The sequence below is a fragment of the Lactuca sativa genome, chromosome 3 (assembly GCF_002870075.4).
Source record: "Lactuca sativa cultivar Salinas chromosome 3, Lsat_Salinas_v11, whole genome shotgun sequence".
Classification (NCBI taxonomy): Eukaryota; Viridiplantae; Streptophyta; class Magnoliopsida; order Asterales; family Asteraceae; genus Lactuca; species Lactuca sativa.
The window spans coordinates 248,871,952-248,944,040 of NC_056625.2; the positions used below are offsets into that span (position 1 = coordinate 248,871,952).

Below are 72,089 nucleotides of genomic sequence, written 5' to 3' on the forward strand. Positions count from 1 at the left end.
CGTGTTCCTCCTCGATGCATACATACTAAGTCCAAGTCCATCTGACTCGCCGAGTTGAAGAACAACTCATCGAGTCTTAAGGCAATCTTCATCAGACTCGCCGAGTTGCTCATCCAACTCACCAAGTCCAAGGCTATCTTCATAGGACTCGCCGAGTCCATCGTTCTACTCGCCGAGTTCATTCAATCCTTTTTCCATACAGACCTGATTTGAGCCATGCAGCGGATCCAAACCACAAATCTAGGCTTCTAGGGCATGCTTATCACGTAAAGTTGCAAACTTTACGTGCATGCATAGCTTTAGAGGCTTCAAATGCCCAAACAAGCTCTTAATGGGGGTTCTAAACTCAGGAGGGACCTTAATCACCTACATGACTGAAACTTAACACTTCTAGAAGGTAATGAGAGTCCAGATCTGAAGTATAACCGAACCATAAGTTTCTCTTCAAGGATTTGGGGTTTTAGGGCTTAAAAGCAACAATTTAGGGACAAACAAGATCTAATAAATCAATAATCAAGATGGAAACTTTATTACCAGAATGGATGACCACAAATGAATGTGCTCTGGATCTAAGTCACCTTCCTTGACCTCTTCAACCTTTCCCTTCTTCCACTTGCTCCAAAGTGCCCCCAAAAGTCCCTTCACAAGGCAACAATCACTCAAACTTACCAATGGAGGCTAGGGTTTCGATAAGGAATGCTCTGAGGGTGATGGAGGCTGAGATAGGGCTATAAGGACGTTTAAATAGGGTGCAAACCCTAAGAATTAGGGTCTCCTCCTGATTGGCCTACTCACCGAGTCCAGGCGTTGACTCGCTGAGTAGATCACTTAAAGCCCGCATCCATCTCGACACCTACTCGGCGAGTTAGGGCTACAACTCGCCGAGTAGCTCTTCCAAAAAGAACATTTAATTAAAATAAATATGTACTAGGAACGGGGTGTTACAATTCTCCCCCACTTATCTTAGACTTCGTCCTCGAAGTCTGCTGTCTCCAGAAACAACTTTGGGTAGTGCTCCCTCATCTCCTCTTCCGCCTCCCATGTCCACTCTGAACCCCTCCGGTACTGCCACTGCACCTTCACCAACTGAACCACCTTGTTCCTCAAGGTCTTCTCCTTGTGATCTAAGATCGCAACTGGTCTCTCGATATAATCCAGGTTGCTATCAACCTGAATATCCTCCAAGGGTACAACTGCTGACTCATCCACCAAACACTTTCTCAACTGAGAAACATGAAAAGTGTTGTGGATCTGGCTAAGCTCTACTGGAAGATCCAATCGATAGGCGGCCCGACCCACTCGGGCCAAAACCCTAAAAGGACCAATGAACCTAGGGCCTAACTTGCCCCTCTTCCGGAACCTAATGACACCCTTCCAGGGTGATACCTTCAGGAGGACCATGTCACCCACCTGAAACTCCAAGTCTGAACGCCTCCTGTCGGCGTAACTCTTATGTCGACTCTGCGCAGTCTGCAGTCTACTACGAACCTGCTGGATCAACTCTGTCGTCTTGAGCACCACTTCGGTGCTTCCAATGACACGCTGACCGACCTCGCCCCAACAAATCGGGGTCCTACATTTTCTCCCGTAGAGCATCTCGAAAGGAGGGCGGTCAATACTCGCATGGTAACTGTTGTTATACGAAAATTCTGCTAATGGAAGATACGTATCCTAACTGCCACCGAAATCTAGCACGCACACCCGCAACATATCCTCAAGAGTCTGGATGGTCCGCTCACTCCGACCATCCATCTGCGGGTAGAAGGCAGTGCTAAGATGCAGACGAGTGCCCAACTCATTATGAAACTTCTTCCAAAACCTGGAAGTAAAACGCACATCTCTGTCTGAAATCACTAACACTGGCACCCCGTGCCGCGCCACTATCTCCCTAATATAGATGTCGGCTAACTTCTCGGCCGAGATGCTCTCCTAAATCAGAATAAAATGGGCGCTCTTGGTCAATCGATCCACGATGAACCATATAGAATCCACTCCTCGTGCGTTCCTGGGTAGCTTCGTGATAAAGTCCATCGTAATATCTTCCCATTTCCACAACCGGATATCCAACGGCTGCATCTTGCCGTGCGGTCTCTGATGCTCGACCTTGACCTTCCTGCAAGTCAAGCACCGCTCGACGTACCAAGCCACATCTCGCTTCATGCAGAGACACCAATAGTCCAGACGAAGATCCCTATACATCTTCGTCGCCCCGGGATGAATGGAGAATAGAGATTTCAGCGCCTCCTCCATTAAGACCTGGTGCACGCCTCCGAGGTACGATACCCACACTCTGCGGTGTAATGAAAATAATCCCCTGCTATCACAGTCGAAGGAGGAAACCTGACCCACTATGCGCTCACTCTTCCGATGTTCCTCCTTCATGGCCTCCTGTTGGGCCTCCCGAATCCGCTCTAAAAGCAGGGCCACCACTGTCATCCGTATGAAAATATCCCTGATCGGCGCCACCTTGCGGCTAAGCGCATCAGCCACCACATTGGCCTTCCCTGGGTAGTAAAGGATCTCACAGTCATAATCCTTCACCACATCGAGCCACCGACGCTGCCTCATGTTCAGATTCGGCTGATCCATGAGGTACCTCAGACTCTTGTGGTCCGTGTAAATGGTACACCGAACCCCATAGAGGTAATTTCGCCACATCTTGAGGGCGAAGACCACCGCCCCCAACTCTAAATCGTGTGTCGGGTAGTTCGCCTCGTGAGGCTTCAGCTGCCTCGAAGCGTAGGCAATGACATGACCTCTCTACATCAGTACCGCGCCCACCCCGAAATGGACACATCACAATATACCACAAAATCCTCTACGCCCTCTGGCAGGGCTAAGAGTGGCGCCTCACACAATCTCTGCCTCAGAACCTCGAATGCAGCCAGCTGATCATGCCCCCATCAAAAGACCACGGCTTTCTTAGTCAGCCGCGTCAGGGGTTCGGCTATCTTGGAGAAGTCCTGAATGAATCTCCGATAGTAGCCCGCTAATCCCAGGAAACTCTGAATCTCAGATGGAGACTTCGGAACATCCCATCTCATCACGGCCTCCACCTTGGCCAGGTCTACAGAAATCCCGTTCTGATTGACGAGGTGCCCAAGAAACTGCACCTCGCGCAACCAAAACTCACATTTGGAGACCTTGGCGTACAAGCTCTCCCTCCTCTAGGTCTCCAAAACCTCTCTCAGAAGCTCCTCGTGCTCCTCCTGCATCTTGGAATAAACCAAGATGTCATCAATGAAAACTATCACAGACCGATCCAACATTGGTCTACATACGCGGTTCATGAGGTCCATGAACGCGGCAGGAGCATTGGTGAGCCCAAACGGCATCACCACCAACTCATAATCGCCGTAACGCGTCCGAAACGCGATTTTCTGTACATCCTCCTCTCGGACCCTCATCTGATGATACCCCGAACGCAAATCGATCTTGGAGAACCAAAATGCTCCCTGCAACTGATCGAAGAGGTCATCAATCCTCGGGAGTGGGTTACGGTTCTTCACCGTTACCTTATTCAGCTCCTGGTAATCAATACACATCCAATGCGACCCGTCCTCTTCTTCACAAATAGGATCGGGGCTCCCCAGGGTGAACTGCCCGGTCGAATAAATCCCTTGTCTAGCAACTCCTGCAGCTGCGTAGACAAATCCTGCATCTCGGGAGGAGCCAACTAATAGGGTGCCTTGGCTATCGGAGCCGCACCAGGAACTAGGTCGATTCAGAACTCTACCTGACGCTCCGGAGGTATCCCAGGAAGCTCCTCCGGGAACACATCAGCGTAGTCTCGCACCACTGGAACCTCGCTCACCTTCGCCTTACACGCCTCCCGGGTATCCATAACGTACGCGACATATCCCGTGCAACCCTGCTGAAGGTAGTGCCTAGCCCTTGCTGCTGAACATACTGTGGGTCCTCGTTGTGGCCTCTCACCATGGATCACTAACTCTCCCCCACTTGGGGTCCTGATCCACACTAACTGTTGCGCACAATCTATCACCGCCCCATTAGGGCTCAACCAATCCATGCCTATAATCACCTTGTTCCCCCGCAAAGGGATGGGAACCAAATCCACCAAATAGCGCTCCTCAAATAACCTTAGGACACAATCCCTAAATACTGCTGATGCTCGCACCAATCGATCATCGGCAATCTCTACCTCTAAAGGGCAATCCAACATGCCCAAAGACTCGGTAAACCTCTTGCTAAGCGCAAGGGAAACAAATGATCGGGTGGCACCCCAGTCAAACAACACCTGAACATGAATATCGTTCACATGGAACGATCACGTCACCACATCAGGTGCGGTACGTGCCTCCTCTATCGTCAGCTGAAACGCCCGACTCCTCACCACTGGAGCCTCTGCCTTGCCCTACCGGCCATCTGTGATCCTTAGAGTCGCTGGAGCTGGCGCCTTCACTGGCGCTGATGTTGCCGTCAACTTGGTGCAATTGGCCCTCTTGTGGCCCATCTGGTTGCAGTAGAAACACAGCAACTCAGATGTCTGAACAACCAAGACAGGGGCAGTACAATCCCTGCTAAAGTGCCCCGCCTTGCTGCACTTGTAACAGCCTGATGATCCCAACCTACATGCTCCCTCATGCGACCTGCCGCATTTTCCGCAGTGACCCGACCCCCCTTGGCCTTTCGGCCTACCATCTGATCCCTTGGGCTTCTTCCCCGAAGCCTCAACCACCTGCCCCATCTCTGCCTTTCTCTTTCGAATGTGCTCCAAATCAATCTCCCTTTCCCTCGCCCTGGCAATCATGGACTACAGGGTAGGGCAAGCTGAAAAGCTAACATGCTCCCGGATGTCGGCCCGTAGCATGTCATGATAGTGGGTCCTCCTCATATCCTCATCTCCCGCATACTGGGGCACCAACAATGCTTTCTCCCGGAACTTGGCGGTGATCTCCGCCACAGTCTCCGTCGTCTGTCTCATGTCTAAGAACTCTTTGGCCAGCTGTTGAAGCTCAACAGCCGGTGCAAACTCTGCCCTGAACCTGGTCACGAAGTCCGACCAGGTCATAGCCTCGACAGCCGAGGCTCCTAACGAGTCACCAACGGACTCCCACCAATCCCTAGCTCGGTCTCGTAAACATCCTGCTTCATATCTCCCCTTCTACCCCTCGGGGCAGAAGCTGGTCAACTGTGCGAACTCAATGTCCGCAATCCATCGTCTGGCAGCAATGGGGTCCTTCGCCCCATGGAAATCCGGCACACCACTACCCCTGAAGTCCTTAAAGGACAGTGTGCGAGATCCTGACTGGCCAGACGCCATGTCACTCCTGAACGCCTTGAGGTGGTCCTCCATCAGCTCAACTATCCCTTCCTTGATCGACCCGAAAATGACGGGGGTCGACTCAAGGATGCCTCAGGTGATCTCTGACGCGATGAACTCGCATAGCCTCTCATCTACTGGCTCAGAACCTGATCTCGAACCCGATCCCTCTCCAGAACTGCCACCAGCTGGCCTCTGGCGTAATACCACCATTCTGCAATACACACTGACAACCATTAGTGATATTGATACCCCTAAAGGGTCACATTTACTTCAAGTTCCCTGGTCCTCTCTCAGCCTTCCTTAGTTTGGGTACGGATCCTCTGCTTTCAGTAGTACGGGCCCATACTACCTTCCACATCTATCCGTACCTTCTCCAAGGACTGCCTTTACTCCACCAGGTCCCTTTCACTATTGCTAATCACTGCTATACTCGTCCTAGGCTTGCCCTAGGAAAATCTCTAACTCCACCCTACCCGGTCCTCAGCTGCTGAAGGCCCCCTTGTAATGACAATTAGTCATTACCTGAATACCATCACATGTGGTGAGGCTCGAATAATCCTTCGAGTAACAGACTCGGCCCTTCAACGGTTAGACTCAGACAAGAGCTGTGCAATAGGGCCAAATCCAGTACTCTAAGATTATTCAACCCTGTTCACATGTGACACGACGTATTCACCTAATGTCTAACTCCCATCTCTCAGAGTCCCACGAAGCACAAAGCAAGCAGCATTCAGAAAAAAAGGGAACATTCTTAAGCAAATCTGTCCTCATAGAGAAAAGCTGAACTAGCATACCATGCTAAACTCATACTATTAGGCATAACCCTAACAGGCTATCCTACTGCTGTCTACTCGATTCTAGCATGCAATTTTCATACACTGAAACACATAAAGCAGGCACATAAGGCATCACTCCTAGATCCTTAGTCCTATTCTGGCATGCTGTTCTACTGAAACTGATAAACATAACATAAGCTGGTATGGGAACTTTGGGGAATGTTTACTTGAGCTCGGCCGGTCGCGCACATCACACACTTCTTCTCAAAACGCTTTTCTTAGCTTTTTAGAAAATATTTTCTGCTTTAAAATCTTTTAATCCCTCGATTTGAGTTCAGGCACCCCCGAAGGTGTGTCCGAATCCCTCAAACCAGGGCTCTGATACCAACTTGTAACGTCCCAAAAATATGAGCTAAAAATATCATTTTTAAAACATATACTTAGTAAAGCATTTAGAAATAAAAACATCACCGGTCATAACATTTCATAAAAGATATCAAATGTCTGGAAAACATTTTCATAAACTTAATAATGTCAGAGTACAAATCCCCAGGAAGATCTCATAGTGTGGAATACGAGGCATGTGTGTGATGGGCCGCTACCGCACCAACTCCTTCCCCTTCGAAGAAGAGGTACTGGAAACTGTAAGCACGAAGCATAGTGGGTTCCCCCATAATACCTCATACCATACAAACATACAATGAATAGCTAGGAGATACGGGCCTCGCCCACACTCATGAAGATACGGGCCTCGCCCACACTCCGCTAGCTTGGAGATACGGGCCTCGCCCACACTCCGCTATCTGGGAGATACGGGCCTCGCCCACACTCCCCTATTAGAGAGATACGGGACTCGCCCACACTCAGTTGCTAATCCATAACATACAAGTATCACATAGACAACGAGTATAGACAAATCTATCATACTGGCATATATCATAATCAAACTCGACCATGAGATATGGGCTCTGCCCACACTCCAACACTAGCATATCATCTAATCGGGCCGGCCTTGGTGCCTTAGACTCGTTACTACTGGAAGGAAACTTACCTCGAAGAGTAGCTACCGAAAGTCCGACTACGAGACGTCTGGCTGCTTCACCGGTAATCCTTCGGCTACAAACCCATACACATAGATTAGCCACTCATAAATCTCCTTAGGTCAATTGACTGGTCCATCCCTGGTCCAAGGTCAACTCTTTGGTCAAGGTCAACTCCCAGTTGACTAGATTCGCCGAGTTGGCTCGCCAACTCGCCGCGATCTTTCCATCTGTTCTAGTTCTACACCTGTTTCAACTTGTCAAGCTTAGCGAAGACTCGATGCGTTCCTCCTCGGTTCATATATACTAAGTCCAAGTTCATCTGACTCACCGAGTTGAAGAACAACTCGTCGAGTCTTAAGGCAATCTTCATCGGACTAACCGAGTTGCTCATCCAACTCGCCGAGTCCAAGGCTATCTTCATAGGACTCGCCGAGTCCATCATTCTACTCGCCGAGTTCATTCAATCCTTTTTCCATACAGACCTGATTTGAGCCATGCAGCGGCTCCAAACCACAGATCTAGGCTTCTAGGGCATGCTTATCATGTAAAGTTGCAAACTTTACGTGCATGCATAGCTTTAGAGGCTTCAAATGCCCAAACAAGCTCTTAATGGGGGTTCTAAACTCAGGAGGGACCTTAATCACCTACATGACTGAAACTTAACACTTCTAGAAGGTAATGAGAGTCCAGATCTGAGTCCAGATCTGAAGTATAACCGAACCATAAGTTTCTCTTCAAGGATTTGGGGTTTTAGGGCTTAAAAGCAACAATTTAGGGACAAACAAGATCTAATAAATCAATAATCAAGATGGAAACTTTATTACCAGAATGGATGACCACAAATGAATGTGCTCTGGATCTAAGTCCCCTTCCTTGACCTCTTCAACCTTTCCCTTCTTCCACTTGCTCTAAAGTGCCCCAAAAAGTCCCTTCACAAGGCAACAATCACTCAAACTTACCAATGGAGGCTAGGGTTTCGATAAGGAATGCTCTGAGGGTGATGGAGGCTGAGATAGGGCTATAAGGACGTTTAAATAGGGTGCAAACCCTAAGAGTTAGGGTCTCCTCCTGATTGGCCTACTCGCCGAGTCCAGGTGTGGACTCGCCGAGTAGATCACTTAAAGCCCGCATCCATCTCGACACCTACTCGGCGAGTTAGGGCTACAACTCGCCGAGTAGCTCTTCCAAAAAGAACATTTAATCAAAATAAATACGTACCAGGAACGGGGTGTTACATTTTCCTTCCTTATTGTGATCACAAACCACCAAAAACCACCAAAAAGGGCCTTAGATCTCACAAAACGATTAGGGTTTCAGTATGAAGTGTTCTGGGAGCATAAGGGATGATGGAGGCTGCAATAAGACGTTTAAATAGGGTGCAAACCCTCAGATTTAGGGTTTTACTCGTACAACTAGGGTTTTACCAACCAACATGTTACCAACCGAACCAATAAACTTGGTAGCCAATATATTTGGTAGCCAACATGTTTGGTTGGTAGTACCGTACCAATTGATCAATGTTGGTACGGTAATGGTACAAAAATTTGAATATCATGGTAATACCGTACCAACCAATTCATTATATATATATATATATATATATATATATATATATATATATATATATATATATATATATATATGAAATCGTATATTTCAACTATTAATTGTGTTTGATGTTTACAGTTTTAATAACATTATATTAGTCATTTGATTGTATTAGTCGATAGTTATTACCACGTTAAAGCACAAAATTAAAACGTTACTTTAGTATAATTCTTTTGTAAACAAAAAGAACTACGTAACTAATTTCTATACTAAACATTAAAATTCCGATGTCTTTATTTTTAGTAGAATTCTTTTGTAAACAAAAAGAACTACGTAACTAATTTTATACTAAACATCAAAATCCCGATGTCTTTGCTTATTTTTAAATGTTACAATAGAAAATTAAAAGAAGTCGGTATATACCATTACCAATTTGTACCAACCAAACATGTTGGTAGCCAAATAAATTGGTACCAAATATACTTGGTACGGTACTGGTAGAAATTTTTTTATACCAATTATAGTTGGTACGGTACACGGTTTAAAGAAAATGAATTGGTACCGTACCAATTCCACCCCTACGTACAACACCTACTCGCCGAGTCAGTCTACCGACTCGTCGGGTAGGTCACTTAAAATGTCTGCGGATCCCGACTCTACTCGACGAGTTGGGCCTCCAACTCGTCGAGTCCCATAGAGAAACATAAGAATGCTTTGAGTTAAATGCGTACCAGGAATCGGGTGCTACAAAATGCTTGACATGACATTCTGTTGTATTATAACTTAGGTTAATAAGTTATGTAGATAAATAAAACGCTTTTACTTGTATGGAATTACAAGTGAGGAACATTTTGCACTTTACACTATTATAATTCATTAGTGTAAACACACTTTTGATTATAAAAACACAAGGAGTTTGAACGATAAACAATTCCTTTTTACTTTTATAGGTTTACAATGGCAGAATATGTTGCATTTTACACTTTTATAGCTCATTAGTATAAACACACTTTTGATTATAAAAACACAAGAGTATGAATGATAAACCAAATCTCTGTTACTTGTATAGGTTTACAAGGATACAACATGTTGCACTTTACACTTACAATTCATAGATATAAACACATTTTTGATTATAAAAACATACAGAGTCAAAGTCAAAACCTGTAAAAGCTCACCATTTTTTAGGAACATTTTGCACTTTACACTATTATAATTCATTAGTGTAAACACACTTTTGATTATAAAAACACAAGGAGTCTAAACGATAAACAATTCCTTTTTACTTTTATAGGTTAACTCATTAGTATAAACACACTTTTGATTATAAAAACACAACGAGTATGAATGATAAACCAAATCTTTGTTACTTGTATAGGTTTACAAGAATACAACATGTTGCACTTTACACTTATAATTCATAGATATAAACACATTTTTTATTATAAAAACATATAAAGTCAAAGTCAAAGTCAAAACCTGTAAAAGCTCACCATAATTATTGTTGACGTATTGTTTTCAAACTTTGTATCTTAGGACTTGGAAAACACACCATATGTGTCATGGATTTATTTCTTTGCTTAAATATTTGGACAATGTGTTAGGCCTTTTGTTTCATTTTGACTTATGTTTGTAATACTTGTTCTAGATTGACCACAACATAATTCTTGGTACCCGATTTATGCATATATCATTGTATTATTTGTATTATTGGATACATGTTGTTTATCTGTTATCCAATGCTTACATTGCAACCTGGAGTTTTCGCTGATGGTCGAGGTGTGACACTGTCCTCCTCCGCCAGTATCACCGTGATACGTTTGGACCGCCTTAGATTGCTGGGAGGAGACACGGATGCTCGTTCTATTCTCGAACGTTCGACAAAAAACTTGAAAGCCCTGCAATCTTTTATTTCACTCGCTTATCGCTCAATCTCCTATGAAAGACTGTACAACATAGTTGGTGATTCCGATAGTGACGAAGGTATTGGATTCGAACGTTCCCAAATCAAATGCCAACAATTCCATCTCAGGTTTTCGATTTCTTCCACGATTAGGGTTCTGATTGACTGTTCCAAACTTCCAATTTCCATTTGGGTTTGCTTTTAAGAATCTGAAGCTCCGATACTGTGTATAAGAAATCCCTAGTATGTCGATGTTAATTTTTTGGAACGGGTTTCCCGGTTTTGACATTTCATCGATATACCAATTCAGTGTCTTTGGGCTTTGATGTTGTCATACAACACTCGTACAACTACTAGGATATTTCTCGGAAACTGGAAAGATGATAGATGCAATAATAGACAGGTGTGTGATAACGTTTTCGTTTCTTATGTTTTGTTCTTAGCCTGTGTTGTTACTTGTTACTGAATTTGTTCAGGTAACTAACTCTAGGTTTTTCTGTTGCAATTATCATATAAAAGCAAAGGAGCATTGTTTCAATGTTGAAGAAGGCCAACTGTTAGAATGTTCGAGTAAACCAACTAGCCTGCAGAGGTTGTGGAGTGTCGACCAGGTAGGGAACCCATCAAAAATAGCAAGTGGCAAAAGGAGGGATTCACACACATGGCAACTTTTGACTTTGCTATGTATTTATGCTTAATGTATGTGTCAATTTTCTATTCATGCTCTATGTAACATGGAAGCAATTAGAAAAGTCAAGAGACTTGAACAAATTAATATGGCTTATTTGAGTGGATATCATATCATGCTTGAAATTTTTCTAGGAAGATTGTATTTGATGCTAATTTCTGTTCACATAAGTTGTTCTATGGGAAATCAGCTCATGCACAAGGAGTAGAGAACTTGAAAAGGAAAACAATTGAATGACAACATTTCCATGCCTGTAATCAAGGAACTTGACTTTGTATATTGAATTTAAGGTGTTTGTGGAAATGTCTGAATGGGTTTTTAACCAATTTTCTATAATCTACAGAGTTTGTTTATTTAGTTTTCTTTTAACATAGCTTTACTAGATGTGTTCTATATGCTTTTGGGGATGTTGAATAATCGCTGAGAAAGAAACATTCAAACAAACCCAACACTTCAAATCATTTTAACATTCCACATCCATGTTTTACCGGTGACACTTTAATTTGAGTAAAGTAGGTTTTTCTATGCTTTGTGTTAATATACAATGTTGAGTTCACAATATTATACCTTATTTTTTGTGTCATTTGTATATGATGATCAAAAGGTTGTCATGAAGAAGAAACTATAACTTTGTGGAACTTTCTGAATAGCAAGTTAGATTCTTTTATTGGACTGTTTTGTTATGTGAGTGACCCAAAAAATTTCATATCCAAATTCCTATCAGTATTTCACATTTTTCCCATGCTCTAATACAAATATATTATTTTACCATAATTTAATGTTTTTAGAAGACGGTCACTTTAGTGTTATGTACGTTATTAACCTAAAATAATGACATTGTTAGTGTTGGCAATCGCTTTTGTCTAATATTTTTACTCTTTTTAAAAATGACATTACACAGTTTAAATTTCAACTGTTTTAGTTGGTTCATACTGAAAATGCGTATATAATTTGTGGATTCCACAATGAAGTAAGTTTATGTAAAAAAATTAGTCAATGTACTATTTTTTGTTTTTTTAACGATTGGCATGACTTCTTAACGAAGGGATACCTTTGAAAGGAAACAAACAATCGACATTTTAGTGTTATCTATAATCCTATTTGCAGTGAGTAAATGCAAGAAATTGCCATGAGTAAATACAATTATAATATAAGTAACATCGTTTTTTTCCCTAATTTGTCACCATGAATTCTTCTAAATTTTTCGTCATTAAGCAAATTATGCAGTTGAATTGCAGTCGGCTTATCCGAACTATCTATTTTTTATTTTATTTTTTTGTTTTGTTATTATATCTCATTTTGTAATCTAAGTATATTTCTAATGATACTTTTATCTATGTGTTTTGCATAAAAAATGAATATGTTAGATAAAAATGTAGGGTTAAAGTTCTTAAATTTGACTGAAATGTCCTCCTGTTTGGGGCGCTACAACACCCTAACGGCTAAAAATAGACAGACTGTTAAAGGGAGCCTAACTCACAACGAAACCTGGTCATAACGACCATCTATACAAAATTGAATGTTTAGGGACCAGAACCACACTTTTTTGACAAATACATGGATCAAATTTGCAGTTTGGCAATCAGACTCTCTTTTATGGTTCGTATTGCAAATATAGGTACACTATCTACCCATTTTACCATTTATAATTTATAAATAAACAACTTTAACCCGAAATCGACCCATCATTAGCCAAACCAAGGGTACAACTGACTAGCCAAATGTAGGAAATAGATTCAAAATTTTAGTTTATGTTTTGGTTGTATGGTTGTCTATGGTTTATGGCCTGAGTGCCTTTGTTATACAACTAAATTTTTATTATTATAGCATCATATTTTGAAAAACGTAACAACACATAACATTGTACTTTCAACTTCGACATTATACTTTGAAAATAAAGCATACGGTTAATTATAACACTGTACTTTGAAAAAAATTGTTAAAGTGAGGGTATGTGAAAAATGATTTTTTTTAATGATATTGTTATTATAGAGGAAAACTATTTTTTTTTAAAACTCTCTTCGTACGACATCACACTTGAAAATGTATCTAATTGTCTTTGTATTTGGGTTGATTTTAAAAAAAAAAATACAATGGTGTAATAGGAAGAAATAGAAGTTAGATGCTATAATATACAAAACAATGAAAGTACATTGCTATTTCTTGTGTTAATCATTGAAATGGTCCATTTCTTCTACAAACTTCTTCAATCTATGTGCAGCCGCGGTAATTAGAAGTACATATTTGTCGCATATGGAAATGAAAGTCAAAAAAAAAAACTTTTGTCCCATTGTGAAGCACGAGATCACCTCCTAGTTAATTTTAAAACTAGGTACAAGACCTATTTTATTGTTCATTAGTGTTTTTTATTTTTAGAGTCAAACAGATAAAATCAAATTAAGTTATACATTTTTAAACATATAATATAAAATATAAAATAAAAGTCTTTCTGAAAATAATGATTTAGCTCCGGTCATATCTAAATCTTATATTTATAATTTTTTTCTATCATTTAATTTTTATGTAACAGTTTTCGTCTATCATAATTTTAAAGTTAAATTATTGAGATTTTATAAGTTATGATTTTGGCTCGTTACTATAACTTAAAGTTACATTTTTAGTCTTTTACATAACTTTTTTTTTGTTTATAGTTTTCATTTTTATTAATATTAATTTTTATTTAAAAGTTATAAACTTTTATATTGTTTGGATTGAAACTTTATTTTGATATTATTATGGCCCACTTAAATCAGATTGTATATGAATAGCAAGAAAGGTTACCCCGTGAATTACATTTTTTTATTCATTATGTAATTAATATTTATATATTTTTTTAATCATAAACGAATAATCCGCTGCAACATAGGAAATAACTTCAATGTTAGTTTTAGAAAATTTACAAGAAATCTAAATTACCTAACCAATGGTTTACTTAGACCTTTGTTTTCTTTATATATTACTCTATTAGTCTTTTAATGGGGTATTTGATAGTTGTTATAAAGTAAGATTTGATTATAAGTTAGAGGGTTGACCATAAAATCTGATTGAATCTATGTCTAAAATATGTTGTTTGAGTATTTGTTTGACTGGTTGTGTTGAATGATGAAAATGATCATTTTATCTTTGTTTGATTATGTTTTTGACTAATTATGTTGAATGATGAAAAATATCATTTTACCTTTGTTTAAAATAATATGATACCAACTAATGAAAAAAAAAACCCGCTCGTATAACTAAAATTATAAATTATGAACATCAAAACTCTTATACGTAAATAAGAGGCCATATATGTAATATTAAATGAATTTCATTGTTAAGCTCAATCAACAAGTATGTTATCCAATAAATACGTCGAACCAAAGTCAAGCAACCATTTTTGAATGACCACTATAAACCAATAATGCATTCCAATACTTGGAATTTATTTTCTGCCAATAATACTAGCCATATGTTTTAAATGCACTTTCATTATTGTCATATTTTAAATGCAGTTCCATTGTCAGTCCAACAATATATATATATATATATATATATATATATATATATATATATATATATATATATATATATATATATATATATATATATATATATATATATATATATATATATATATATATATATATATATATAGGATTAGGCTATGTTTGACGTACTAGTTGATAGTTGAAAAGCTAGCTGTTAAATAAAAAGCTAGCTGATAGCTCAAAACCTAGCTGATAAAAAATAATGTTTGGTAAAACTAACTGAAAAGCTAACTAAAATATATAAAATTACATAAAATGACATGTAGGAGTATGTGTTTCTATAATTAATTAAGGGGTGTATTTAGAAAATTTTAAAAAAGCTCATAAAAAACTAGTCTACATAGCTTTTCAAAAAGCTAGTTTAAAAACTACTTTTTGGCTTACCAAACACGACAATATAAAAAAGCTCGAAAAATAAGCTAGCTTATCAGCTAGCTGTGGCGCGCCAAACACAACCTTAGGTTATTTTGTTTAAAGTAATTATTGTGTTATTGTATGCATAAATATGGCCCAATCATTTTACTTATTTTAAGAAAGTGATTAATACATATTATTGAATTAAAAATAATCGAAAAATACCATCTAATTTAACTAGAAGGGTATTTTAGTCAATTAATATAGATTTAATAAAGGAAATTTGCATATTTTAAGGGATCATAGATTCTATTACTTTTAAAAATCCGATTTTATGAATTATGAGGTTTTTAATTCGGACATTCTGACAGAATATGTTTGAGAAAGTTCAAAAATAAAATATTCTTGAACCATAAAATATTAAAAATATTCTTGAACATATTTTGATCATGACTTTAAATATTTTTTGTAGAATAACAAAATTCTCGAACCATCAATTGAAGAATTAAAACAAAAATTACATTAATTCTTATAGAATACATGTCACAATTGCTAAGAATTGCATTTATTGTTAAAGAATAAAACTAAAAAACTTTCAAATCGGGAAAAAACATCAAAATCTGACAAATACAATAATAAATTCTAAAAGAATAATATTGCTAAGAAACACTTTCAATTTTGTTGTTCGTTCTTCAAGCATCAACTTCTGTGAAAACAAATCCAATTGTAGTTTAGAATCCAATAACGCATTAGAAAATGATAAATAAAAAACTATATTCGTTTGGAAAAATATGTGGACTTTTTAATTGCACAAAAACCAATAACCAAAAATTGTAGAACATGTATAATCAATGAGAAAATGCCCATATTCCATTCAAACATAATTGAATTCGTGTTTCCATTCCGATAGAAATCGAATTCGTGATTCCATTCCGATAGAATTGGAATTGTATAAAATACACAAACCACTAAGGAATTTAAATTCATGATTTCATTCCGATAGAATTTGAATTCGGTTCTCTCTAAACTATACTTGTAAGGAGCTTCATCCCAAGGGCTAAAAGGAGAATACAGATTATACATGCATTACAAATTACTACTGAACCAACAAGAAAGCACACAACATATATAGATGACAAAACTCACACCCTCTATAATTTAACTAAAATAATAGAAAATATACCATTAAATCAATACAAATGTAAAGTTTAGAAACCAACTCACCTTTCTGGTGTAGTTGAAAACAGCTTATCAACCTCGGATTCTTGTAGAGCTCCATCCTAGAAGGTGTAAACGTTTACATTTGAGATATATGAATAAATTGGAGTTGAATACAATCGTATAAATTTGAAAATTAACTAAAGTAGTTATGAAGAAAAGATCCACGATGTATAAGAAAATAAGTTAGAATAAAAAGTGAGAGAAATACTTACATTGTTAGAATTGAGCAAACTGAAAATCCCCATCAGGAAGTCCACAGCTTCACTAGTCAACTCAATACTCTATATTATCATAACCATTAAGAGATTATTCCCAGTATTGGATATGATTTACTAAATGTAATATTGAAAGAAAAAAAGACTAAAAAATAACATGGAAATTTATTTGAAGTTAATAGGAGCACAACCTGGTCGGGAGCTTTTCTAGAGGGAACAGGAAGATTCTCCTTTCGTGCTCTTCAACATCAATCATGAAACAACAAAACCCTAGAGAGAAAAAGAGGAATTGAGATGAATCAGAAGGGAACTCAATAAATGGACACAGAAGGGGAACTCATCGACTGCTTTCTTCTTCATTTATGCCTTCAATCTTCCCAAACCTCTCACACTCGTTCCAGAATCTCCTGGTGATCCTATTTCGTTGCTGATAGTGACGAATTCGATGAATCAGACGCCGATTGAGGGTGGAGATGTTTTACCGGCGGCCATAACAGCAAATTGCGGCTGGAGATCGGCGACAACAGCAAACAATGGTGGTGACGGCAACAGCAAATGATGGTGGTGGATCTTCTGTGGGCGTTGGTCAATGGAGTGACTTGTAGGTTTTATAAACTACAGATATTAGGTTAAAAGTCAAATACCATGATTATAAGGATTATTTTTGGTAGTTACTAAACAAATTACTATACCTGAACCTATCTCTCTCTCTCTCTCTCTCTCTCTCTATATATATATATATATATATATATATATATATATATATATATATATATTCTAATAAATAAATAAGTTTATTTTCCTATTGACGAGTATCACAATATTAAAAATCATCATTAATATTATATGACACATATAACGCCACATGTCAACCTATTAATTCTCCATTTAAAATTTAAAATTTCTCATTCTAATTAAATTAAATTAATAATTGGTTCTTCATTTCAAATTTTAAATTTCACACTGTAATTATATTAAATTAATAACATTAGAATAAAAAATAAAATAAAATTAATATATATTATAAGGTGATATAATTTCATGTATTTATTTAAATCAACGATTATAATTTTATATAACTAAAAAATATCTCTTAGTTAATAATTTATTTAAAATAATTTATTTGAAATAGTTGATTAATAATTTTAAATTTTTACTATGAAAGTTTAATTAATTTTATAACTGTGGTTTTCACGGGTTACAACGATTATACTTATATGCATGTTTGTAGCATCCAATTTTGGGATGTTTCTCAATTCGAGATAGTGAGTCGTAATTTGATGAAGTAAAGATCTTGAACTTTAAGGGATAAAGTTTTGGAACTTATTAGATGTTGATAATGTTGGTTATGTAATTTAAGCCAATGATTATGGCTTTGGAGCCAAAAGGAGTAAAGGTTGAATCTTTAAGTATTCTAGACCCATTGTGGTGTGAAGATCTGGACTTCATCTTCATTTAAGTGACATGCATGGTCTCAGTGCTATTTTTGGTTCCTTAGAGAGTTAAGTTTAGAGATCTCAATGGTTTGAGCCTTTAGAATGGATAAAATTGTAAGATTTATCCATGAGGATCATTAGACAAGTCAGATTTGAGCCTTGTGGCTCTGGACTTAGTGGTTAAGAGCTTAACGGAATAAGATGTTAAGGACATTCACCACAATGCGATGGGGAGTTTTCCATGGCGTGGTGGATTCATGCCCCACGTCTTTTTTTTGTTCTTTAGTGACCACGACACGCTCAAAAGGATTGGCCACAACGCAGTGGTTAGTTTGGTTAACCATTACCTTTTTAACCTGTTTGACTTTTGGTCAAACTTGTAGCTGATTCAATGGGACTTCAAGCAGTCATATTCAACTCTTGATTCATGTGAGTCTTCTTACTATACTATGTATGATACTTGGTGTCCTGATATGCTAAATTGTCTTAGTGACTTTTGCATGAAAGACTATGGGTGGACCATAACAAAATGTATGAAAGACTATGGGTGAACCATAGAAAAATGTATGAAACACTATGGTGCCGTAACAGGAAAGACCACAAGGGGACTGTAGCAATAGAAGTGATTGTAAGACTATAGGTGGACCATAGTATTCATATAGGTTGAAAGATACCCCTACGGTGGGGCCCACTGTTATGTAATGTATGTTGTATCATGGGGAACTTACTAAGCTTTGTGCTTATGGGGTTAAGTTTAAATATGACAGGTCTTTTTGGCAGTACAGGGAAGAGCACAGTGTGAATACATCGCATCTTCTATTATGATTTTGAGATGTTTCACACATATGGATTTATTTCTATGATTTATGTTATCAAATAATTGAATGTTACTTTTTATGATTTAATGGTATAGTTTCCTCTGTTTTAAAAATGAAAATTTTGGTTTGAAATTCGGGACGTTACAAGTTGGTATCAGAGTCTTGGTTTGAGGGATTCAGGCTAGCACTGGTGTGTCTGAAATCAAACTGAGGACTTAGAAAATCTTTTTACAAACTATTTTTCTAAAAACGTTTTCTAAAAGAAAAAGGATGTGATGCATGCAATTAGTCAAAGCTGAAGTAAGTGATTCCCAAAATATTCATACATGTTTGATATGTTAGTGATGTTATAGTATGAATTGCATGTTAGAAGTAGGATAAGGATCTTCTTACGGTTGCATGTTAGAATGCCTGCTTAGGAGAGATGCCTTTTTGTGCCTGTTATGTGAACTTTTGGAGAGATATGCTAGTGTTTAGGCTAAGGATTTTTTTAGGATGTGCATGTAACATCTGAGTCACCAGGTATTTCCCTTCGATTTAATTAAGTGTAATATATTATAATTTGGAGAAAGTCCGTATGCTGAGCGTACATAGTGTACGCACGGCATACACGATTGAGGCGCGAAGCAGGGGGAAGACATGCGTACGCTGGGCATACCCAAGCGTACGTTGGGCATACCCAAGCGTACGTTGGGCGTACCCAAGCGTACGCTAGGCGTAACCTGACCAATTGCAAACCTGAAATTTTAGGGTTTGCACCATATATAAAGACATTAACTCCGTCCCAAACATCATTCCAGCAGCTTCCACTATCCCTCAAGAGTATAAATTGAACCCTAAACCTCTTGCATGCTTTGTGAGCTAATTTGGTACACTTTTGGGTGATTTTTGGTGGTTTTGAAGAAGAGGAAGTTAGAAGAAGGAGCAAGAACGCGAGAGGGGCTTGTAGATCCAGGAGTTTAGCATCCTTTTTGACTTATTTGAGGTTCAAGCTTCAAACTTAACCATTGCATGCTTAGTTATAGTTTTTGGGTATTTTATGTGACATTTTGACTCCATAGTTGAGATTTGTTGTGATCTGGTAGTTCCAGCCCATAAGAGCTGTCCTTTTGAGCTCTTGGAAGCAGTTAGAGCCATAAAAATTGGGCTTTGATGGTTAAGCACAACCATGTAAGTGTTAGATGGTCACAAAGTGTGTTTAAGGACTTAAATCATGTCTTAACCCCCATCCACTCATGCAAAGACATAAAGTTTGTAACTTTATGGTCTAGGACGTCTTAAAGGACATGGATCTATGTTTTGGACATTAGGACTTAATTGATTAAGTCACAAAGGAGTTCTAAGGAAACTGGCCAGTATGCTGGGCGTACCCATGGTACGCTGCGCATATTGGGCCAATCTCCCCGAAGTGGTCAAGACCAACGTACGTTAGGCGTACGTGCCAGCTACGCTGCTCGTACGCATGCAGAGTGGTCAAATGGGTATTTGGTCCTTAGGATGTTGGGCCTAAAAATAGTTGGGTCTCATGACCCACTGTGGAGTAAGGCTTCTGGTAGAGATCTAGGATATATGGTATTGGGCCTTAATGGGCCTTGAAACTTAAATGGATAGACTTGGGCCTTAATTTTATTAGGAGTTGGGCCTTGGGAGAAAGAGGCCCAATAGGCCAAGGATTAGGAAACCTTGTCTTGGGACATGAATTAGAAGTTTGGGTCATAAGGGAGTCCTATTAGGACCCAATGACTGACTAGGGAATTTATTATGCTTTAGGGAGAGCAGTTACGAGCCAGCCGAGGAGCACGATTTTGGCAGACATAGTGAGGTGAGTCTCCCTTCGTAGAAACTGTGGGTCGAAGGCACCAATGTCGGCCCACTAGTATTGATATGACTTAGTAATTGTCTTTGTGATAATTATTAAGGTGGTATGTATTATTTGATGCTTATGTGTGATATACATGATTTATGTGGTAGTGCTAAGGGGTGAAATAGACCCTGGAATCGGTTGGAATAAAACCGATGGGTAGGTCGGGCGCCCAGGTATGCCTAACAGGGGTAGGTCGGACACCCCGGTATGTCTGACATTAGTAGGTTGAGCACCCAGGTATGCTCAGCAGGGTAGGTCAGGCACCCGGATATGCCTGACAGTATGTTTATGATTTGTATGTGGTATGGTGGGGAATCTCACTAAGCTTCGTGCTTACGATTTTCAGTTTTGGTTTCAGGTACTTCCAGCTCGAAAGGGGAAAGGGTCGGCTTGATCGCATCGCATCACATCATGATTTTCCGCATTAATGATTTTGGGATTATGACTCTGATGATGATTTTATATATACCATTGGATTGTACAATTAAACTATTTTATGATTTCATGGTTTTGGGAAAAACAATACGGTTTATTTTATGATTAATAAACTTAAAAATGAAATTTTCGGGTGGTATTTTTAAGGGTGTTACAGTGCATTTTAGAATGGTATGATCATTTGATGCCTTATTACCTTATGGATTTGTTGCTCGAATGTCGCTTTCTTTGTACTATGTGAAACCTATATTTATATTTATTAACTACTGAGCGAATATGTTAGGTTGCATGCCACACAAATTAAATAATTTAGAATGCTTGATTTGGCTTTATTGCGCAACTCTTGTTTGAGTCCACCCGTTGTATTGCAATCTTTCATTTGAAAGACAATTTAATTTTTGTTGCATGTAATTGTATTCGTACGTTAGTGAGTTGATATTGATAGAAGTTTCTTCCGCGACTGATAGTAGGGTGGTGTGGAATCTCCTAGTTACCTAGGAAAATGTTAAAACGTGCTAGTGTGGGCACTTGCATAAGAGAAATCCTAGAATAGGAATATAGGAAGATTATTTGTGTGTACTCATTCGAGTACGGGTATATGTGATTAGAACGGTTAATAGTGGTCGTGTGTAGTGACTTGGGAATCTTGAGACAATTCTTGGGACTCGTACGGATAGGTGTGGAAGGTAGTTTACGTCCCTACTACCGGAAGCACATGATCCATACATGGATCAGGAAGAGTTAAAAATGTTACTAAGGAGCTAGTTGATGGTAGATATTGCGGCTCGAGACCATGATTCGTTGTAGTATAATTATGTCTTTATCGATTATATGGTTATGTTAAGGCAGGATGCAAATGATCTCGGGTATGGTTCGACCCTATTGGCCATGATGGTTTGGGTCTAAGTGTGCAGACTTGCGCGGGTTGGTTGATTGTGAAGTCTCGAGGGTTTTTCAATCAGAAGATGACAAAGAGAGCGGGGATCGATGTTGGAGTTTTTTTTGCTAGATTGAGTATAGAAGATGGTGGCAGGTGGAGAAACGCTCAACGGAAGCATAGATGGAGGAATTGATTTGAGGCAGAGAGAGATGGCGACGGTGGTGTGTGTTTGTGTCGATTTCCTCATATTTACATAATGGCCCTCAGGTAGCCCTAATATTTACATAAAAAACATTAGTTGACCGGCTACTTGTTGAAAACCGGCTAAAAGGTTAAAAAAATGTATAACCATCAGGTGACCGACTACTTGTTCAAAACCTACGCCTAAAATGTTTAAAAAATGCAAATGTGCAACATTAATGAACATAAAATGTATTTAGGATATAAGCACACATTTTATGTAAGAGCATCCACAATGGGGAGTTTAATGGAAAAGTTGAATGAGGTATCATGGCTACTTGTCATTCAATGGATACAACTCCACCATTGTGAAATGTCACCTTAGCATTCAATGGATTTGGAGTTCAATGGCCATTGAACTCTTCAATGGGAAAAAGAAAAGTCTTTAAATCTTTAAATAAATATTTTTTTAATATGTTCCATTAAACTTGTAGAGTTTAATGTATTGTGGGATAAAAATGAATAGAATTGTATGGAATAATGAATGATGATGTGGCAATCTATTGAACTCTATAGAGTTCAATGTATTGTCCCTAAATATAAGGGCTTTTTTTGGCAATAATCCAAAATTTAATTTTAAAACCTCACCGATTTATAATGTTTTTTAGTGAGCGTTGGAGCTCTCTCGAGGGTCAACAGAAACAAAAATCAAGTGTAAATAGTAGTACGTTCCAACTTCCACACCTATAAAGCATAACTATCTTCTATACTTGCATCTTATTCAAAGCTTCCACCATTAGAGCTGTCGGCCAAATGACAGGGAAACATGTACTCGATCGTGTTCCTATTTCCAAATCTCCATTTGGGATCGGTGACCTTAAAAAAACCATCCCACCACACTGTTTCAAACGTTCTCTTATTCACTCCTTTGCCTCCTTCTTTCGGGATCTCATCATCATCTATGTCTTCTACCATCTTGCAGCAAATTACATACCGTTGCTCCCTCAACCCCTCTCCTACGTTGCCTGGCCACTATACTGGTTCGCTCAAGGTAGTATTCTCACTGGGTTTTGGGTTCTTGGACATGAATGTGGCCATCATGCCTTTAGCGAGTACCAATGGATAGATGACGCGGTTGGTTTCTTCATCCATTCTGTCTGCCTAACGCCATACTTCTCGTTCAAGTACAGTCACCGGAGCCACCATGCACACACGAATTCAATCGAGTACGACGAGGTGTACATTCCAAAACGCAAGTCTGATACGTTCTTCACCGAGTTTTTGAACAACGGACCAGGCAACGTGTTCACTCTTATCCTACGCACCACCATGGGCTTGCCTTTGTACTTAATCTTTAACGTTTATGGTCGTGATTACGAAGGGTTTGCAAACCATTTCTTACCACAAAGTGGTATCTTTAACAGCAGTGAGCGTCGTCAGGTTCTGGTATCTGATGTTGGAATCATGGCCGTTCTCTATGTGTTCTACCATTTCTATGTGAAACAAGGCGTAAAAGCTACACTTTTTCTGTACGGAATTCCTTTGTTTGTGATGAGTGTTTTCTTTGTTATCCTAACTTACCTAAATCACACACACCCATCCATCGCACACTATGACTCAACAGAATGGGACTGGCTAAGAGGTGCTTTATCCACCATAGATCGCGATTTTGGTATCTTGAATAGGGTTTTCCACAACGCGAATCAAACTCATGTGATTCACCATTTGTTCCCAACAATACCACATTATCATGCAATCGAGGCTCGAGAGGCTGTGAAGCCTATGTTAGGTGACTACTACAAGTACGACGACACTCCAGTGCTTAAGGCCATGTGGCGAGATACAAAGGAGTGCATATATGTTGAACCAGATGAGAACACGGAGAAAAAAGGAGTTTACTGGTACTTCAAATAGTTTGAATCTTTGTACTATAAAATGCCTAGAAAATAACAAAAGATCAGTTTTTTCTACTCTATATATATATATATATATATATATATATATATATATATATATATATATATATATATATATATATATATATATATATATATATATATATATATATATATATATATATATATAGAATAAAATCAAATGTTGAACTACGTTCTCTTGCTCCCTGTTGTACGATTTACTCGTTTTTGCATGTTGAATCTTTGTACCTTACCGGCGTTTCATCATCGGAAACTGCTCCAAATGAGTTAGATAATTGATAGGGATAATGTCATAAAAAACCTTAAGTTTGACAGAAAATGTCGGTTTTACCCTTCGGTAGATTTTTGGTTCGTTTATACCGCAAACTTGTCATTTTTTTGTCGGTTTTGCCCTTGTTACCTGCAATAGCAGGTTTCCAGGTTATTCTGACTTATTTTTTGCGAAAAAACCCTTAAGTTTACAAATATTTTGCAAAAAAACCCTTAAGATTATAAACATATAAAATATAAATATATATTCAAAATTTTATAAAACTAAATAGTTTTCTACTGAAACATATTTTAAGCTTTATGTACGGTAACTTTTATATTTGTTCAATATAAAGTTTTTATATTTAAATTTTAAAACAGTTACCTAGTTTTATCAAAATGTAAATATTTATTAATTAATACTTCAACTTTTCAAAGCAACATTAAAAAACGTCTGTTAGCTAATAATAATATGACATTAACATTAGTTATATTCAATTAATTTTTTAAAAAAAAAAATAAAAATATTTTATATGTTTAAAAGATTTGTATTTCAGAAATAATAAACTATCATATTTTTTTTATAAAAATAAATATATTTATATAACAAACTAGACAAATATATTTATATTTTATATGTTTAAAATGTTTATATTTATTTTTGATGTTTAAAATGTTTATGGTATTTTTATAAAAAAAGTGATAATATTATTATGTATTTAAACATATAAAAAAATATGATATGTTAGTATTTCTAAATTACAAACCTTTTAAACATATAAAATATTTTTATTTATCTTTAAAAAAAATTAATTGAATACTTGATACCATATTATTCATATTAACTATTTTAGCATGATTAATTATTAACTAACAAATGTTTTTTTAATTTTGTTTTGAAAAGTTGAAGTATTAATTAAGAAATATATTTAAATTTTGTTAAAACTAGGTAACTTTTTTTAAAATTTAAATATAAAAAGTTTATATCAAACAAATATAAAATAATTCATAATTAAGAAATATATTCAAAAAAAATTTATAATCTTAAGGGTTTTTTTTGCAAAATATTTGTAAACTTAAGGGTTTTTTTCGCAAAAAAATAATTCATAATAACCTGGAAACCTGCTATTGCAGGTAACAAGGGCAAAACCAACAAAAAAATGACAAATTTGCGGTATAAACGAACCAAAAATCTGCCGAAGGATAAAACCGACATTTTTTGCCAAACTTAAGGCTTTTTATGACATTATCCCTAATTGATATTAACAATTACTATTTCGTTAGAATTAATTGTTTTATGTACCCTCGTGGGTGAGTGACTGAGTGGGTAAATTACGATTTGATAATTTATGTGACCTCATTCCTTTTTTTTTTTTTTTTTTTTTTCTGGATATCTTTTTTTTGTTTTTTGTTTTTTTATAGACTAGAGGTTCCAAACCTATGTTTTTGTTCCTTGATTTTCGCTAGATTCCTTTTCACAGGAAAAAAAAAAAAAAAAAAAAACTACCATAGACATGTAAAGATAGGATGAAAAGCATTGCTTGGGGTTTCGAAACAAAAAGATGGGAAATGATTTGTGGATGCCTTTAATGATACCAGTCACAACCTGAATATAACACCTACAAAGGTAATGAATTATCAAAACACATCGGGAGGATTGTTGTTTTTGTGTTTTTCTGGTTTGTTGGTATCACGACAATAAATAAATAAATAAATAATAAAAAATATTAAAATTAAAAAAAAATCCCTTTTAATGGCTACCTAAAATTTGGTCCCTAACATCATCATTTACAGACCATATAACCACTACAAGAATGCACCGCTGTTGCGATGACACCAATTCCGACGACAGCTGTTGTCCGTAAATTAAAGTCGGGCTATACGAAAGACATGTCGTCGGAACAGGGTTGACCAAATGCCAAGTTGACCAGTTTTTGAGCCAATGACATATTGTCTGTGTGGGTAGGGCGCAAAAATAAAACTAATTCCCGTTTTTCTGAAAATCTATTCTGATGACTTGTTGTGGGTATACATTTTATATAAATAATTTCTATTTTTTTGATTTTAATGTCGCAGATAAACTAGAAAGATGTCATTTCTTTGACCTCTATACCAACGACAAGTTCTTAGTACAGAGGTAGGTTGATCCGAGTGAATTGTGTGTTGACAGCAAGTCGTCGGAAAAAATTAATTATTTTCGATTTTTTAAATTAAGCAGGAAAAGGTTAAAACGGCATCATGTCATTTATCCTATACCGACAAACATGTCATCAGTATAGGGTTTATCTTCTTCAGTTACCGTACTCGTTGCCATTCACAGTAGCCGAACTCCCCTAATTCTCTCTCGGCGAAGCGGTGACTCCAACACATTCCACCTTATTTTAACCGGTAATATGTTTATTGCTTCGGGTTTATGTTGATTTCTAATGCTTTAGGGAGGTTTTTTGAAGTTTTTTGAGGTTTTTGGGTTGAATTTTGTAGGAAGATTTGAGTTTTTTTTTCTAGACCAACCATCACCTCCATTATCGACAACCGTCGATTCTGTACATTCACCGGAGGTAAGTAATTCTAGTCCTGATTTTTTTATTTTTTTCTCTCTTTTTTTCATTTTGGTTGTATGAAACTGATTCTAGGTATAATTTGTTTGTATGAAACTGATTTTGATCATGTTTTATGATTAAGGTTCATGATTTTAGGTATAATTTATTTTTATTTTGTGTTTAGATGTGTTGTATGAAAGTGGTTTTTATGATTGAAGGAAAGTGGAATTGGATGCCTAAAATGTATAATGTGTAGGATTGTGTTAGTTGCTTACATATATTGCATAATGTTGGGTTTTTATTCAAAATTAGTTTCGAAAAAACATGATATTTAGCAACAGAAGACTCGATCATTTGAATAACATAAAACAAGTTCAATCCTACCAAGGATCATCTGGTAAGTTGTAGAAAGATTTAAAACACCAACCAAAGAAGAGATGAAGAAAAGACAAGCTTTATAGTTCTTTGGATCTTTTTGGGAGGTTTGGAAGTTGATGAAGAATGATGAACTTTAGAGACACTAACAATGACTCAACTGATGGGTTTTGAGCACCACAACATCTCAATGGTGTACATGCAACCCTAATGCTTCAGATCTATGTTTTTCTCAAGTTATATACATGCAAATCAAGTTATCTAAAGCATTAACCCTAACTAGCATACAATTTTCGGAAATCATAACACAAATCTAAGTTAGAAGAATACCTTTCACTTATAGCTTGTAGATCTTGACTTTCAAGAGCTTAGTGCCTCAGTTGTTGCACCTCAAATGGATCACAAACACCAAGTAGCAAGTTGGAAGAATATGAGAGAGGTTTAGGAGGCTCAAAATCGGCTTGGGTATTCTCTAGGAAACATGTTTTTGTTATCATTTTGTTACATAAAAATCATGATTGATTGAAGTTAACCGAAAATAAAAATATTGTGTGTTACAAATTTACTAACCGGTAAAAAGGTGTTAAACACAACTACAAAGTTTGATATTTTTCTTTTATTAATAAAAATAGTCGTAATTATGTTATCAATATTTTGATGGTTTAAAACCCAAGTATATTATGCTATTTTTACAACATATATTACTAGTAGACATATTTATCATTAACTGTTTATATGGAGTTTTATAAATAGTTTACACAAAAAGTGAATACAAAACAAACCGTTGACAGAATAGTTTGCGTGTCATAAACAGCATGTCATGAAACTCATAAAAACGCATGTCATAAAACACCTGTCATGACTTTATATATATATATATATATATATATATATATATATATATATATATAAAGAGAGAGAGAGAGAGAGAGAGAGAGAGAGATCAACCTCAGCTATGTATTTCACATCTGCCGCTCTAACTCTCTGACGTACCGGCTCAACAGGCCTGGTATAATCATAATGATTATACAACGCCGTCCATTCATTTCTTCTCTTCCATCATAACCGCCACAGCCACCACCACTACCACCACATCTGACGCCAACCAACCCTATCATTGTCACCTCCATTACTTATATCACCGCCACCTTTGTCATCACCACTTCTTCTGCCACCAACTGTCATAATAAATTATGATTATTCAATCTGTGAACATATATATATATATATATATATATATATATATATATATATAATCATTTATGATTAAGCATATAAGTATAAACATGTATAATCCTATATGATTATACATTTTTGCTATATAATCATTTATGATTAGTCATACCCCGTTGCTATTGATATGCTGGAACATTAGAATGATAGATGGGAAATATGTGGCTGAGGTTGAATCTCAAAATCTCTAATTTTTATTAATATCAAGTGAATTGTCCTATATATATATATATATATATATATATATATATATATATATATATATATATATATATATATATATATATATATATATATATATATATATATATATACACACACACACACAAACACACACACTTTACCACATCATCAAGCATCCATACAATTTAAGCTTCAATACAGAGCCGGCCCAATAGGGCTGGCAAGCTGGGCGATGGCCTCGGGCCTTGTTACGGTTTGGCACTCCAAAATTATAACTGTCTTTTACTTTATATATATGAATTGTGTTTAAAATGTATGCAACATTTGCTCAGACCAGATGGTTAGTAATGTGCCAAGTAACGAGAGACGCCTAGGTTCGAATCTTTTGGAGGCTTTTGTTTATTTATTTTTTAATACCTTTAAAAACTAACGTTTTACAGTATTTTATTGAGTTTTGAATCCAAATTGCAGAAATAGTCCCTTCATTCTTCTTTGTTATTCAAAAATCATCAAAGTTATAGAAATTATTCCTAGACTCTTTGTTTTTTTACAAACCACCTAAACATTTATTTCATTTAAATTTTTAGTCTTTTTCTAGCCATTACCATGGATAATTTTTCTATTTATATATGAGATTTTCTACCTTGCATCATCTTTTAATATATAATAACTATTATGTATAGTTTTGTTATAAAAAATCATGCTAAGCTACCTGTTTTTCACCAAACTATGATATTTTTTTCCAAACACTCATCATTTTTTTTTTTTTTTTTTTTTTTTTTTTTTTTTTTTTTTTTTTTTTTTCAGACACTAAAGTGGCAGTTTTTCAAAATGGTTTTTTTTTTTTTCCAAACACTTCTCATTTTTGTTTTTTTTTTCAAACACCAAAATGATACTTTTTCAAAATGGTTCAATTATATGCTTTTTTTTTTTCTTTTGTTATTAAATGCTCATGTACTTGGGACGACTCTCCTTCAATACCTACACTTCCCAACACACTTTTGATATGATTTTTGATAAGGAAAAAAAAATAAAGAAAAATGACGTGGAAGACAAAATTTAAGGTAAATCACTCTTTATTTTAATCATGATTCATTAAATGCTATGAGACTAATTCACACCCTCACCTAGACCTCGAATCAGTTCTCACCACACACTCTTGCCTGTAACACCATGCCCATCCACCCTTATCTAATTTTTGACTAATTGACTCTAGACGAGTAGACCTTATCTAAAATAAGATATCTATTAATTGTTTTTATAAAAAAAATGTATTTTTGGTTTGTATAATTATCTTTTTGCAATTTATACCATCGTAGAAATTCAATATAAATATAAGTTTGTACGTATAGGTAGAAGAGTTTAATAAATTAAGTTTTTTAATTTAAGAAAAATTTACAAAACAAATAGAAAATTCGGTGGTGACGAAAAATATTACATATTTGATATTTCATTTCCTTCGATTCGAACGCATATTAACCGTTCATCTTTGAGATGAGATAGAGGATAGAAATTAGGGTTAAAGATGTTACACACTATAATACTATCCGGTAGTTCTTCATTCAATCCTGTTATTGAGAGCGTTTCTTAGATTTTGCATTATCTCTTCGTTTCTTTGAATCTTGTTATTGACGGTGTTTCTTAGATTCTGTTAATTTTTCGTGAAATTGCAACTTTAAATCTTTTGGGCGACAAATTCTTGTGTAATTCCAAATCTCTCCTCTACACAATAATTGAAATCGTTCTCTCCGTCAATTTGATCTATATCTCTCTCTTTTTTTTTTTTCATCCATTCTACCCATATCTCTATTATACGATCCAGATCTACTTCTCAGAAGGGAATAACTGATGAAGCTGTTAAGTGATGGCTGAATGTTCTCCACAACTAGCAAGGTAAAAAGACTTATCCCAATCTGTTGCACAAATTTCTCCCTAAAATAGTAGGATCCATGCCAATTTAGATGATATTACTTCCTGGTTGCAGGAAATAGTAAGCGAAAATGTAATCTGGGTTTAACTATGGTAACAAATGAAAAGAGAAAAATTATCAGGTATGAAGCCTGTTTGGTAGATGCAAGTGGTATTGTTGGGCGTGAAGGTGATAAGAAGGTATTGCTTCAAAAGCTTTTGGGGGGTGAAGATGAATCATGTAATCGAAATTTTAGTGTTGTGTTCATAGTTGGTGTGGGTGGAGTTGGTAAAACCACTCTACTTTTGTATGGTGAAGTGGGAGGGAAGGATCACTTCAAACTCAGGGATTTGGATTGTGTTTCTGATGAGATCAAGATTTTCAATGTAAGCAAAGTTATGGATCAATTGGTGACGGAGGAAAACAAGGAATTTGTAGATTTGAATCTACTTGAAGAAATGCTTAAAGAGAAGCTCGTGAAGAAATGTTTTATAATGGTTTTAGATGATGTATGGAATGAAAGCTATTTGTCTTTGGCTTTAAGAACACTTGGAAGGTTATTGAGGACAAAAACGTATGAGAAGGAATGGAAGGAAAGAGAGATGAGATTGTTCCGGTTCCTAGACTAATTTCCGGGATCTTTCTGCATCTTTGAAGCAGTTGTTTGCATATTGCCCTGTGTTCCCCAAGGACTATAAGTTTGATAAGGAGGAGTTGGTCCTATTGTGGATGGCAGAAGGGTTTTTGCAACAACAATCAAGATCATTCTTTCTACATGCGTCTAATGACAGATTGTTGTTTGTGATGCATGACCTCATAAATGACTTGGCCACATCTGTTGCTGGAGATTTTTTTTCAAGGTTAGGCATTGAGATAAAAAAGGAAATTAGGAAAGAAGCTTTGGAAAAGTACCTCCATATGTCATTTGTTTGTGAGGATTACATGGTTTACAAAAGGTTCGAGGCATTCAAAAGAGCTAAAAGCTTAAGAACATTTTTAGGAGTATCATTTGAGGTGAAAGAAAATTGGGAAACATTTTACTTATCAAATAAGATCCTCACCAACTTACTTCATGAGTTACCGCTGCTAAGGGTCCTAAATTTGAGTCATCTTAGCATAAGCGAGGTACCTGAATTCATTGGTAGTTTGAAGCAGTTGCAGTATCTTAATTTATTTCGAACTAGTATCACACATTTACCAGAAAATATTTGCAATCTTTATAATTCACAAACGTTGATCGTTTTTGGCTGTCACGGACTAATTAAGTAGCCCGAAAGTTTTTCAAACCTTAAAATGTTGCGGCATTTTGACATTGGGGATACTCCATTTTTGGATAAGATTCCATTCCATTAGGGATTGATGAGTTGAAAAACCTACAAACTCTCATCTAGAGAAACAAACATGTATAAACATGGATGCTTCCTTTCCACCTGGGCGCTGGCCTCCAAAGTTGTGTTTCCTTAAAATAGGTTTGAAGATGCCCATCTCAGAGTGGGGACTACAAAATTTTCCTTCATCTCTTACTACTCTTTGCATAAATGGATTTTAGAAACTGGAATTGTTTTCAATGGGACTCCAACACCTCACATCCCTCCAACATCTCAACATTAACAACTGCCCATAATGTTGTTGGCTTCACTTATGATTTTTGGAATTAGTAGATGCCCAAATTTGAAAGAAAGGAGTAATAGAGGAGGCTACTATTGGCCCCTTATCCCCTGCCATAACACAAGTGAGGTGGAATGACAAGGTTATTGTGAAGGTATATTACTAGATCTTCAAATTTCCATTTTTATTTTATTTTACAAGTTAATATAAGAGAAAATTCACCATGAATATACTGATTGTTGTCTTGATGTGCAGACTCAATTGCTATTGGAATCAGGTGGCTATTTCAATGAAAGAGCTGTGAAACCTCAAAGCCTTGGAGTTGAATTATCCATGAATACAAGGAATCATGCAGAGGTTGCAGGCAATGAAAAGAGCCCTGCAAGGAGGAAGAGAACTTGGTCAATTACTAAACTTTGCATATAATATGGTTTTAAGAAATTGAATTAGTTTTAATGACATAAGTATATATGTATATTGTCGAAAGATCTGTTTGTGTCTCAATATAAAGTTGCTAACATGGACAATAAATTGCTTTTATTTTCTGCTGATTATATTTATTGAATATGATTAAGTTGTATAAAAAAATTCAGCTTTTGTGTGTATCTCTCTCTAACCTTTGACTTATTGTAGTTTAGATGAGCATAAAATAGATAATTTATTTTTCTTTGGTTCAGAAAGCAGATTTTTTATATTATCTTAGCATATAATATGAATAACATTAAAAAGTTAGTTTCTCAATATTTTTATTAAGGATTGAGATTCAGTTGTAAACATAGAAGGGCGAAGATGCATTTTAAAATGAATCAAAATGGTTACGCATCTAACACAAGTTACAACCAAGGAGTAAAAGATTAAATGTTGGTGGATGCAAGAATTTATAAAATAAAAGAATTAGAGAAGATACAAAATGTGGCGATCTACAATGGAAGAAGTTTACATGGTGTTGCTTGCTGGTTAAGATGTTGGCACATTAAAAAATTCATCATGTGGCCTCCAAAGTTGACTTCTTTCTAGCTATAAACAAAGTATGACGAACTATTCACCAATTAAATGCACCAAAGATATCATTTTAAGGTGGTAAACTTCGTTTATTTATTAAATAAACGAACATGAACAAAATTTTCATTTGTTTACTTAGGCAGGATGGAATCGTGTAAAAAGGTAAAGACGGTACCGCCCGGAAACGATAACTTAACCATTGGTTTCAGCGGGTTCGTGGCTTCATAATCTTCAAATGGGTTGGTGAACCCGTTGGTGAATCCGTACATATGTATTAGAAAGTAGGGATTATTGTTTTGTTTGTTTAAGGGTTATTGAAAAGATTCTTCTGCAAATATGTATTAGAAAGTAGGGATCATTGTTTTGTTTGTTTAACAGTTATTGAAAAGATTTTTCTGCAAAGAGGAATGCCTTGATTAGAGTTCTTTTTTTTTTTTTTTTTTTTTTAAATTAACTTTTTTGTTTTATAAATTTATTTACTCTATGGTTTTGTAGTATATATATATATATATATATATATATATATATATATATATATATATATATATATATATATTAGTCGTTACCAGTGCAAAGTGACGATGTTGAATAGTTTTTTAGGTAATTAGTTTCATTCAGAAACATGTTATATTATAAGAAACATAAGGAAAATACATATTGTTATCGGCCAGTTTGAGATGACGATTAGAATCCTTTCGGTAAACGCCGAATAATTTCAACACCCATAGTAAAAAAAAATAATAATAACAATAATAAAAAATAATATTTTTATATGGTTAAAAGAAAATTTTAATAGTCACTTTTTTAGCTAAACTATTTGATAGTATGTAGATCTATTTATAGTAAAATATAAGGGTAAAAATTAATGACATGACACGAAAAATATACCCTCCGAAATGAAATTGAGACGAAACTGAAATTCAAATTCGTTTTCCTTGTCATGTTCGGGTCAAGTGTAAAAAATACGGGGTTGTGTAATGTCATGTTGGTATTCGAAATCCGATATGAAATTGATACGATTTAGCATTTATTTGTCGTGTTTTTTTGTCGTATTATTAAATATTAATTAAATAAAGTAATTGTTATGTTATGTTATATTTGTCTTGCCATGTTATGTTTGTCATTTTATAATTAATTTGTTTTTGTGTTAGTTAAAACAAACATGATGACCAAATTAGTCACCCTTAGTAAAATAAAACAACGTAATTGAATTTTAGTGATATTTTCTAAAAAAATCATCAATATCTTAATATCAAATTTGAGAAGAGTATAAGAAATATTATAATTTATTGTACTTCTTGTTCCTAAATGGAACTCACAATTTATGTTTAATGTTTTAAAATAAGTAAAAATTTATATTTTTTTGATATTAAGAGTCTCATCGTCCAAAAAAATTAACGGAATTCAGACGAAGTACATATAATTTAATAAAATACACACTATCATTTTTTCGTATTGATTATAAAATATTTGAAATGTATTAAAAATGTGACATTCGTCTTTTAGGAATAGAAAAGAACCGCTAATTGTTTTTCCCTTCTCTTTCAACACTTATTTTCTTTCCTTCCGATTCATAATTAAATAAAGAATGCATAAAATACATGATATCCTTGTATCAACTATTTTTTTGTTAACTTACCACCATATTTACCATCTCTTTGATCAATTTTTTAATATTCAAACCCTTGACGAATAATAAATTTTCACAGCTGTAATTATGACCACCATGATATCTTAGTAGTCGATCAATCAATCTTCCTTAGTTGTAATTATGACCAAATTGCCCTTGTTGAGCTTAACTGATATGATCTCAGGCAGAACTTCATTGGTTTTCGATAGAGTGAATGTGACTCGCTCACTTTTTATTTAATGTTGTGGTCGGTTTCTAGCATATATCCTGCTCTATGTTGATGACATTGTTCTTACATATTCCCAGCATCCTATGTGACAAACTCTTTGCTTTTTTTTTTTTTTTTTTTTTTGTGAAATATTCTCATATTGGTTTGTTTAGTTTAAGATTGAAAGTATGATACTATTTGTTGAAATTGATAGATTATGGCATTTTGAAATTGGTTTGATTAGTTTAAGATGTTAAGGTTGATTAATCCATTTGAAGTTGTTTTTTTTTGGTATGGTGGAGACTCGATGACAACTTTAATTTCTATTGGTGTTTAGTACCTTCATGATTGTCAAATCATCTAATGGGCCATTAGGTGCTTTGTTAAACATAAACATAGATCCCAAACCATTTCTTCTTGCAATCTGCATGAAAACTTTAATTTCTTTGGAGGATTCAAAGGTAGTTGAATTTGCAGCAGTGGCAATAAAAGACATTGTTCCTAGTTTTGCAAAACTATTTCCAGCTATCAGTTCACAACCTCTTTTATGAGCCCTTTTGTAACAACGTAAATGTTCAAACCAAAATTTTCATTTTCAGTTACAATAAAACACGTGTCACATTTCTCAAAAACTCTAAATATCAATCATCAACATAGTTTTCAAAAAGTATTTATCACAATCCAGGATCCATAAAAATATAACTCCGGCTCAGGTGTGTGTGTACAATCAAACCGGTGCCTTCCCACGATCCTCGGAAGTACCTGAAACACATAACACATAACACGGTAAGCACGAATGCTTAGTGAGTTTCCCAAAATACCACCTACATCACATTAGCCATTCGACGCTATAACACTGTAAGACCCTACGGTCTATGTGTCTCAGTGGGACCCTCCAGTCCTACGACTCATTGGACCCTCCGATCCGGTCTGGTTGGGACCCTCCAGTCCTATGGCTCGTTGGACCCTTCGGTCCGCTCTGGTTGGGACCCTCCAGTCCCACGACTCGTTGGACCCTCTGGTCCGGTCATAACATCACATAATATAACATAATAATATATCACGCAAACAATGCACAACTCAAATAAGCACATAAGACCTTCCGGTCACACATAACTACCATTCTAGGTAAAGTATAGTGAGAAGACTCACCTCGTAAGCTAGCTAGTAAAAATATCATGCTCGGAATCCTCGATCTAGCCTCCGCCTATCACAAGGGTAATATCTCTAATTAATATTCTCCTCACACTCACATACACCATTCATTGATCTCTCTTACACTCTTAGCCCTAGAAATGAGTAAAAGAGCATTTTACCCCTCCCTGACCTCCATTACCTATTTTGACCAGACCTAAAAGTGAACAGATGTCAATCTCTAGTCAATAGTCCAAGTTGACCAGACTCGCCGAGTGCACTCGTGCGACTCATCGAGTCCCATTGTTTCTTAGTAACCTCAGGAAGGTCCAGCTCGTCGAGTTAACCCCTAACTCGTCGAGCTATCGCATGATCCAGTACCTCGGGACAAACCCTAATATACTCGCCGAATCGGCTCATCAACTCCGTGAGTCCATTCAGACTCGACTTGCATTCATATGATTTCAAGCCAGGATACTTTCCCAAACTCCAGATCTATACTCTCAGGGCTCATTTACCATGTAAAGTCACAGACTTTACATCCATGCATGGCACTTTGGGCAAGAAATGCCAAGAACATGCCCCAAATAAGGTTTTTCTCTCAAGAACTTCACCAAGGCTGAATAAAGCAGGAACCTTAAGATGCTAGGGATCTCCTAGGGTCCAGATCTGGAGTTCAAGCCTCCTCATGAACCCCAAATCCTCAAAGTCCTAAAATACATAGAAAAGAGCCCTAATCTTCAAGATGAGAGATCTACTCAAACAAAAGAGAAAGGTTCGAACTTGATATCTCCAACAGAAGCTCTTGGACGAATATCAACAGATTTATCAACCTTCTTCTACTCCTTGCTTGAAAACCTTCTCCTTCCTTGCAAAGACACACCAAATTGCTCAAGTTACCTCTCTCTCTTTCTCTATATGCTCAAAGATTATTGGGGTTACTCTCTGGGAAGTGTGGCTGCAAAAGGAGGCTATAAGTGCCTTTAAATAGGTCCCAAACTAGGGGATTTAGGGTTTCTCATTCCAACACCTACTCGGTGAGTCGACTTTCAGACTCGTTGAGTAGATCATTAAACCCACATGACCATTTGCAACACTACTCGGCGAGTTGTAGCACCAACTCGTCGAGTCACTCAATAAACTTCAAAAATAAATAATCAAAATGATGTACCTGGGATCCAGATGTTACACCTTTACCCTTTAAAACAACCATTGTTGTTTTTGTAAAGGATAATAACATACATCAATAAGCTAATTTTTTACAATGAAATTGTTATTAAATTATTTATATTTTCTACAAAGGAAATATTTTTCTTGTGATGTTGCAATATCTAATAAATCAAATCAAGTTAGGGGAATACATGAAAGTTTCTTTTATAATAATGCAATTAGTTCTTTTAACAACTACCAAAAAACCCACTTTGAATATTGAATTACCAATTGAAAATGAATGTTGATTACTAAAGAGGAAAAGGCAAGACTATCCTTTTAACTTGGCCATATACCTTGTTGCATACTACTTTAAATCGTGAACTACCAACTAAAAATGAAAGTTATTACAACTTTGTCTACTCTCCTATGTGATAAGCTTTGCATATGCAACCTCCGCCTATTGTAAGCAACAAAAGAGCGTTCTATTTCTTGCTAACCCTAAATACAGAAAAACCAATAGTAGATACAACAAAGGCAGATGAAGTGCAATAAAATATTTTTACACTTTATACCATTTATACAAATTATACCAATTATGCACATTATACCCTTTAGTCATAAAGAATAAGTCGTTTATTCATGTTCTAAGCCCTAATAGCAACAATATCAAATCATTAAAATAGTAAAATAATATTCAATAACAAAAATTACTTTACATTTTTTATAATAGTAATTCTTATAGTTCCATATAAATAAATAAATAACTATAAACTCTATTGACCTTTTTTATAAGACTTGTCAATAGAACTTGTTTTTGTCAAGTAACTTGTTGGGGGTATCAAAATCATCTAGATAAAATAGGTCATGCATAAAAATTGTTGGCATAAAAAAATAATACATCAATGGAAACGTTCTTTCGTTTATTGTAGACCAATGTATAACTAATTTTTATAGATTTAAGGACCACAAAAGATGAGAATTTGGCAAATTTATCTGAGGACCAAAACTCTAACCTCATGGTTTTGCATTGTTTCGTCCATTTCTTCTTTATAAGGCTATATGCACAATCATATATAGCAACTTACTTACATTATTTATCCATCACAGAAACATTTTTTTTTACAGATTTAAGGATAATACCAATGTATAACTAATTTTTCATGAAACAAATGAGATTTTACTAAAAGTGATTATAATTTTATATTCTAAAAATAGCTAACATGTAAAGCCCAAAATAGAAATGTACTTACATTTAAATATTTTTTCAAGTAAACTTATTAGTATGAAAACCATCTACCTTTGTAGCCCTTCTTCCAATTGTATGTACATGCATGTGATAACCATTCCTCCTCTCCATCTATTCACCCTTTGTGCCTTATTTTTCTCTTCCTGGGGTCTCTTCCAACTTCTTGCAATTGAAATCTTCAGCCATTACTCTAAATCCTTTTCTTTGCTGAAAACATAATGAATAAAGTTATCCATGTATTAAAAATTAGGCAAGTTTGAATAGTGAATCAAAGCTTTATGAAAACTTTAACATAGAAAATCACATGTTTGAAATTTAAGAAGACGTAACCGACATTCAGTGGTGAGAAAGAAGTCTGGAAAGATCAATTTCTTTCAGAAACCAAAAATCTAAGATGAAATTTGGAACCTTTGGCCAACATGTTGAAAATCGGAACCTTTACCTAAGATTTTTGCAAATATGTCTAGCTACAGATGCCCTTTTTACAAAAATAACTTCAAACCCAAGATGTCTCTTAATAGAACTGGGTATGGATTTTTACCTTGCAAAAAGATGAACCATCGAACCAATATCTACCATGTCCAAATCCATCATGCTTTTAGCAAATTCAAATTCTATGAAAAGTAGGAACACCCCTATCATAAGTCAAGAAAGTTTTAAACAATGGTGTATTGAAACAACCAGGAGAAGAAACGGAAATGAAGAACTTTCTCAAAGAGAAACCTAAATTTAAAAAATTTGGAATTAAAATTCTTATTTTTGAAGTTGCTTTCTGTAGGGGAGATATTGTCACACCCCAAAACTAAGAACGATGGAAACGTTATGGGGCAGAGGACGTCATGTATAGTATCACAACACAGTATAATAGTAAACAAGTAAACAACATCATCCATTGCATTAAATATATATAATTTTAATACAAGTGTGTTCTGTAGTATACAAGACACCAAAAATATGAATCAAAATGTAAGAGGAGTCTTGTATGTGCTCCATCTTCTTAAAAGTTGGCATCGGTACCTGTCTACTGATGACCTGAGAATACAAGTTATTTTGAAAGCGGGTATCAACATTAAATCTGGTGAGTTCATAAGTATTTAGTGTTTATGTTTGTATTAAAATGTTTGAAACAGTTTTTGATGTATGAGTTTGTAAATGATTGTAGTAAAAGTATGTGAATGTTTGTAAGTGTTTGTAAAAGTTTGTAATTCCTAGAAAATCCTATATTTTCTACTAAAAGTATCCTTTTACCAAGGCATGACAGTTTTGTATGATTGTTTCTCGTATAAGTGTGTAAATTTTCCCTAGTGTAACTATCATTATCAAAATATAGTTTGTACATTAATGTTTAAGTGAAATGATCACCAAATAAATGTAATGGGTAAATTAATGTAGTACTGTAGTGTTGTATTATAGGAACTATTGCTGTACTAACTACCTTAAACCGGATTTATATCAAGGTATTATGTGATTAATTGTACCATACTATCGACTGGAAAACACGACAATGTAAGTCGTAAAAAGGTATGGCGTTTGGCACCCGCAGACCTGCAGGTCCGGCTGTAGCTAGCAGCAAGGTGTAGGATAGTCAATCCAGTATAGATCTATATGCAAACTCACGGTCTCCCTCCAGGAGATTCTGGCTACAACTCAGGGCATGACAATGAAGGCATGCTCTGATACAGTGGATCACATTTATGTTAAAGTATACTTGTATATGTAATGTATTGTTTCTCCTCATAGTATCGTTGTATATGTTCTCATCATAGTATAGTTGTATATGTTCTCATAGTATAGTTGTATATGTTCTCATCATAGTATAGTTGTATATGACTCATGAATGAATTGACTCTTGTATGCTTCATTAGCCTAGAAGTAGTAAGTAGTATAACCCTAAACTATACCAATTATAGTTTATTAGTAGACTTGTTCGTATGGTTGAATGTACTGAATTGAGGTAAAAGTCTTTATATCTATACATATATACATAATATATAACTAAGGGTTCAATGACACTCGGGCAAACAACCGGGTACTTTAAGACCACAACCAAATAAGGACAGGAAGTAAAGTGGTTTATCTCTCCTAAGTCCTTCAACACTTATTTATATAACTATATATGTAATAGATATGGTTTTTAACAACATATAAGTTTGAAAACTATACAAGAAAGGTTTAGTATACAAAAGTGAATTTGATAAAGAGTTTGACATGTAAAATAGTTTGATAAACAGTTTGTAGTCATTAGTTTGGTAAAACAGTTTAAAGTATGAAAAATCCTTTGGTATGCTAGTTATTAATCACATGCGATTGATCTAATAACTAACATAGTTCAACTTGTATTCCCCCCCCCCCCCATAAAGCATTTAAAACATTTAAAAGCTTTTCAAAGGTTAATTAAGGGGTATGAACTCACCTGCAGTGAGTGGTTTGGATGAACGGATGGTATAGGATGCTAAGTGTCAAGTGAAGGCTTGAGCACACACACGGATCCTATTTATTATATAATAACACATATATGTATGCAATTAGTCATTTAACAACTAATTAACCAAGTTAAGACACCCTAGGATAAGGAAAAACACTTTGATTCAAGTGCTAGTAGTATCAAGGGTTGCATTTAAGGGTTGTATAGCCACTTAAGGGAGTTTTCGGTCCAAGTGGCTTTCGGTTCATATGGCTTTCGGTCCAAGAGGTTTTCGGTCCAAATGTTGGCCGAAAACTCTTGTTCTTTGATGCATAATGTGATTTCCATGGGCTTTCAACAAGAAAAGAAGTGTTCTAGACTTAATACAAAGTATTAGGAAGGCTTAAAGTCATTTTAAACACCTTTATTTAGGGTTTTCGGTTTAGGGAGATGCACTAACCGAAAACCCCTTTTGTTCTTGGAAAAAAGGAGATTTCAAGGTTCTAAATTAAGTATCCTTACTAGATAACAAGTATAGGAGATAGATACTTACAATATGAAAGCAAAGAAGATGATTTTCGGCCCAAAACACTAGTGTGTGTTCTTGGTGTAACTAAACACTTGAAGATCTACATAAATGGAATGATTTCATGGGTGAAATCATGTAAAAACACTTGAATAGGGAAGGAATCCACTAGATAGGGTAAGAAACACTTACATTTTAAAGATCTAGAAGGAAAATTTGGATGATACTTGAGAGGATCTCGGTCCTTGTTCTTGAAAGAGTGAAAAAGTGAAAAATATGGCTAAGTGCCATATATATACTCATGGGGGTTTTCGGCCCAAATAGTGTTTGGACCGAAAACTCCTAACTCTTGTAGATTTTGTGAAAATGATGCAAAATGAGCTCAGAGTATCCTCTCTCGTGTTATTCCTTGAGGTACTAAGCTTTAAAATACTTAAACTGACTCCCAAAATGATTAACAGATAGCATAAATAGTTCTGATTTATATGGAAGTGAATGATTGTTCATAAAAGAAATTTCGGGTTGTCACAGATATGACTCCCAGACAAAGGGTTTTACAAAGAAGATAAGCCAATAAATGACAAAAGAGAGACCCTATAACAACAAAAATTACAGCATTAGGAAAGATGGTGTAACACCCCATCTTTCAAGTAATTTCAAATTCATCCCTTGGACTTTGAAGTATGTCATTTTGGCCCTTGGTTTGGAAAGAAGTGGCAAAGGGAGGCCCTAGTGGCAAAAAGATGGTTTTGGTAACTTGAGTGGTACGTTGGGTGTACATGTGAGTACACTAAGTGTACTAGGGCGTACCCTAGTACGTTGGGCGTACATATATGTACGCTAGGCGTATGAGTGCCAAAGTGAAACCCTAATATTTAGGGTTTGGGAGGTATATAAGTGTCCTTATGAGCTCATTACCCTTTATCCTTTCAGCCACTATGGTTGTGAGCCATTTTCCCCAAACCCTAACCTCTCTTTTGAGCGTGAGAGCTAAAAGTGTGTGTTTTGAGTAGTTGAAGAAGAATAAGTTGCATCAAGGTGTATGGAGAATGAATCAAACTTGTGGATCTAGGATCCTCTTGTCATTTGGAAGCTCTAGAAGGTAAAAAAGCTCCCGTCTTTATGCTTGTATGGTGTAGATCTTGCTTTTATAGCTTCTTGGTACTCTTGTTGTCCCAAAAGTCCCAAATATTGTGCATACTATGTTTTAGACGTGTTAAGTTGTCCTTTCAGACCCTAGGAAGGGTCCTAAGTGATAAAAATGTTGTCCCAATGGCTATAAGTGTCTCATGCATATGGTAGAAAGGTCTTAATGAATTAAGACCTTGTATTAAGGACTTTCTAAACATTCAAAGCCTCAAAGTTTGAGACTTTATGGTTCTAGAGCACATTTGAGTAGTGGATCTGAATTTTAAGCTCAACCAGCCCACAATTGGTCAATACGGGGCGAGCTACACCCCATGTACCGAAGGGGTACGCCCCACGTACATACCCTGTTTGGAATTCGGACTTTGGGCTTTGGGTATTGGGCCATCTGTTAGGCTTTGATACTTGGGTCCTAATGGAAAAACTGAATAGGTGCGTTTTGGGCTAAGGAGAGGATCAGACCTTTAGATAAGGCCCAGTAAGGAGTTGGGCCCAATTTGGAAAATTAGGCCAAGTATGGGCTTGAAGTGATTTGGGCCTTTTGGATCAAGAGTTGGGTTTGGCTTGCATTGGGTTGTGATGGACCGTCTGGGATTTTATGGTTTGGGCTTTTAACTTGTTGGATCTTGTTGAGTGAAGGCCATTAGGTCCAATTTTCCATAATTGGAGTTAAGGATTTATTTTGGGCCTTTTATCATCTAGTTGGGCCTTGACTTTAGGCCAAACATGAGGAAGGGTAAAAAGGTCTTTTACCCTGTATTGGATTTATAGTGTAAAGCAGTGGCTAGATGATCTGCATTCAGCTGTTGATGGGGTGCCGTTTTGATGTGGCGATTCAAGGATCTGGCAGCCAACAACCAGGGGTCGTCTGTGTGGTTCAGCACTGCGAGGTGAGTTATCCTCACTATATCAACAGGGTCTATGGCACCAATGCCGACCCTTTTTAGTTCTGTATCTTGGTAGATAGGATGTTGCTATGTTGTTATGATCTGTTAGATCGATATCTTGGTAGATAGGATGTTGTTATGTTGTTATGATCTGTTAGATCGGTATCCTGGTAGATAGGATGTTGCTAAGCTGTTATGATCTGTTAGATCGATATCTTGGTAGACATGATAATACTATGTTGTTATGATCTGTTAGATCGATATCCTGGTAGATAGGGTGATGCTATGCTTAGTGATCTGTATGATATGTGCTTTCCCGTTGATTGATTATGTGGTATGAGTTAGTTATATGTCGACATGTTTGTGTAAGGGGTTGGGTTGAGGCGGTCCTACTTCGTGTTAAAGGCCAACATACCCAGGGTGGCCTAAATAGATTGCAGACTCATCAGGGCGTACTAGTCAAACCGAAGGCCCGGAGAACGGTCCAGACAGGCGGAAGGCCCGGGAGGGCAGACCAGACATGTTGAAGGTTCTGAGATTGGGCCATGTAGACTGAAGGCCCAGTGAGGGCAGTCCAGTCATACTGAAGACTCTATATGCAAGCGATCCAGTCATGACGAAGGCTCAGGAGCGGTCTAGATAGGATGTAGGCCTTGCGAGGCGGTCCAGTCAGGCTGATGACTCAGTATGCATGTTGTTTGTCATGATATTGTAACACTCCGTTTGAAATTAAACAAATAATGACCTCTAAAACCCCGAGATGTAGTTTTTATAGTTATTTTATATTATTTTAGCCAATATCAATAATATTTAGCGGCGTGTTGGTTTCGGGGAGCCAAATAGCAGGATTTGAATCTTCAAGGATTAGAGTGTATTTCCGGTATTTGTTTTGTAAAGATTTTCAGAATGCAGGGGGTGTTTGGTAAATATTGGACATAAATTGAAAGGATTTTAGAATGTTGAGGGTTGAATGGTAATATGTGGATTTAATTCAAAAGAAAGAGAGAAGGAGGGGCTGAAAGGGTAATTATGAACAAAGATTTCATGTGATCGGGTATAAACCCATCACCTTCTCCAAACTCTAACCCTAGGTTAGTCATCCGCCATACGTAACACTCCAGTCGCCACCGTTCGCCTCTCTTGTTTTTCCAATCAACCTATGGACGCCAGCCGACAATCGTTAGCAACCGATGCCTTGTCGCTGATGTTAGCTGTCAACCAGCGCTTCATCAATCTCGTTGCCGACGACAGAAAGGACCAAGAACGGAGGTCCCTTCTTCTGCTGCTGTTGTTTTCGTTCGCGGTGGCATTTCTTCTCGGATCATCGGTGCTGTACCACAGCCACGTCCGCCGCCGCCCACATGATTCTTCTCCACTGCTCCAGTCTACATTCACTCTGAAGGAAGCTGTTGCGTGTACCTTAGGTTGGGGTTGCTAGTATGTGTGTGTATTTTGGTGTTGTTGTATGTTGAAGGTGTGCTCGTTGGCTAGAAAACCGAGAACGGCCACCATGGCAGCCAACCACGGTGGTTGCCGCCATTTCTATGCTTCTGCCGCCACCAACCGCCATGTTGGGTGGTTGTGCACATGATTTACTGCGTGTGTGTGCGTGTGTTATAGTGTGTATGTGTTTATTTTGGGATAGTATGTTGTATAATCGGATTTTTGGCCAAAATAATCAAGGATTCGCCGCCACCACCACCGTGAGGTGGTGGCTGTCGCCTTCTGCCGCCACCAGCCGCCGTGTTGGGTGGCGGTTTGAATTATGAGATCAGATTGCTAGTTTATATGCTTAGACACGATTTGGATTAGAATCATAACCACTACCACCACCCGAGGTGGCAGTAAGTGGTGCTCGAACTTATGAAACCCTAATTGACCTAATAAAGCCCTAATTGACCTAAAAACCTAACCATTGGATTAATTGGCGAGCATTTGGGTCGGAAAGCCTAATTAGGGTTTAGAAAACCCTAATGTTATGAAACCCTATTTTTGGGAATTGATCGGGACCCACATTGGAATTACTTATTAGACTTAAAATATTAATTAATAATCCTTTGCAATTAAGTTAAGACAATATTGTAATTAAGGGATTAAGTCCTTAATGGGTTAAGTAAGAACACTTAACCCTAATCATCATTTTATGTGAAAAACCCTAATTGGGTTTGGGTTCTTGTTGGGCCATTTCTTGGACTTAGTTGTTGTGGGCCTTCGTGGGCCAATTGGGAACATGTTTATGGACTAAGGAAATTATTGGGCTTTAGGATAAGGCCCATTGGAAAGGCTTGGCCCAATTTGGAAGATTGGGCTATAAGTTTGCCATAATTGGGCCTTGATGATTATAAGATATTGGTCCATCGGAATGCCAAGTGATTGTACTAGAATAAATGGTTAGGCCTTAAGGTAAGACCATGAAGAGGTTTGGGACCAATTTGGAAAATTGGGCCATATATTGAGCGTTGGTTGATTATTTGGCTTTTGGGCCTTCAGAGTGTGAGTTTGGTCCTTGGTTTTTGGACCAAGATAGGTTAGGGGTAAAATGGTCCTTTTACCCCAAGTGTGGATTTATGGTTATGCATTGAAACCCAAATGGATAATTGGGTGTTGTTTGATGTTGACAGTTCGGGATCTGTCATCCAGCAGCTGGAATTTTATTCGCGGGACTTCAGTAGTACGAGGTGAGTATCCTCACCATACCAATGGGTCTAAGGCACCAAGGTTAGCCCATTTTTTAGTTGTAGTGATTATTGCGAATGTGCTATCGATACATTATGTATTTATATGAAGACCATGCAGGGGTTCCCATGGCAATGAGTGGTATGTTAGTTAATTATGTGGTATGTGGTATGCTAGTTGTCTATTTAATACGTGTATAGAAGACCTCGTCGGGTTCCCGAGGAAGTTTGAGTGTAAGACCTTGGAGGGTTTCCACGACATCCTAAGTAAAGACCTCAGGGGGTTCCCGATGCACTAGGGTGTAATACCTTGGAGGGTTTCCATGACATCCTTACTTAAGACCATGTGGGGATTCCCATGACATTGGGATAAGACCATGTAGGGGTTCCCATGGCACCCGGAGTAATATGCTGGAGGGTTTCCAGTTCATCCTTATATGTTTATATGTATGGTTTATATGGTAGTTGGTCTAATAACATGAGAGGGTTCTTATGGCACCCAAAGTAAGACCTTGGAGGGTTTCCATGGCTTCCCTATATGTTTATATGCATGGCTTACGTTATTGATATGGTTATGTGATTGATATGGTTTATGCGGTTATGTGGATTGTGTGGATTATGTGGGGTATGCTCTAGGGAGCTCACTAAGCTTCGTACTTACGGTTTTCAATTTTACTTTCAGGTACCTTCAATTTTCAAATAAAGGAGCTCGGGACAATCGCAATGCATACACCTATGTTTTCTGCAGTATGTGATTTCTGGGAATGAACTCTGATAAATGTTTTGTTTGAAATTCTTTTTTATGTGTGAACAAGTTACAAATGTGTTTTAGTTATATTAAAAATGAAAATTTTACCCTGAAATTTTGGGATGTTACAAGTTGGTATCAGAGCGTTGGTTTGAGGGATTCAGACATACTTTCGGGTGTGTCTGAACTCAAACTGAGGATCTGTAAAGTTTTCAAAAGAAAAATGTTTTCAAGGAAAAAGTTTTCTAAGACAAGAAAGGGTGTGGTGCATGCAATCGACCGATCTCAAGTAAGTTTTCCCCAGAATATCCATATATGTTATTTGTTACGACTTGGTTTATGAATCTATGAAACACATGCTAGTTAGGGCCTGGAGAGATGCCTTTATATGTATGTTGTATGAGCTGGTAGACTTGCATACTAGTGCTAATTAGTCAGTGATAGATTGGCCAGATATGTGATGCTTGTAGCCTTAGGAATTACTATTGACATCAGTAAATGCTAAGTATATGCTTTAAAAATTGTATACGGTTAGGATCTTATAGCCTTAGAATAATTTATTTGGCCTTATTTCTTGTTATGTGTATAATTTGCATGCATAAGGAAGCCGATAGTGAGGGTGGATTTTGATAGCATGAGTTGGAGTATGTTGGTTAGTTTTTCCATTGTCTGAATGTTGCTTGCTTTGTTGTAACAGCCGGAGTTTGGGTATATAATTTTATTATTTTGAATTATTATTTTATTGGGGGAACTCAACGAGTTGGTGCCTCAACTGGTCGAAGTAGAGTCTTATCTGTTGATGCGGTTTTGCGACCGGACTCGACGAGTCGGGTATCTGACTCGTCGAGTCGGTGTTGATTAGGAAAACCCTAATCCCTGGGTTTGGGAGCCTATTTAAAGACCTTTATGGCCTTCATTTGCGGCCACCTTGTTCTATAGAAACCCTAGAGAGCAGAGATAGTGAGTTTAAGGGCAGAGGAGGCTATTTCTTCATCTTTTGTGTGGTTTTGCTTGAAGGAAGGAAGGAGCACAAATCTAGAGTGTGAAGGGGACTGGATCTGAGCTAATCATCTAGTTGATATCATCTTTGGAGGTATAATCCTTTCCATTTCGTATTATATTGATGAATTTCTTGATTTTAGGGTTTTTACCCTCATTTTATGAAAGATCTAGTGAGTATGAGGTCCTCTTTGGGATTATGACATCAGATCTGGACCATGAGAGGTCCCTAGAGTCATTACCTTCCAACTTTCTTGCAAGAAAATGAGATGCTAGAGACTAGGTTCCCATTATTAGAGTTATTTCACCATTTTTGGCTTGTTATTGCATGCACGTAAAGGGTGCACCTTTATGTGACTTTTGGGTATTTGAGGGATAGATTTATGGTTTGGTTAAGCAAATCTGACATCAGGAGGTTGTTTGAGCAAGTTCATGGAAGAAACTCGCCGAGTCCATATGTAGACTCGACGAGTCGGATCGGGTTGCCTCGAGATCTGACTCTAGTGGAGACCCGGTGAGTAGAGGGATGACTCAGTGAGTCGAGTGTGGCTTGGAAAGGGAAGAGTTTGTGGGACACTGGGACTCGCCGAGTCGTCGTATGCACTCGACGAGTCTGTTCAAAATGGACAGTTGACTTTTAGGGTTTGTCATCAAGTGGGCCTTTGGGCCTGTAGAGGGGTAGAATGGTCTTTTACCCTTCTAGGGATTTTTATGAGAGAATATCCAATTTTTTGGAGAGACATTTATTTAGTGTAATTTATTATTATGACTAGGCGGAGGCTAGGCCAGTATTTCTGAGTTCGAGATTTTACCAAGATTCCCAAGGTGAGTCTTCTCACTATACCTTACCTAGAGTGGTAATCGGAGTTATGTGACAAAGTATCTTGTATGCTAATTATGTGATGTGATTTCTATGTGATTTGTGTTATGTATGATTCAGAGTTTACAGAGTTAGGACCAGAGGGTCCATAGAGTTATGGGACTGAGAAGATCCCACAGAGATACTTGACCAGAGGGTCATTCAGAGTTACAACCTAGAGTGGCTGATATATGTCATATGTGGTATTTTGGGGAAATCAGTAAGCATTTATGCTTACAGTGTTTTGCGTATGTGTTTCAGGTACCAGTGATGATCGCGGGAAGGCGCCGACATGATCTGTACACACTCGTGGAGTTTTGTTTATGTGATTCTGGGACATGTTTTTACTATGATGACAGTGGATACATTATGTTTGATATTAATTTATGAATGAACGTATGTTTTAAAAAAATGAAAAATTTGTTTTGAAAAATCCGGTGTTACATTTGTGCTTTGTGGGAATCTTAGTAATGTGAATTGACTGCTAAGTGAATACGCTAAGTCAAATGTGGCACAAATTAAATAATCCTAGAGTGATGGATTTGACCTTATTACATAGCTCGTGTATGAGTCCAACCGTTCTAGGGTTGAGTCTTTTACTCGAAGGATTATCTGATCTCTGTTGAATGCAATTGTATTCATGAGGAAGTTAATTGACACTGGTGGGAGTGTTTCAGCAGCTGGGGAAAGGGTGAGGTTGAGAACCTAGGAAAGCCTAGGATATGCGTCAGTGAGTTTAGTGGGGCAGTTCGGTGAGGATAGGAACCTAGGGGAATCCTAGGAGGTGCTTTGGTGGATATTGAGTTGCTGTTTAGCTAATACTTAGTGCTTTGGTTTGTGGAAGTGACTTAGAGGATTCGAGAGGATTGTTGAGGAAAGTATGAATAAGTGTGGAAGTTAGTATTAGACCCGTACCACTGAAAGCATAGGATCTATACTCTAATCGGTGAGAGTCTTGGAGAATCTAAGAAGCTTATGGTAAAGAGAATTCTTTGTTATGATCTGATCATGGGGACAGCTGTCTTGCCAGATAAGGATGAGCACACATGGGGAAGGACTAGGGTTTAGTCCCGGCTCCAATGGTGAGCCAGCTAGTAGAAGGACCGCCAGGTATTTGAGTTCGTGTTGGATTAAGGAAGTGGAAAGTGTTTTCCGCACTAGTCTCTACCCCTTAGGAGCTGATTGTGCGGGCGGAAAGGATTGATTGCGCAATCTATTGCACTTTCGGGATTGGAGACTATGTCTTGGGAGTATTTTGTAGCCCGATTTAGGGTAGAGGTTGCTCCAGCTATTGCAGCTCAACCGTTGACGATTGAGCTGGTGAGTGTGTCAGGGTGCGAGACCCTAAATGATATGATTACTAGAGCCAGAGGGTGGGAGATTGATTTGGAGCACATTGGGAAGAGGGGACTAGATCAGGTGGATACATTGGAGGGTCTCGAGAAGAGACCGAAGATTTCGGATCAACTTTTGAGAGGCCATCAGGGACGGATTCAGTATAACACTTGTGGGAAACTACACGATGGAGTTTTTCATTCCAAGGGTTGTGATTATGTCATCGTTGGGTTGTATCTTCGGGGAGTGTCTTACGTCTTTTGCATGTCGTGAATCATTAGTGGGTTACTGAAGTGTCATTTCTCGTATAGAAAGCTCCAAGTGTTCAATATTATATTGGTTTATGGTCAAGATCAGTTCAGGGGTATTATGTGGAAGGTCTATGGATCGAGTCCCGTAGGATGGTTATTCATCATCATCAGGATTCAGTGATTTTATTAATGGTTATTGATTGGCCAATGGAAGCGCCAAGGGAAGTGACTCGATGCTGAGGTATTGTGTTGGAGCATTGGTCTTTTGATCTTCAAGATTTGAGTGTGGCATCATTTTGAGCACTAAGGACTGTCGATTTCACTGGGATTCAGAAGATGTTCATCTGGCCTTTTAGAAGTTGCGTGGTCTTTGGAGATTGGATAGTGGTGGAGCACTAGTCGATAAGCACTAGTTATCATCGGGTTGATCGTTGTAAGGTAAGAAGGATTGGAAATCCTTCAATTCATGTGTACTTTGAGAAATTAGTCGATTCAAAGTGGGGGAGAATCGTCCCAGGATTCAGAAGCAGGAGCGGTTTTGAAACTAGGGATAAGTTTCGCATCCTTGTTGGGAAGAAGGATGGCCCAAGCGGCTATTGGGATTGAGGATTGTGTGAGTTAGGAGTTCGGTAAAACTCCCCATCATGTGGATCGCGTCTTCTTGGTGCTTGATAGCAGAATTTAGGGGATTAGGTTGGGGTTCCAGTCATGAATTGAGTTCAGTTCGAGTGTTCGGTCAAGTATGTGCTCAACTTTGAGTATATTTGAATGGATAGATTTGGGGTAAGGCGTAGGGTTGCGATTGTGGTGAGTTGAAAGTGTTGTAAGGCTACAGGGGAGCCATAGTGCTCACTAGTATTCAGTTAGGGTGAAAGTGTTGTAAGACTGCGGGTAGCCGTAGCATTCACTAGCGGCCAGATAGTGTGGGAAGTGTTTTGAGACTGCGTGTAGCATTCACAGATTCTTTCATATGATTAGGCCACGGTGGGCCAGTTCGCAAGATTGTGGGTAGACCACATCATGATTGGAATCAGGACACGACAAGTCTTTGGAAACCGGGTATGATGTAAGCTATAAATATTTTGGTAGCATTCACCTTTTTGCATCGGATTCAGTGGCAACAGGTTGTTAGCCTATCATGATCAGATGGATCAAAGGATTGAAGGAGTCATGAGTGGCGGTGTAGATAGGGTAGTTAATGTCAGGCAAGGTATCCTTAGGAGGTCATGTGGGACTGTTGTGTGTGTGTTTCTAGACCAGCAATCGGTTAGGTGTCCGATGTTTCGATTAGTTGACAGATAAGGTGAGATCAGAGATGTATTGGATGCTTCCAAAAAGCAGCAAGTCGTAGAAAGAAGAGTCGAAGTAGGTTCAGTGACTTGGGATTCGGGTGTAGAGTTGCTTGTATTCGTGGTATACGCTAAGTTGTTTGCAGTGGATTAAATAATCTCAGAGTGGTTGATTTGACCCTGTTGTGCAACTCTTGTCTGAGTCTAACCGTTGAAGGGATAAGTCTCATACTCGACGAATTATCTAAGCTTCTGTCAGGTATAAGTATTCTGCAGGGAAATTTGGTCTGTGACTCTGTTTCTAGTGGGAAACTCAAGTTATTAGAAGTTGAAAGCCGGTTGGGAGACAAGTGCAATGAATTTGGCAATGATTATGTAACACCCATAAAATTCAAGCCAAATTTAATCTTTTTAACACATTTTAAAACTGTTAAGTTATTACAGGTTGTTTTCAAAATAGTTTAGACATCAGAGTATTCCCAGAATCAATCATGAAAATATGAGGAGGTGCACGATCACGCCTTCGCCTTCCCACAATCATCCGAAGTGCCTGAAACATAATCAACAACTGTTAGCCCGAAGCTTTGAGAATTTCCCCAAAATACCAACACCATACACACATAACCATATCATATAACCAATATAGGACAACATGCATAACGAGTCATCAACCTGACTAGACCGCCTCACAGGTCTTCAGTCTATCTGGACTGCTCTTCGGGCCTTCGGCACGTCTGGACCACCACGCAGGGCCTACATCTTATTTGGACCGCTCGCCGGGTATGTTGGCCTACAACACAAAGCAGGATTGCCTCAACCCAAGCCCCAATCAAACAAACATGTGCACATAAGTATCATACGCTAGCTCATTTCATATAACAGTCAAACTGATCTAACAGATCACCAATCATAGCAACATCCCAATAACCGGGATACAGACCTAACCGGTCACTAACATAGCATCATCCAATAACCAGGACAATCATGTGCACATAGACATCATATAACACTAGCATGTATATATATAACAGTCAAACCGATCTAACATATCACAAAGTATAGCAACAATCCTATAACCAAGATATCGACCTAACAGGTCACTAAAGCATAGCATATCAGCATCCTAACTACCTGGATATAAATCAGTATGCATAACATGCAATAATCCAAATACAATCCATAAAGGGCCGGCCTTGGTGCCTTAGACCCTGTTGATATAGTGAGGAGAAATCACCTGGTACTGCTGAAGTCCCGCCGATTAAACTCCAACTGCTGGTTGACAGATTCCCGATCTGCCAACATCAAACAACACCCAAATAATAATTGGGTTCCAAGCCTAAATTCCAACTCACACACTAAAGGCTCAATAGTCAAGTCATGGACCAAAGCCCAACATATGGTCTAATTTTCCAAATTAGGCCCAGACCTCTTCATGGTCTTTCCTTAAGGCCCGCCCAATTATTCCAATCCAATTCCCATGGCCCAATATCACATAATCATAAAGGCCCAATTATGGCCCATCTATGGCCCAATTTTCCAAATTGGGCCAAAGACTCTCACATAGGCCTTATCCTAAATCCCATACAATTAGTTAGTCCATTTACTTATTCTTGGAAAGCCCAATATTAGTCGAATCACCAAAGCCCAACAAGAAGGCCCCAATTCAAGTCCCGAGTGAGATTAGGGTTTTCACATGAAATGATGATTAGGGATAAGTGTTTCTTACTTAACCCATTAAGGACTTAAGCGATTAAGTCCATTATTGCCTTAAACTAGTTTGCAAATGATTATTAATTATTATTTTAGGTTTAATAATTAATTTTCATGCGTGTGCCCTAACAATTCCCACGATTAGAGTTATATGCTCTTAGGGTTTCCCAATCGCTAATTAGTGTTTTCCCAATCCAATACTAGCCCATTAGTCCATTGGTTGGGCTTTTAGGTCACATTGGGCCTTAGAGGCCCATTAGGGTTTCTTTGCGCCCACTAGGGCTTTTTTGGGCCCATTAGGGTTTTCCTTGATTCCACATTGTCCAAACATCCCCCGAACGGGGTCCAAACGCAATCAAAATACACCGCCACTCGACACGGCGGCCGGTGGCGGCAGGAGGTGGCAACCACGACCTCACGATGGTGGTTTGGAGTTTCTCTAATATTATTCCGGCATTGAATACAGTTTAAACACGCACACCAACACACTAAGCTACATACACATACAAATTAAACACGCACACACGCACACAACCTCCCTATGGCAGCAGGTGGTGGTTGGAAGTGCTAGCCACCACCTCACGGTGGTGGTTTCACATTAGATTCAGTCCAAGAGTTTCCCATACACAAAACCTACATTATACACATCCCTTTGCTCAGAAGAATGAACTCAACACCCACCTATGGTGGGTGACGATGGCAGCAGTACCGAAAAACAACAACAACAGCGACCCTTGGTGGCGGGTGGCTTCGGAGGAGGCTGAAGCATTCCACCGACGAAGCAGAAAATGGACTTCATGGTAGCGACATTGATATGTGTATTTATATATATATTTTTATGCACTTTATCTTAATATTTTGGCCTTATTTATTCTATTTTAGAACTAAAAAGTACTCATAATACTTTAAATTATGTTTTGCAGCTATTTGTTGTCGATAAAGCACAAAAGAAAAGACTGAAGTGGAAACCGGGCTTAGAAGCTAAAAGAAAGAAAAGAATGCTGAGGTAGCGAGTACGCCCCGCGTACCTTAAGGTTACGCCCCGCGTACCTGCTTGTGCCAGATATACTTGATCGCGTGATTATCTTGAGTACGCGCTGCGTAATCCTAAGTACGCCCAGCGTACTTAGGTCGGCCACAAAGATTATAAATATCGATTTTTAGCTAACCAGGAGGGAGGATTCGACTTCTAACCTAATTTAGTCGACAATTAACTTCTGTTAAGCCGTTTTGAGGGTCTAGAAGGCGGCCGGAAGGCCGTTAAGCTAACGGAAGCGGAGATCGGAAGGATTGGAGAGCGGATACATGTTGATTATCATATGGTTTGCTGACGTGACCATGTTTAGCATTCTATGGTGGTACTTTTCTGTATTTAGTTTCTGATTTAGGTGTAAAAACCTTTTACTTTGTGTTTATGATTGAATGAAGCTTTGATTATTAGACTAATTGCTATAATAAATAGTTTATTTGTGTTTAATTTATCTTGCCAAGCTTGTTTAAAGATCCTCATGTGTTAATGATGATTATTTTCTGTTAATTGTTAAGTGAATTGAGTTGCTTGAACATCTGCTCGATTGCTTGTCTCTTATGATTTTTGATGACCATCGAGATTATAAGACTAGAAATAACGAATGTGAAACTAGGATTAACTTGAGAATAGGTAAGTTAATGTGTGAGCCTTGTTTGATGACCATCAACAAGAGGTTAATTAAATGTCTACATTGATTAACTATATTTACAAGTCTTGCTTGATACGAACTGAACACTAGGAAGCATGTTAGTTTAATCAACTGATCACTGTTTGAATTGACTTGTTTGCTAACGGATTAGTTATAGTGAACATGAATCTAATCATTTTAGGAATCGGTGAACATGAATAAATGAATTTGTGTATGCAATTGTCTATGTTTTAAGGTGTAATTTATCTAAACCCAAGTACCTGAAGAGATGTGCTTTCCTGTTAGTTTATCGAGAGTTGTTAATTGATTTATTAAACCATTTTATTATTTTCGTGTAACCTGTAACCTATAATCAAATATATTAAATTAATCCATCGTTCCCTGTGATCGACACCCGACTTACCTAAGCTATACTGTAATCTGACTAGGTACACTGCCTATAAGTGCATAGATAGTCTAAGTTTGTTAGGTTATAAATATTAAAATGAGTGGGTACTTTTGTGCACATCAAGTTTTTGACATGGTGGCGCTACTGGTGGCTATTCACCTCAATAAGGCAACTGGAGAACTAGAAGAGAAGAAGAACACGGGATGGCGGCGGTTATTCTCCACCTGGACAGCAGCAACGGGAACGGCGACATCTCTCTTCAACGGAACCGAGTAGCAGCAGCAACCGAGAAATGCAACGAGGAGTGTGACGGAGCACCAGCATACAACCGAAGAAGGAGGTTCGGTCTTCCCAACCACAAACGGCAGCAGCTTGCGCCACGATTGTCGTCATCGGTAGGGAGATAGTGGCAAGGGACGTCTCTGTCGGCAACAACAGTCCATCGGTGACCTTGGGTTGATCGGAACAGGAAGGAACGAAGTGGTGGCGGCCGAGAGATGAAGGAAAGAGATGGCGGCTGCAATATGAGGGGTTAGGTTTAGGTTTTGTAAACGTGACGGGTTCATATACTCGATCCCTTCAAACTTCAATCTATAACAACACCTTTGGTCCCTCATTCACCCTTTTCTTTCAATTTCGATCCAAAATTTACCCTTTAAACCCCTGATCCATAATTCCTTTTCATAAGAAGTCCATCAGTTAGAAAATAAACCCTCCTCAACAAATTATTCTCAATTAAGATCCATGAATTACCATTTCTACCCCATCTTCAAAAATCCATCTCAGAATAAGTCCGATTATTATTCTTTAACCCTTGGAAATAAAGAATATCATTTGGCACCCCGAGATCAATGCTCTACTACTTATTATCTGATTTTGGGCTATAATAACATATAATAATAATGCAAATTACTTCTCGGGTTCCAATTTCATTATCTTATTTTAAACAGGATGTTACAACTCTCCCCCACTTAAATTTGATTACGTCCTCGAAATCGTTTCTTATCATTCCTTACACGCTCGACAACCTGAACTACAATTCCGAGCATAACCCTAGCCTTTCCAAGGCAACCATAACCAACCCTCGTGGGGTTTTAAAACCTGAAAACATCGAATCCATTGCAATATGACCACATTTACTCGATCCGAAACCTGAAGTCTCGAGATGGTCTCGTCCCTTGACAGACCTCTCATACTAAATCATTATTGTTGAACCCATTCCGTTTGTCTCTCATCTGACTATTCAACTTCTGAGATCTGGGTTTCCAACATCGAGATACTTCTCATATACCTGAAGACTCAATTTGTTGATACAACGCCAGACACAGAAATTGTTTGAACACTGATCTGCCTGAAGCAGTATTCTGCCACATGGTTGCCTTCCAAAATTCTACTGAGACATCCCTGGTCTCAATTCGTTCACCAATCATCTAATATACTGGTCCTGGACCGGTCGTGAAGCTAAAGGACTCCCACATAGTTTCGTTACATGACTTTCGCACAAAATTTTTCCCCTGGAACTAGTTGCCACTAGTTATCCTGTCACGGCGCATCTAACAACCTCCTGATCCAACTGATTGGATCCACACATCGAATCTTGATGTTACCAAATCCAAGACTAAAAGCAGTTGCTATGTGACTAATGGTAACCTTACATCATAAACAACCTTAAGCAATTCATTGCTTCCTTGGTCTCATAACTGTAGTGGTGTTCCTACAGTCTTATCACTAGCTTAACCAGGTCTAAACTGGTTCCTAGCACCTGAACGACAAAACATTCTAATCCCAATCCTTCCTATAACTGATGGATACCCATTCAGATCTACTCCCAGTCCCCAACTGGAGTATTACCCGATTCAAAGAGATTAATCCTATGAGACACTTCAAACTGATGAGATCACCAAGATCCTCTGTACTCTATCCGATTTCTAATAATGAATTCCGATCAAGCGAAAAATACACCGAAGTCTTCAGCCTACTCCAGCAACATGTTCACTACTTGGGAACAAACCTACTTATTAATATAGCATAGCAGCATACTCGATACCGCACATAAATCTACAAACACATACAGAGTCTTCAGCATGACTGGATCGCCTCTCCAGGCCTTCAGTCATCTGGACCACTCTAAACTGTTGAGCATCTCCTTGGACCACTCTCTGTTGATCTTTCCCATGCAGATTGTTCTCACCCACTTAGGGTTCCAAACCCCTGATCCATTTCGTGGACTCTAACCCTGGCCTAACCCTAGGCCTCATATCGATCGTCCATCCTCTCGAAAATCTGTGGTCTGTTCCCTGACCTGCGTGTCTACCGCATATGCTAATAACCCGCACACCTATGCTGAATGTACTGTCGAGTCCTGGCAGCTATCAAAACCCTCAACCTATCAATCCAAAACATTCAGAGTTGAGCACACCCTCGGCTGAATACTCGAACTGAACACAATTCATGACTAGAACTCCAACCTGGTTTCCCGACTCCTGCTATCAAGCACCAGGAAAACGTGATACACATGCTCAGGAGTTTTACCGAACTCCTAATTCACACAACCCACAAACGAAACATCTAATTAGGTTTTCTTCCTTCATGACAATGATACGAAACTTATCCCATTTCCAAAACCAATCCTACCTCTATATCACGGGACAATTCTTCCCCACTTAGATTCGACTAAGTCTTCACAATACATGAAAATTGGAGAATTCCCAATCTTTCTCACTACCAACGATCGATCCAAATACAACCAACTCTTACCATTTAGTGCTCCGTTACCAGCCAATCCCCAGTGATCACACACTTCTAACAACTAGCTGAACACTTTCTGAATCCTAGGGACACCAACAGTCCCCAATGCTCGAATGATCCCACTCCTAAATATTAAAGTCCAAAGATAGATACTCTAACTAATGTATCAACAACGTGCTACTTCCCTTGGTGCTTTCCTCCGCCAATCAACAACACTTACTAAAACCACTGAATCTTGACAATGTTTAATAACCATCATTTGCAACCCTGTCCGCAGGCCTCCAATATAATACCCTTCTTCCCAAGGTGCTCCAACAAATCTCCCGCTCTCGGCTCTAGAAATCATATCATTCAGGGCCTCGCACCCTGACTCACTCACCAGCTCAATCATCCACAACTGAACTGCAGTAGCTGAAACAACCTTTGCCCTAAACCAGGCTACAACCACTCCCAAGACATAGTCTACAATCCCGAAAGTGCAATAGATCACACAATTAGTCCTTACCGTCCGATATAAGAGATTCAAGGCGAAATGGACCTCCAAAATACTTATGCCACATCGATCCACCTGCGCTTACCAGCACTAAACCAATGTCGCCAATCCCAGCGACCAACTAAACCCGAGTTAGAATACAACTTGATCCTGGGGTCATAAGCCTGCTTAATCCTTCGAGCTCGTAAACTGAAAGGGCACAATCCTTACCCTAGAAAACGACATTCCAATCCTATCATTAAACAATTTGTAATTCTAGCTGAACACAATCATTACTCCTTTCCGGGGTCCCCACGACTCACATTTCGGCCTCGAGCAAAACCCCCGAAGCCTTAATCTAGAATCGCATGTGCTAGATTCTCCCGCTTAACCTGCAGACTGTACCAAGTACAGAGCACCTCACTGATCCCAAGTAACCGTAACTCTCCGATCCTCAGAATACGTCCCAATAACAAGTCCCCACCAATCCTTCGCCTCGGACCTTAGCAGGTTCAGAGCGTGCCTGACCTTCTGGTCAGTAGAACATGAACATGTGAAGCAACATCCCTTCACGTCATATGGTACCTCATGGCTATAACTGGGTCCTGAACCCTATCAAAAGTCGGGGCTTCACATCATCAAAGTCCCGATACTAGAAATACTAACTGGCTCCTCCCCTTGTCGTTGTTACAACTGCTATAGCTGCCACGACAATCGTCTCGGCACTAGCTGTATAGCGCTCGTCGAAATACTCGACCATAACGGTCTTGATAGACCTAAACATCTCCGGAAACTGTTCCCGAACAATCTCAATCACCTCCTCCCAGATGATCTCACTGACACTATCCTCTAACAATGATGACCTATCCTAGCTGCTAACTCCCGATCCTAACCTGGATCCGGTCTCAAGTCGTCTCGTAACCGCCATTCTGGTAAGACACTAGAAAGATCTCTGATAATCCATAATATAATAGGGTACCAACTCCCTACCCAACCTTAGAGGTTGTGACTTCCTTGCTACGCGTATGGGTCATGTGCTTTCAGTAGTACGGGCCCATACTACCTTCCACACCTACCCATATTTGTCCCAAGTATCATCACAACACCCTAACAATATACATAAACATAGCGAGCGCTCAATCCTCACTCCTAGAGGAATACTAAATATCTCATAATTGGTCTCCTGGCCTCACACAACCCACCCATCCATGAAACTTCCACCAACCCTGCAACACTAGTGTATGCTAGCCATACATAACGTTGGACCCCATATACTTTTGAATATTTGATCCTAACCTAAGCCCTAATCAATAAGAATAGAACATAAGGAAAAATGAAACATTCTCAGGTTATAAGATCTTAATTATATACAGCCGTGATGCATACACAAGTAACTACAGTATTGATGTCAATCTCATATATGGAAAACCCTAGCCTAGCAGGAATAATGTAATCAGGCAATTCTATCATGCAATTCCTAAAGATCCTTAGCCTAGTACTAGCATGCTGTTCTAACATATCACATAATCAAATAACTGTATGGTATTTTGGGGTCTACTTACTGGATCTGGCAGATCGTACACCCTACATCCTCCTTTACTTATTTTGAAAACCATTTTAGAAATCATTTTGAAAACCTTTCCTTGATTTGAGACTGGATTCACACGAATGTTCCTCCAATTCACTCAAACCAAGGCTCTGATACCAACTTGTAACACCCATAAAGTTCAAGCCAAATTTAAACTTTTTAACACATTTTAAAACCGTTAAGTTATTACAGGTTGTTTTCAAAATAGTTTAGACATCAGAGTATTCCCAAAATCAATCATGAAAATATGAGGAGGTGCACGATCACACCTTCGCCTTCCCGCAATCATCCGAAGTGCCTGAAACAAAATCAACAACTGTAAGCCCGAAGCTTAGTGAGTTTCCCCAAAATACCAACACCATACACACATAACCATATAATATAAGCAATACAGGACAACATGCATAATGAGTCATCAGCCTGACTGGACCGCCTCACAGGCCTTCAGTCTATCTGGACTGCTCTTCGAGCCTTCGGCATGTCTGGACCGCCACGCAGGGCCTACAGCCTATCCGGACCGCTTGTCGGATATGTTGGCCTACAATACAAAGCAGGACCGCCTCAAACCAAGCCCCAATCAAACAAACATGTGCACATAAATATCATACGCTAGCTTATTTCATATAACAGTCAAACTGATCTAACAGATCACCAATCATAGCAACATCCCAATAACCGGGATACAGACCTAACCGGTCACTAACATAGCATCATCCAATAACTAGGACAATCATGTGCACATAGACATCATATAACACTAGCATGTATATATATATATATATATATATATATATATATATATATATATATATATATATATATATATATATATATATATATATAACAGTCAAACCGATCTAACAGATCACAAAGCATAGCAACAATCCTATAACCAGGATATCGACCTAACAGGTCACTAAAGCATAGCATATCAGCATCCTAACTACCAGGATATAAATCAGTATGCATAACATGCAATAATCCAAATACAATCCATAAAGGGCCGGCCTTGGTGCCTTAGACCCTGTTGATATAGTGAGGAAAACTCACCTGGTACTGCTGAAGTCCCGCCGATAAAACTCCAACTGCCGGTTGACAGATTCCCGAACTGCCAACATCAAACAACACCCAATTAATAATTGGGTTCCAAGCCCAAAGTCCAACTCACACACTAAAGGCTCAATAGTCAAGTCATGGGCCAAAGCCCAACATATGGCCCAATTTTCCAAATTGGGCCCAGACCTCTTCATGGTCTTTCCTTAAGGACCACCCAATTATTCCAATCCAATTCCCATGGCCCAATATAACATAATCATAAAGGCCCAATTATGGCCCATCTATGGCCCAATTTTCCAAATTGGGCCCAAGACTCTCACATAGGACTTATCCTAAAGCCCATACAATTAGTTAGTCCATTTACTTATTCTTGGAAAGCCCAATATTAGTCGAATCACCAAAGCCCAACAAGAAGGCCCCAATTCAAGTCCCGAGTGAGATTAGGGTTTTCACATGAAATAATGATTAGGGATAAGTGTTTCTTACTTAACCCATTAAGGACTTAAGCCATTAAGTCCATTATTGCCTTAAACTAGTTTGCAAATTATTATTAATTATTATTTTAGGTTTAATAATTAATTTTCGTGCGTGTACTCCAACGATTCCCACGATTAGAGTTATATGCTCTTAGGGTTTCCTAATCCAATACTAGCCCATTAGTCAATTGGTTGGGCTTTTAGGTTGCATTGGGCCTTATAGGCCCATTAGGGTTTCATTAGGATCACTAGGGCTTCTTTGGGCCCATTAGGGTTTTCCTTGATTCCACATTGTCCAAGTATCCCTCGAACAGGGTCCAAACGCAATCAAAATACACCGCCACTCGACACGGCGGCCGGTGGCGGCAACCACCACTTCACCGTGGTGGTTTGTTGTTTGTTTAATATTATTCCGGCACTGAATACAGTTTACAATACCAAATCCAACATAGACACCAACACACTAAGCTACACACACTAACTAAATAAACATGCACACAGCCGCCCTATGGCAGCAGGTGGTGGTCGGAAGTGCTAGCCACAACCTCACGGTGGTGGTTTTATATAAGATTCCGTCCAAGAGTTTCCCACACACAAACCCTACATTATACACATCCCTTTGCTAGGAAGAATGAACTCAACACCCACCTGTGGTGGATGACGATGGCAGCAGTATCGGGAAACAACAACAGCAACGGCCCTTGGCGGTAGGTGGCGTCGGACGAGGTTGAAGCACTCCACCGGTGAAGCAGAAAACAGACTTCATGATAGCGACATGGTGGCGCTACTGGTGGCTATTAACCTCAATAAGGAAATTGGAGAATTAGCAGGAGAAGAAGAACACGGGATGGCGGCGGTTATTCGCCACCTGGACAACAGCAATGGAAACGGCGACATCTCTCTTCAACGGAACCGAGCAGCAGCAGCAGCAACCGAGAAATGCAACGAGGAGTGAGGCGGAGCACCAACATACAACTGGAGAAGGAGGTTCGGTCTTCCCAACCACGAACGGCAGCAACTTCCGCCACGATTGTCGTCGTCGGTAGGGAGATAGCGGCAAGGGACGTCTCCGCCGGCAGCAACGGTCCACCGGTGACCTTGGGTTGATCGGAACAGGAAGGCACGAAGTGGTGGCAGCCGAGAGCTGAAGGAAAGAGATGGCGGCTGAAATATGAGGGTTTAGGTTTAGGGTTTGTAAAGGTGACAGGTTCATATACCCAATCCCTTCAAACTTCAATTTATAACAACACCTTTGGTCCCTCATTCACCCTTTTCTTTCAATTTCGATCCGAAATTTACCCTTTAAACCCCTGATCCATAATTCCTTTTCATAAGAAGTCCATCAGTTAGAAAATAAACGCTCCTCAACAAATTATTCTCAATTAAGATCCATGAATTACCATTTCTACCCCATCTTCAAGAATCCATCTCAGAATAAGTCCGATATTTACTCTTTAACCCTTGGAAATAAAAATATATCATTTGGCACCCCGAGATCAATTCTCCACTACTTATTATCTGATTTTAGGCTATAATAACATATAATAATAATGCAAATTACTTCTCGAGTTCCAATTTCATTATTTAATTATCTTATTTTAAACAGGATGTTACAACTCTCCCCCACTTAAATTTGATTTCGTCCTCGAAATCGTTTCTTATCATTACTTACACGCTCGACAACCTGAACTACATCCCGAGCATAACCCTGTCCTTTCCAAGGCAACCATAACCAACCCTTGCGGGGTTTTAAAACCTGAAAATATCGAATCCCTTGCAATACGACCACATTTACTTGATCCGAAACCTGAAGTCTCAAGATGGTATCGTCCCTTGACAGACCTCTCATACTAAATCATTATTGTTGAACCCAGTCCGTTTGTCTCTCATCTGACTATTCAACTTCTGATATTTGGGTTTCCAACATCGAGATACTTCTCATATACCTGAAGCCTCAATTCGTCGATACCACCCTAGACACAGAAACTGTTTGAACACTGATCTGCCTGAAGCAGTATGCTGCCACATGGTTGCCTTCCAAAATTCTATTGAGACCTCCCTGGTCTCAATTTGTTCACCAGTCATCTAACATACCGGTCCTGGCCCGGTCTCGAAGCTAAAGGACTCCCACATAGTTGCCTCACACGACTTCTGCTCGAAAATTTTCCCCTGGAACTAGTTGACACTAGTTATCCTGCCACGACACCTCTAACAACCTCCTGATCCAACCAATCGAATCGACGCATCGAATCCTGACGTTACCAAATCCATGACTAAAAGCAGTTGCTACATGACCAATGGTAACCTTACATCACACACAACCTTCAACAATTCATTGCTTCCTTGGTCTCATAACTGTAGTGGTGTTCCTACAGTCTTATCACTAGCTTAACCAGGTCTAATCCGGTTCCCAACACCTGAACGACAGAACATTCTAATCCCAATACTTCCTAAAACTGACGGATACCCATTCAGATCTACTCCCAGTCCCCAACTAGAGTGTTACCCAATTCAAACAGATTAATCCTATGAGACACTTCGAACTGATGAGATCACCAAGATCCTCTGTACTCTATCCGATTTCTAATAATGACTTCTGATCAAGCCAAAAATACACCGGAGTCTTCAGCCTACTCTAGCAACATGTTCACTACTTGGGAACAGACCTACTGATAATAGGTGGTGGAGCCTGTGTCAAGTGATCTGAGAGTTGGAGTTTACCTTTCGAGTCGACATCTGCGAGGTGAGTTATCCTCACTGTATCGATAGGGTCTACGGCACCAAGGTTGGCCCTTTAATTGTTATTGTTATGGTATGTTACATGTGGTTATGATCTATTAGATCGGAATCAGGGTAGACAGTATGTTATGCTTTTATGTTCCATAGGGATTGGTATGTTAGTGACCTACTAGTTCGGTACTCTAGTTACAGAAGAATTCTATGATTGATGATCAGTGAGACAGATATGTTTGATGTTTGTATATGCCAGTATATGGTAGTATGCACACATGGTTATTTGCTTGTGGTTGGGTTGAGGCTGTCCTGCTTTGTGCTGAAGGCCAATATACCCTATGAGGGGTCCGGGGATACTGTAGGCCCACGTGGCGGACCAGTCATGCCGAAGGCTCGGGATAGATTCAGACAGACTATAGGCCCGGTAGGGCGGTCCAATCAGGCCGATGGCCCAGTATGCATGTTGATTGATTGATTATTCCGATATGGTATTGTTAGTGTGGTATTGGTATTTTGGGGGTAGCTCACTAAGCCCTCGGGCTTATAGTTTCAGGTACTTCAGGAGATCATGGAAAGGCGAAGGCATGACCGTACCGATCCTCATCCTTATGTTATGATTTTTGGGACACTCTGATGGAAAATGATTTGAAAACATTTTGTAAACAATGCTATTTGGTTTTTATTTATGATTGAAAAAGTTTAAATTTGGCATAAAATTTATGGATGTTACAAGTTGGTATCAGAGCCTTGGTTTGAGTGAATTGGAGGAACACTTGTGTGAATCCAGTCTCAAATCAAGGAGATTTTTGGAAATTAAGTTTTTAAAATGGTTTTCAAAATAAAGGATGGGGGGTGCAGAGGGTACAATCAGTTGGAGCCTGTAAGTAAACCCCAAAATACCATATAGTTATTTGATATTCTGATATGTTAGGACAGCATGCTAGTGCTAGGCTACGGATCTTTGGGAATCCCATGATAGATTTGCCTGATTATATGATGCCTATTAGCCTAGGGTTTCTTGTATGTGGAATTGACATCATAACTATAGATGTTTAGTGTATGCATCACGGCTGTGAAAAATAAAGACCTTATAGCCTGAGAATGTTAATTCGGCCTTCGGGTAGGATTGGATATTCGAAAGTCTATTGGGTCCAGTGTTATGTGCAGCTACCATGCACTAGCGCTGCAGGGGATGATGGAAGTTTCATGGATGTATGAGTCATGAGAAGTGGTGAGACTAGATGCGAGATAGTTGATATTCCTCTAGAAGTGAGGTTTGGGCGCATTTCTATGTTGATGATGTTGTTAGGGTGTTGTGGTGATACTTGATACAAATATGGGTAGGTGTGGAAGGTTGTATGGGCCCGTACTACTAAAAGCACAGGACCCATATGCATAGCAAGGAAATCACAACCCCTAGGGTTTGGGTTTTGGCCTCCCGACATTATGTTATTTATCTGATGACTTGTAAATATATTTCAGTATGGTGATGACGAGACGTGTTGCTTCGGGATCCGGATCAGGATCAGGATCGGGGTCGGGAGACGGAGGATTGGAGGTGCCGGTAGCACCTGAGCCCGTGGTTCATATAGGGACCGAGGAGTTGGATGCAAGGATCCGGGAGATCATGCACCATGAGATTGTTATTGCGTTCCGAGCGCAGCTGCCAAAGATGCTTGGGTCGATTAAGACTGTGATGGTTGAGTACTTTGAGGAGCGATATGCAGCTCTAGCAGAGATAGCTGCCGCTGCAGCTACTTCGGCTGTAACTACGACAGGGGTTAGAGGAGGAGCTGGCAGGGCTTTCCAATACTGGGACTTCAATAATACGAAGCCCCCGACTTTTGATGGTATACAAGATGCGATCAGGGCTATGTGGTGGTTATCTGACGTGGAGGGTTGTTTCTTCACGTGCTCATGTCCTGCTGACTAAAAGGTCAGGTGTTCTCTGAACCTGCTTAGGCTCGGGGCAAAGGATTGGTGGAGATTGACGACAGGTTCATATTCTGATGATCAGCGGGATGCTATTACTTGGGAGCAGTTCTGGGATATGTTTTGCACCCGCTACGTTCCACGCGTGGAACGGGAGCGGTTTGCTCAGGAGTTTTTGACATTGATACAGGATGGGGAGTCTGTGATGGAGATCACCCGGATGTTCACTGAGAGGGCTATGTTTTGCCCGGAGTTCGCTTCAGAGCAGTCTCAGATGACTCGTTATCTAAGTATGCTCAAGACTGATATACGGCAGTTTGTGGCTACACAACGTTGTGATACCCTCCTGGACCTTCAAGAACCCGCGAGGCGGCGTGAGTTTGAGATAGAGCTGCAACAAAGAGCAATGTCAAGCACCGACACAGTCTCAGCCGGCGCCTAAGCAGTCTAAGACCATTAATACACGGTCTGGGGGTCATTAGAGCCGTAGTTGTGGAAAGTGCCGCAAGGCTCATTCGGGGGTTTGTCAAGCAGGAGGTGGGTGCCACAAATGTGGCAAGGAGGGGCACTATGCTGATTCTGATCGTGAAGATGGATTTCGATCGTATGGTTCAGTGATCAGAATATTGAGTTGTTACTTAAGAGTTATGATATATTGCTTAGGAATAGATAACAACAAGTTTTCCATATGGATTGTAAGGATAAGTTTTCCGCGAAGTTTTAAAATAAAAGAAAATGGTTCTGATTTTATTTATTTTAAGTATCCTTACAATGGCATTTGTGAAAAAGGTTGTTGCTTATATGTTTCCATTGATAAGCAATCTGGGTAAATGGATTTGATTCTTTCATTAGTGGTAGTGTCATAATTTACCAAATAAGGAAAGATTCTCATCACCCAAGTTTCAGTTGGATAGAAACTTGGAATCATGCAAGTTGTATTGTGTGATGAATGAGAATTTTCATCTTTGGTAAATTAAGACTAATTCCTTGTTCACATTTGCATGTGAGTCAAGCGAAGGACTAAAGGATCAGGTACATTAAGTTGTGCACTAGTCAAGTCCACCACAAAGGTAGATAAGATTATTTGTTATGATTTACTAAAGTTTAGTAAATATGGTTATGCTTACGAGTTTAAGTGTAATTCTGAAACATTGGAAAAGTTTCAATGTATGGCATAATGAATAAGAAGAATCAAATAAGGCAGAAAGATAAAGTTTCTCTAATCTGAAGAGATGGGAGAGTACTTGTGCATTTTGTTTTATGATTATCTTAGTGATTATGGAACCATATCACAATTGATCTTCCAAGGACACCTTAGTGTGTTTGTTGCCTGAGGAAAGGAATCGTGAACTGTTGAAATGGTTAAATCAAAAGATAATTCATACTTCATGCCAAAAACAAATCCTGGAGTTATACTCCAAGATTGTAACTTGAGTGACATAGTCTTTAGAAAGTTCATAACACTTGTCAAATGTTGAGTAAGATGTTTCCTAATCTTGTACATTTGAGATTGGTAAGTTGTGATGTTTTGGATAAAACAAAGACCAGCTAAGACCAATAGTGACAAGTGTTTAACTTGATAAGAATCCGCACTAGATTTTGAATATTTGTATTGTCAAGGAATGGTTCTTGACAAAGAGAAGTCTTATATGTCAAGAGGACATTGGGAGTCAAAAAGATTCTGAAATAGTTTCATGAACTAATCAAGAGTTTTGTTAATCACTAGCCCACGACTTGAGGTTTGTAACCTATCGTGTTGACATATTCTTATTTCTATGTCTATTCCAGTTGAAAGTTGATTATGCTTGTGAGTTCTACGAGTTCTCAATTGTTTGCATAACAACCCGGAAGCAATGGTGGGCATTGTGCTACCAGGTGGCAAGAAATTAAGATTGAACACGTTTAGTCTATATGAGTTTGGATTTGTCACTAACCTTGTCTTGTGATTATGGTTATGACAAATTCACATGGATAGGAACACATAGACCATAAAATCTAAGTGTCATAAGGTTTCTCTTCGATTCATGAAAATGATGGTGAGGAAACGCTTCCACTAAGAAGATTTTAAGTAGATATCGGTTGTGATATTTGCATTCTCATATAGTTCATGGAGCGTGTGTGGTTAACCGGCACGCTAACTAGTGAGAATTGCAAAAGGTCTAGACAAACATGTGAGCTATCTAAGGAAAGGTGTATATTTTTGATAAAGTCTTATCAAAGCAACCTAGTATCAGAAATATGAACTTTGGTAAGAAAGTCAATAAAGTATTGATTTCTAGAAGTCCAGTAGATTTTTGAGTACATGTCAAAGCTAGTGGGAGCATAAAGTGTTATGCTAGTAATCATTATGCTAGTGGGAGCATGATGATTATGCTAAGTATTGCAAGTTAGCAATGTTAATTACAGAAAACCAAAGTTTCAATTTGCTTTGAAAAGTTGTTTGCTATAATTAAGGGAGAGGATTTTATACTTCATTCCAATTCTACCAGCTTAGATTGAGTTTTATCAACTTTAGTCAAGGATATATATGAATGTTATGTTGGAATTGTTCAACATAAGGAATTTCTATATATGTTGCGTTCTCAAAATTCGATTATGATTACGGCAAACCTCTTCATAGTTCGATTTGTGAGAACATGGCAAATAAAAATTTTATAGCATGAATCGTGTCCCATATGCTTCGTATATAGGATCGATTGCATGTACTATAATATTCATCCATTCTAAATTTTCCAAATGCTTAGGGCATTAAGAAGGGAAAAGGGATTAGAACTTGATATGACTAAAATGATTAAGCAAAATTGTCGAGGACAATCTGAGGTTTACCAAAGATTGGTTGCTCATGGACAATTAGAAGTATAGAGTAAGGACCATATTGACATATTTTGAAAAGAGGCAACTCTTGTTCAGAAGTGATGGTCAAAATGGTAATATGGAATTGTCTCCATAGGTGGAAGTTATTCTTTGAATCCGTGTAAGATTAAAGAACTTAATGCTAAGAAGGATGCTCAAAGGAATGTACTTTGAATTTGAGACTTCATTTCCATGGAATTGTTTTCCATTGGAATACTTTGTAATGTTTGTTGCCAAGTCTTTGTGACTTCTGTGCATAGTCATTACAATGGGATCATTCCATATAAGTTTAGAATCTAACAGATTATAGTAAATGGCAAGAGTTTGGTATTCTTGCATTTACAATAAGGATTGGAATTGTGAAATGAGCATAATTGGAATATTGTCAATTGATCTATTTCACAAAGAGAGGACCATATGTAAACATAGTATGCATACTTGGAGTATGGCATAATTGTTGTTTGGAAAACCATAGTGTACATGCTAGGAGCATGGGACAACTAATGTTTTAATTCAAGCATAAAGTTGATTAATCGAAACATAAATAATGAGTAATCAATATGGTGCTTAAATAAAAGGTGTTTTATTTACACTCAAAGTGTTGGGGCCATATAACATTAGTATTATTCTTGTGTTTCACTTTGCATGTTTTGACTTCCAAAATAATTATGTTATGGTATATATCATATTATTCAAACCATCCACAGTCAGTCATATGTTGGAAGTAGATATGAATCAAGACTGTCATGAATTTGGCTTGTATGATTTGTCTAAAGTGCTTTAGACAATGTAATGGTTGCTACAACATTCATGAGTACTCATAAGGGCTGAGTATTGGATTCAACCCACACTCACTTGCATCACTTCATGGAATTTATCTCGAGTGATCGTGAGACGGTAGTATCATATAAATCTTCAAACCTAGAGATATGAGTTGTTGACTATGAGTTGGTTATTCATTGATTGTACGAAAACGCATTGGTAACTCGATGTTATAAAACGTGCCTTTGTGAATAATTCAACAAGTAGTTAGTGCAAGCATATCAGTCGAAGTTTATTTGTTCCTTCTAGAAATAGAAGCGATATCTGGACCCCTCGATGATTTGGTTTTGACCTATGTACCGGGCCCGGTCAGAACCTAATTGATGTGTTCAATTTAGTTCTATGTCGAAACAAATCAGAGATCGAGAAACAAATGTTGGACAATAAGTAAGACCATGTTCCATGTGTTTGTCCGGATGATATCATGAGAACAGAGGATTATATGATCACTTATCTTAAATGGCGTATCATCATCATCTCAGTTCCAAGAGACTTTGAAAGAGCTACGATTTCTAGTCGGATTTTGAAGTCATATTTGCAAATATAGTTATTAGACTTATCCAAGTGGGAGACTGTTGGATATAGTGTCTAAGTCCATAAATTTATTTGGTATGAACTTGACCCGACCCGGCATGGTCCATTTGGGTTGCATGGCATTGCAATACTTGGATAGACTAGATGAGAGAACAAGACACTTATGATTATTAATATATTATAAGTTCTGATATATTAATAATAGTATTATTTAATTAGTATTTGATCAAGTATTAATCTAGTATTAATTTGGTGATCAAAGTGAGACTAATTAAATATATAGGGTTGATTATGATAATCATCAATTCTTTTATGGTGGATTAATGATCCATGGTTTATGGGTTTGATTATAACCATATGGAGCTCCATGGATAGTCCATGGGAGTTACAAACACATGGGTCATGAGAAATGAAGAGTCGTGACAATTAGGGTTTACATTTGTAACTCCTAATTATGACACACTATAAAAGAAACCCTATAGCATACAAAATTGGCACTAGAGTGTTTCTAGAGAGGGCATAACTGATTTTCAAGTGTAAGAAGTATTCTCTCAAGTTATTCCAAGTTTTGTAGTGTTGTGTGAAGCATTTGAGGCACAACATTTGGGGTGCTAGGCTCACAAAGTCTTGAAGGAATCCAAGCAACAACAAGGTATGCATTTATACTAGTTTTATGTTTTATATATTCCCCATGCCATGCTTTTTAGGAAATAACCTTGAAAAGGAATTTGCATGTATATAGAGAAAACATAGATTCAAGGTTATTAGGGTTGCATGTACACTTAGGAAGTGTTAGAATGCTCAAAACCCATCAGGTTTAATGTCGATACTTTCGCAATATTGTGGTATATTATAGACCTGCTTTAAGGTCAAGTATACAGATTACATATATACCAACACAATCAACATGTATTTTCATACTATTTGAAAAATAACCACTCCATTTTATATTATCCTGTTGCAAGTTGTACTTGCAGTGGACATCTATTTCCAATCCTTTACAAGCTTCTTGTGGATTAAGTGTTTAAGTTCAGAGATATCAAATTCATATTCATTCTTGATGTCTCACTATCTTTTTTATAGAAAAAGATGCCTCCTCGTAGGAATCCAAGACGTAACAATGAACCAAGTGATAGAGATTGTAACAAGGTTTCCAAAAATATAAAGAACACTAAAATCCGAGTTATAACGAAGAAGTTATGACCAATCGAAAATCCGCGATAAAACCGACAAAACATTGTTCAGTGTAATAACTGAATTTTTAATAAAAGGCTTTTTAGCCTTAACAATCTAAATGAATGTTGTAGTTTATGTTAAACCGAGAACTTTCATAAAAAGAACGCCAAAATCTGACTTCGTATGAGGAAGTTATGAGTTTTCTAAGTTTCAGTATAGCAG

At 38.0% G+C, this 72,089-nt stretch overlaps 1 protein-coding gene and 3 long non-coding RNA genes across 5 annotated transcripts; all 4 read left to right on the forward strand.

Moving 5' to 3' along the window:
• Positions 1-10,204: 10,204 nt before the first annotated feature.
• LOC111885025 (uncharacterized) lies at positions 10,205-11,378 on the forward strand. Its single transcript, XR_002847978.3, has 2 exons — positions 10,205-10,960; positions 11,077-11,378. It is a non-coding gene; the product is annotated as an uncharacterized LOC111885025 (long non-coding RNA).
• Positions 11,379-22,851: 11,473 nt separating this feature from the next.
• LOC111885018 (delta(12) fatty acid desaturase DES8.11) lies at positions 22,852-24,150 on the forward strand. The gene has a single exon (XM_023881314.3). It carries the CDS (start codon positions 22,989-22,991, stop codon positions 24,087-24,089), a length of 1,101 nt encoding a protein of 366 aa, XP_023737082.2. The 5' UTR covers positions 22,852-22,988; the 3' UTR covers positions 24,090-24,150.
• A 2,270-nt stretch (positions 24,151-26,420) lies between these two features.
• Positions 26,421-27,143, forward strand: LOC122197198 (uncharacterized). The gene is made up of 2 exons (XR_006189915.2): positions 26,421-26,498; positions 26,580-27,143. It is a non-coding gene; the product is annotated as an uncharacterized LOC122197198 (long non-coding RNA).
• Positions 27,144-30,048: 2,905 nt separating this feature from the next.
• LOC111885017 (uncharacterized) lies at positions 30,049-32,814 on the forward strand. 2 transcript variants are annotated; one of them, XR_002847977.3, is made up of 3 exons: positions 30,149-30,585; positions 30,677-32,363; positions 32,465-32,814. It is a non-coding gene; the product is annotated as an uncharacterized LOC111885017 (long non-coding RNA). The 2 variants fall into 2 exon arrangements; XR_008231099.1 differs by having other exon boundaries at positions 30,049-32,363.
• Positions 32,815-72,089: the final 39,275 nt, after the last annotated feature.

Coding starts and splice junctions, on each gene's coding strand:
- LOC111885018 (XM_023881314.3), top strand. CDS start 22,989: ATGACAGGGAAACATGTACTCGATCGTGTTCCTATTTCCAAATCTCCA.